The 72089-nt window shown below is 40.1% G+C and overlaps 2 protein-coding genes across 2 annotated transcripts; both read right to left on the reverse strand.

Moving 5' to 3' along the window:
• Window positions 1-6303: 6303 nt before the first annotated feature.
• LOC124023170 (Fc receptor-like protein 5) lies at window positions 6304-34938 on the reverse strand (the record flags this gene model as incomplete). Its single annotated transcript, XM_046337703.1, is given in 8 exon segments — window positions 6304-6546; window positions 7251-7526; window positions 8783-8983; window positions 8986-9024; window positions 9555-9660; window positions 9663-9829; window positions 10908-10952; window positions 34832-34938. Coding segments are annotated over 8 exon segments (1111 nt in total), but the record flags the coding sequence as incomplete, so codon positions are not given.
• Window positions 34939-48752: 13814 nt separating this feature from the next.
• LOC124023172 (early growth response protein 1-B-like) lies at window positions 48753-51792 on the reverse strand. Its single transcript, XM_046337704.1, has 2 exons — window positions 51419-51792; window positions 48753-51140 (listed from the first exon to the last, which is right to left on the reverse strand). The coding sequence occupies exons 1-2, from the start codon at window positions 51540-51542 to the stop codon at window positions 49939-49941; spliced, it is 1326 nt and encodes a 441-aa protein (XP_046193660.1). The 5' UTR covers window positions 51543-51792; the 3' UTR covers window positions 48753-49938.
• Window positions 51793-72089: the final 20297 nt, after the last annotated feature.

Below are 72089 nucleotides of genomic sequence, written 5' to 3' on the forward strand. Positions count from 1 at the left end.
TGTACCGGTACCCCGTGTATACAGCATCCACATTGACTAACCTGTATATAGCCTCCCATTGACTCTGTACCGTAATAACCTGTATATAGCCCTCCACATTGACTCTGTACCGTAATAACCTGTATATAGCCTCCACATTGACTCTGTACCGTAAACCTGTATATAGCCTCCCATTGACTCTGTACTGGTACCCCTGTATATAGCCTCCACATTGACTTTGTACCGTAATAACCTGTATATAGCCTCACTTATTGACTCTGTACGGTACCCCCTGTGTATAGCCCTCCACATTGACTTTGTACCGGTACCTCGTGTATATAGCTCCACATTGACTCTGTACCGGTACCCCTGTATATAGCTCCACATTGACTTGTACCGGTACCCCCTGTATATAGCTCCACATTGACTTTGTACCAGAATAACCTGTATATAGCCTCCTTATTGACTCTGTACCGGTACCCCCTGTATAGAGCCTCTACATTGACTCTGTACCGTAATACCTGTATAGCCTCCACATTGACTCTGTACCGTAATACCCTGTATATAGCCTCCACATTGACTCTGTACCATAATACCCTGTATATAGCCTCCACATTGACTCTGTACCAGTACCCCCTGTATATAGCATCCACGTTGACTCTGTACGGTACCCCCTGTATATAGCATCCACATTGACTCTGTACCGGTACCCCGTGTATATAGCATCCACATTGACTCTGTACCAGAACCCCATGTATATAGCCTCCACATTGACTCTGTACCGGTACCCCCTGTATATAGCCTCCACATTGGCTCTGTACCGTAAACCCTGTATATAGCCTCCACATTGACTCTGTACCGAAATACCCTGTATATAGCCTCCACATTGACTCTGTACCGCAATAACCTGTATATAGCCTCCACATTGACTCTGTACCAGTACCCCCTGTATATAGCATCCACGTTGACTCTGTACCGGTACCCCCTGTATATAGCATCCACATTGACTCTGTACCGGTAACCTGTATATAGCATCCAGATTGACTCTGTACCAGAACCCCATGTATATAGCCTCCACATTGACTCTGTACCGGTACCCCTGTATATAGCCTCCACATTGACTCTGTACCGTAATACCCCTGTATATAGCCTCCACATTGACTCTGTACCATAATAACCTGTATATACCCTCCACATTGACTCTGTACCAGTACCCCTGTATATAGCATCCACGTTGACTCTGTACCGGTACCCCTGTATATAGCATCCACATTGACTCTGTACCGGTACCCCGTGTATATAGCATCCACATTGACTCTGTACCAGAACCCCATGTATATAGCCTCCACATTGACTCTGTACCGGTACCCCCTGTATATAGCCTCCACATTGACTCTGTACCGTAATACCCTGTATATAGCCTCCACATTGACTCTGTACCGAAATACCCTGTATATATCCTCCACATTGACTCTGTACCGCAATAACCTGTATATAGCCTCCACATTGACTCTGTACCAGTATCCCCTGTATATAGCCTCCACATTGACTCTGTACTGTAATAACCTGTATATAGCCTCCACATTGACTCTGTACCGTAATAACCTGTATATAGCCTCCAGATTGACTCTGTACCGTAATAACCTGTATATAGCCTCCACATTGACTCTGTACCGTAATAACCTGTATATAGCCTCCACATTGACTCTGTACCGTAATAACCTGTATATAGCCTCCACATTGACTCTGTACCGTAATAACCTGTATATAGCCTAAAACATTGACTCTGTACCGTAATAACCTGTATATAGTCTCCACATTGACTCTGTACCGTAATAACCTGTATATAGCCTCCACATTGACTCTGTACCGGTACCCCCTGTATATAGCCTCCACATTGACTCCTCTGTACCGTAATACCCTGTATATAGCCTCCACATTGACTCTGTACCGTAATACCCTGTATATAGCCTCCACATTGACTCTGTACCATAATACCCTGTATATAGCCTCCACATTGACTCTGTACCGTAATACCCTGTATATAGCCTCCACATTGACTCTGTACCATAATACCCTGTATATAGCCTCCACATTGACTCTGTACCGTAACACCCTGTATATAGCCTCCACATTGACTCTGTACCGTAATAACCTGTATATAGCCTCCACATTGACTCTGTACCAGTACCCCCTGTATATAGCCTCCACATTGACTCTGTACCGTAAGTACCGTAACAACCTGTATATAGTCTCCACATTGACTCTGTACCGTAATAACCTGTATATAGCCTCCACATTGACTCTGTACCGGTACCCCCTGTATATAGCCTCCACATTGACTCTGTACCGTAATAACCTGTATATAGCCTCCACATTGACTCTGTACCGTAATACCCTGTATACAGCCTCCACATTAACTCTGTACCGGTACCCCTGTATATAGCCTCCACATTGACTCTGTACCGTAATACCTGTATATAGCCTCCACATTGACTCTGTACCGTAATACCCTGTATATATCCTCCACATTGACTCTGTACCGTAATACCCTGTATATAGCCTCCACATTGACTCTGTACCGTAATACCTGTATATAGCCTCCACATTGACTCTGTACCGTAATACCCTGTATATAGCCTCCACATTGACTCTGTACCGTAATACCCTGTATATAGCCTCCACATTGACTCTGTACCGTAACACCCTGTATATATCCTCCACATTGACTCTGTACCGTAATACCCTGTATATAGCCTCCACATTGACTCTGTACCGTAATACCCTGTATATAGCCTCCACATTGACTCTGTACCGTAACACCCTGTATATATCCTCCACATTGACTCTGTACCGTAATACCCTGTATATAGCCTCCACATTGACTCTGTACCGGTACTCCCTGTATATAGTCCTGTTATTGTTATTTTACTGCTGCTCTTTAATTGTTTCTTTTATTTCTTATTATTTTTAGTAATTTATTTAAATGCACTGCTGGTTAAGGGCTGGTCAGTCAGCATTTCACTGTGGGCTGGTCTACACCTGTGAGGTCTACACCTGGTTAAGGGCTGGTCAGTCAGCATTTCACTGTGAGGTCTACACCTGTTGGTTAAGGGCTGGTCAGTCAGCATTTCACTGTGAGGTCTACACCTGCTGGTTAAGGGCTGGTCAGTCAGCATTTCACTGTGAGGTCTACACCTGCTGGTTAAGGGCTGGTCAGTCAGCATTTCACTGTGAGGTCTACACCTGCTGGTTAAGGGCTGGTCAGTCAGCATTTCACTGTGAGGTCTACACCTGCTGGTTAAGGGCTGGTCAGTCAGCATTTCACTGTGAGGTCTACACCTGCTGGTTAAGGGCTGGTCAGTCAGCATTTCACTGTGAGGTCTACACCTGCTGGTTAAGGGCTGGTCAGTCAGCATTTCACTGTGAGGTCTACACCTGCTGGTTAAGAGCTGGTCAGTCAGCATTTCACTGTGGAGGTCTACACCTGCTGGTTAAGAGCTGGTCAGTCAGCATTTCACTGTGAGCTGGTCTTCATTTCACAGTCTGGTTAAGGGCTGGTCAGTCAGCATTTCACTGTGAGGTCTACACCTGTTGGTTAAGGGCTGGTCAGTCAGCATTTCACTGTGAGGTCTACACCTGTTGGTTAAGGGCTGGTCAGTCAGCATTTCACTGTGAGGTCTTCACCAGTTGGTTAAGGGCTGGTCAGTCTGCATTTCACTGTGAGGTCTTCACCAGTTGGTTAAGGGCTGGTCAGTCAGCATTTCACTGTGAGGTCTACACCTGTCATGCTTGTGATATACCACGGCTTCCAGCCAATCAGCTTTCAGGACTGGAACCACCCAGTTTATAATGCAGGTTTCAGCACCTCTTAACAGTGTAAAGAAGAACCACCCAGTTTATAATGCAGGTTTCAGCACCTCTTAACAGTGTAATGAAGAACCACCCAGTTTATAATGCAGGTTTCAGCACCTCTTAACAGTGTAAAGAAGAACCACCCAGTTTATAATGCAGGTTTCAGCACCTCTTAACAGTGTAAAGAAGAACCACCCAGTTTATAATGCAGGTTTCAGCACCTCTTAACAGTGTAAAGAAGAACCACCCAGTTTATAATGCAGGTTTCAGCACCTCTTAACAGTGTAATGAAGAACCACCCAGTTTATAATGCAGGTTTCAGCACCTCTTAACAGTGTAAAGAAGAACCACCCAGTTTATAATGCAGGTTTCAGCACCTCTTAACAGTGTAAAGAAGAACCACCCAGTTTATAATGCAGGTTTCAGCACCTCTTAACAGTGTAAAGAAGAACCACCCAGTTTATAATGCAGGTTTCAGCACCTCTTAACAGTGTAATGAAGAACCACCCAGTTTATAATGCAGGTTTCAGCACCTCTTAACAGTGTAAAGAAGAACCACCCAGTTTATAATGCAGGTTTCAGCACCTCTTAACAGTGTAAAGAAGAACCACCCAGTTTATAATGCAGGTTTCAGCACCTCTTAACAGTGTAAAGAAGAACCACCCAGTTTATAATGCAGGTTTCAGCACCTCTTAACAGTGTAAAGAAGAACCACCCAGTTTATAATGCAGGTTTCAGCACCTCTTAACAGTGTAAAGAAGAACCACCCAGTTTATAATGCAGGTTTCAGCACCTCTTAACAGTGTAAAGAAGAACCACCCAGTTTATAATGCAGGTTTCAGCACCTCTTAACAGTGTAAAGAAGAACCACCCAGTTTATAATGCAGGTTTCAGCACCTCTTAACAGTGTAAAGAAGAACCACCCAGTTTATAATGCAGGTTTCAGCACCTCTTAACAGTGTAAAGAAGAACCACCCAGTTTATAATGCAGGTTTCAGCACCTCTTAACAGTGTAAAGAAGAACCACCCAGTTTATAATGCAGGTTTCAGCACCTCTTAACAGTGTAAAGAAGAACCACCCAGTTTATAATGCAGGTTTCAGCACCTCTTAACAGTGTAAAGAAGAACCACCCAGTTTATAATGCAGGTTTCAGCACCTCTTAACAGTGTAAAGAAGAACCACCCAGTTTATAATGCAGGTTTCAGCACCTCTTAACAGTGTAAAGAAGAACCACCCAGTTTATAATGCAGGTTTCAGCACCTCTTAACAGTGTAAAGAAGAACCACCCAGTTTATAATGCAGGTTTCAGCACCTCTTAACAGTGTAAAGAAGAACCACCCAGTTTATAATGCAGGTTTCAGCACCTCTTAACAGTGTAAAGAAGAACCACCCAGTTTATAATGCAGGTTTCAGCACCTCTTAACAGTGTAAAGAAGAACCACCCAGTTTATAATGCAGGTTTCAGCACCTCTTAACAGTGTAAAGAAGAACCACCCAGTTTATAATGCAGGTTTCAGCACCTCTTAACAGTGTAAAGAAGAACCACCCAGTTTATAATGCAGGTTTCAGCACCTCTTAACAGTGTAAAGAAGAACCACCCAGTTTATAATGCAGGTTTCAGCACCTCTTAACAGTGTAAAGAAGAACCACCCAGTTTATAATGCAGGTTTCAGCACCTCTTAACAGTGTAAAGAAGAACCACCCAGTTTATAATGCAGGTTTCAGCACCTCTTAACAGTGTAAAGAAGAACCACCCAGTTTATAATGCAGGTTTCAGCACCTCTTAACAGTGTAAAGAAGAACCACCCAGTTTATAATGCAGGTTTCAGCACCTCTTAACAGTGTAAAGAAGAACCACCCAGTTTATAATGCAGGTTTCAGCACCTCTTAACAGTGTAAAGAAGAACCACCCAGTTTATAATGCAGGTTTCAGCACCTCTTAACAGTGTAAAGAAGAACCACCCAGTTTATAATGCAGGTTTCAGCACCTCTTAACAGTGTAAAGAAGAACCACCCAGTTTATAATGCAGGTTTCAGCACCTCTTAACAGTGTAAAGAAGAACCACCCAGTTTATAATGCAGGTTTCAGCACCTCTTAACAGTGTAAAGAAGAACCACCCAGTTTATAATGCAGGTTTCAGCACCTCTTAACAGTGTAAAGAAGAACCACCCAGTTTATAATGCAGGTTTCAGCACCTCTTAACAGTGTAAAGAGGAACCACCCAGTTTATAATGCAGGTTTCAGCACCTCTTAACAGTGTAAAGAAGAACCACCCAGTTTATAATGCAGGTTTCAGCACCTCTTAACAGTGTAAAGAAGAACCACCCAGTTTATAATGCAGGTTTCAGCACCTCTTAACAGTGTAATGAAGAACCACCCAGTTTATAATGCAGGTTTCAGCACCTCTTAACAGTGTAAAGAAGAACCACCCAGTTAATCTGAATGTCAAGGTTTGTCATATTCTCACCTGTCACAGTCATCCAGCTCTCTGGTGATTCTCCTTCAGAGTTGGTACACTTGTAGAGTCCTTCATCTGACTTGGATACTGCAGGGATGGTTATCTCTCCTGTAGTCTCAGCCCTGATGAGGGATCCATCTTTGTAGAAATCAGCTGTGAGGTCAGAGGGAGTTACCTGATATCTGCAGCTCAGAGTCACAGAATCTCCCTCAGTCACAGGAAGGGCAGGGCTCTCCAGGATCACAGCTCCAGCTGTATATAATATATAAACATCATATATAAACAGGTCTCTCCAGGATCACAGCACCAGCTGTATATAATATATAAACATCATCTATAAACAGGTCTCTCCAGGATCACAGCACCAGCTGTATATAATATATAAACATCATATATAAACAGGTCTCTCCAGGATCACAGCACCAGCTGTATATAATATATAAACATCATATATAAACAGGTCTCTCCAGGATCACAGCACCAGCTGTATATAATATATAAACATCATCTATAAACAGGTCTCTCCAGGATCACAGCACCAGCTGTATATAATATATAAACATCATATATAAACAGGTCTCTCCAGGATCACAGCTCCAGCTGTATATAATATATAAACATCATCTATAAACAGGTCTCTCCAGGATCACAGCTCCAGCTGTATATAATATATAAACAGGTCTCTCCAGGATCACAGCAACAGCTGTATATAATATATAAACATCATATATAAACAGGTCTCTCCAGGATCACAGCACCAGCTGTATATCATATATAAACAGGTCTCTCCAGGATCACAGCTCCAGCTGTATATAATATATAAACAGGTCTCTCCAGTATCACAGCTCCAGCTGTATATAATATATAAACATCATATATAAACATAACATCAGCTATCTGAAACCAGATGAACCACTAAACACTATAATGTTAGTAGATGGTGTTTGTGGACATACCATGTACTGTGATGTTGACAGCATTGCTGTGTTCTCCAGACCCAGACTCACACCAGTACACTCCACTGTCTGATGGTATTAGTGACACGATGCATGAAGACCCTTGTGGTTTCCCCCATTTTCTTCCACAATCTGAACGATCCCCAGAGACTGTGGATCTCTTCAGTCTCCATCCAGCAGAGTTCCCCTGAACCTCACAGCTCAGAGAGACAGACTCATATTTAAAAAACTGAGATCTGTCAGGACTGACGCTCAGAGAAGCAGGAAGAGAGTGATCTGAGAGAGAGAGAGAGAGAGAGAGAGAGAGAGAGAGAGAGAGAGAGAGAGAGAGAGAGAGAGAGAGAGAGAGAGAGAGAGAGAGAGAGAGAGAGAGAGAGAGAGAGAGGAAGGTAGAGAGGAGGAGAGAGTGAGAGAGAGGAAGGTGGAAGGAAGAGAGAGAGAGAGATCATGAGAAGAAGAGCTCCGTTTAGTATAAAAATAAATGCTTTGTCATACCCGTGGTATTCGTTTCTCATATACCATTGCTTCCAGACAATCAGCATTCAGGACTGGAACCACCCAGTTTATAATGCAGGTTTTAGCACCTCTTAACAGTGTAAAGAAGAACCACCCAGTTTATAATGCAGGTTTTAGCACCTCTTAACAGTGTAAAGAAGAACCACCCAGTTTATAATGCAGGTTTCAGCACCTCTTAACAGTGTAAAGAAGAACCACCCAGTCTATAATGCAGGTTTCAGCACCTCTTAACAGTGTAAAGAAGAACCCCCCAGTTTATAATGCAGGTTTCAGCACTTCTTAATAGTGTAAAGAAGAACCACCCAGTTTATAATGCAGGTTTCAGCACCTCTTAACAGTGTAAAGAAGAACCACCCAGTTTATAATGCAGGTTTCAGCACCTCTTAACAGTGTAATGAAGAACCACCCAGTTTATAATGCAGGTTTCAGCACCTCTTAACAGTGTAAAGAAGAACCACCCAGTTTATAATGCAGGTTTCAGCACCTCTTAACAGTGTAAAGAAGAACCACCCAGTTTATAATGCAGGTTTCAGCACCTCTTAACAGTGTAAAGAAGAACCACCCAGTTTATAATGCAGGTTTCAGCACCTCTTAACAGTGTAAAGAAGAACCACCCAGTTTATAATGCAGGTTTCAGCACCTCTTAACAGTGTAAAGAAGAACCACCCAGTTTATAATGCAGGTTTCAGCACCTCTTAACAGTGTAAAGAAGAACCACCCAGTTTATAATGCAGGTTTCAGCACCTCTTAACAGTGTAAAGAAGAACCACCCAGTTTATAATGCAGGTTTCAGCACCTCTTAACAGTGTAAAGAAGAACCCCCCAGTTTATAATGCAGGTTTCAGCACTTCTTAATAGTGTAAAGAAGAACCACCCAGTTTATAATGCAGGTTTCAGCACCTCTTAACAGTGTAAAGAAGAACCACCCAGTTTATAATGCAGGTTTCAGCACCTCTTAACAGTGTAAAGAAGAACCACCCAGTTAATCTGAATGTCAAGGTTTGTCATATTCTCACCTGTCACAGTCATCCAGCTCTCTGGTGATTCTCCTTCAGAGTTGGTACACTTGTAGAGTCCTTCATCTGACTTGGATACTGCAGGGATGGTTATCTCTCCTGTAGTCTCAGCCCTGATGAGGGATCCATCTTTGTAGAAATCAGCTGTGAGGTCAGAGGGAGTTACCTGATATCTGCAGCTCAGAGTCACAGAATCTCCTCAGTCACAGGAAGGGCAGGGCTCTCCAGGATCACAGCTCCAGCTGTATATAATATATAAACATCATATATAAACAGGTCTCTCCAGGATCACAGCACCAGCTGTATATAATATATAAACATCATCTATAAACAGGTCTCTCCAGGATCACAGCACCAGCTGTATATAATATATAAACATCATATATAAACAGGTCTCTCCAGGATCACAGCTCCAGCTGTATATAATATATAAACAGGTCTCTCCAGGATCACAGCTCCAGCTGTATATAATATATAAACATCATATATAAACAGGTCTCTCCAGGATCACAGCTCCAGCTGTATATAATATATAAACAGGTCTCTCTAGGATCACAGCTCCAGCTGTATATAATATATAAACATCATATATAAACAGGTCTCTCCAGGATCACAGCTCCAGCTGTATATAATATATAAACAGGTCTCTCTAGGATCACAGCTCCAGCTGTATATAATATATAAACATCATATATAAACATAACATCAGCTATCTGAAACCAGATGAACCACTAAACACTATAATGTTAGTAGATGGTGTTTGTGGACATACCATGTACTGTGATGTTGACAGCATTGCTGTGTTCTCCAGACCCAGACTCACACCAGTACACTCCACTGTCTGATGGTATTAGTGACACGATGCATGAAGACCCTTGTGGTTTCCCCATTTTCTTCCACAATCTGAACGCTCCCCAGAGACTGTAGATCTCTTCAGTCTCCATCCAGTAGAGTTCCCCTGAACCTCACAGCTCAGAGCGACAGACTCTAATTTAAAGAACTGAGATCTGTCAGGACTGACGCTCAGAGAGGCTGGATAAGAGAGAACTGAGAGAGAGAGAGAGAGAGAGAGAGAGAGAGAGAGAGAGAGAGAGAGAGAGAGAGAGATAGATAGATAGATAGATAGATAGATAGATAGATAGATAGATAGATAGATAGATAGATAGATAGATAGAGAGATAGAGAGAGAGAGAGAGAGAGAGAGAGAGAGAGAGAGAGAGAGAGAGAGAGAGATAGAGAGATAGAGAGAGAGAGAGAGAGAGAGAGAGAGAGAGAGATAGAGAGAGAGAGAGAGAGAGAGAGAGAGAGAGAGAGAGAGAGAGAGAGAGAGAGAGAGGAAGGTAGAGAGGAGGAGAGAGTGAGAGAGAGGAAGGTGGAAGGAAGAGAGAGAGAGATCATGAGAAGAAGAGCTCCGTTTAGCATAAAAATAAATGCTTTGTCATACCCGTGGTATTCGTTTCTCATATATCACGGCTTCCAGCCAATCAGCATTCAGGACTGGAACCACCCAGTTTATAATGCAGGTTTCAACACTCTTCAGTGTAAAGAAGAAACAGTTTATAAGTGTAAAGAAGAACCACCCAGTTTATAATGTTTCAGGTTTAACAGTGTAAAGAAGAACCACCTTTATAACAGTGTAAAGAAGAACCACCCAGTTTATAATGTAGGTTTCAGCACCTCTTAACAGTGTGTAAAGAAGAACCACCCAGTTTATAATGCAGGTTTCAGCACCTCTTGGAGTATGGAGATATATATATATAGATATTAACCCATACAAATGAATGGTAGTATGGAGATATATATAGATATTAACCCATACAAATGAATGGTAGTATGGAGATACATATAGATATTAACCCATACAAATGAATGGTAGTATGGAGATATATATAGATATTATCTCACATCACAGAGTAATGAATGAAGAGACATTTTACAATTATAGAACAGGTGATGAATATAGAGAAATATTACTATTATAGAACAGGTGATGAATTTGGAGAAATGTTACTATTATAGAACAGGTGATGAATATAGAGAAATGTTACTATTATAGAACAGGTGATGAATATAGAGAAATGTTACTATTATAGAACAGGTGATGAATATAGATAAATGTACTCACCTCCACCTTGTCCGAGGCTACAGTATACCAGTGTACTCAACAGCACTGAAACACACAGATAGAACTATCACTATGGTACATGATGTAAACACTGAAACACACAGAGAGAACTATCACTATGGTACATGATGTAAACACTGAAACACACAGAGAGAACTATCACTATGGTACATGATGGAAACACTGAAACACACAGAGAGAACTATCACTATGGTACATGATGTAAACACTGAAACACACAGAGAGAACTATCACTATGGTACATGATGTAAACACTGAGCTTTACCACAGATATTATTGTCTTTAATAGTATAGTGACACATTTTTGAGTCAATCTAATTAACAATTAATACAAACATCCCCAACAAAATCATTCAGTTTAAGAGGTATCTGTTTTTCTGCTTTTAATCCAACACATTCCCTTTGTTGGCCTCCCACATCTACTGTAGAAGGTGTGTTTTGCTCTACGACCCCCAAAGGTGTCACAAGACTCGACTGAAGATAACCCATACAAGTGAATGGAAGTATGGAGATATATATAGATATTAACCCATACAAATGAATGGTAGTATGGAGATATATATAGATATGAACTCATACAAATGAATGGTAGTATGGAGATATATATAGATATTAACCCATACAAATGAATGGTAGTATGGAGATATATATAGATATTAACCCATACAAATGAATGGTAGTATGGAGATATATATAGATATTAACCCATACAAATGAATGGTAGTATGGAGATATATATAGATATTAACCCATACAAATGAATGGTAGTATGGAGATATATATAGATATTAACCCATACAAATGAATGGTAGTATGGAGATATATATAGATATTAACCCATACAAATGAATGGTAGTATGGAGATATATATAGATATTAACCCATACAAATGAATGGTAGTATGATATTAAGATATATATGGAGATATTAACCCATACAAATGAATGGTAGTATGGAGATATATATAGATATTAACCCATACAAATGAATGGTAGTATGGAGATATATATAGATATTAACCCATACAAATGAATGGTAGTATGGAGATATATATAGATATTAACCCATACAAATGAATGGTAGTATGGAGATATATATTAACCCATACAAATGAATGGTAGTATGGAGATATATATAGATATTAACCCATACAAATGAATGGTAGTATGGAGATATATATAGATATTAACCCATACAAATGAATGGTAGTATGGAGATATATATAGATATTAACCCATACAAATGAATGGTAGTATGGAGATATATATAGATATTAACCCATACAAATGAATGGTAGTATGGAGATATATATAGATATTAACCCATACAAATGAATGGTAGTATGGAGATATATATAGATATTAACCCATACAAATGAATGGTAGTATGGAGATATATATAGATATTAACCCATACAAATGAATGGTAGTATGGAGATATATATAGATATTAACCCATACAAATGAATGGTAGTATGGAGATATATATAGATATTAACCCATACAAATGAATGGTAGTATGGAGATATATATAGATATTAACCCATACAAATGAATGGTAGTATGGAGATATATATAGATATTAACCCATACAAATGAATGGTAGTATGGAGATATATATAGATATTAACCCATACAAATGAATGGTAGTATGGAGATATATATAGATATTAACCCATACAAATGAATGGTAGTATGGAGATATATATAGATATTAACCCATACAAATGAATGGTAGTATGGAGATATATATAGATATTAACCCATACAAATGAATGGTAGTATGGAGATATATATAGATATTAACCCATACAAATGAATGGTAGTATGGAGATATATATAGATATTAACCCATACAAATGAATGGTAGTATGGAGATATATATAGATATTAACCCATACAAATGAATGGTAGTATGGAGATATATATAGATATTAACCCATACAAATGAATGGTAGTATGGAGATATATATAGATATTAACCCATACAAATGAATGGTAGTATGGAGATATATATAGATATTAACCCATACAAATGAATGGTAGTATGGAGATATATATAGATATTAACCCATACAAATGAATGGTAGTATGGAGATATATATAGATATTAACCCATACAAATGAATGGTAGTATGGAGATATATATAGATATTAACCCATACAAATGAATGGTAGTATGGAGATATATATAGATATTAACCCATACAAATGAATGGTAGTATGGAGATATATATAGATATTAACCCATACAAATGAATGGTAGTATGGAGATATATATAGATATTAACCCATACAAATGAATGGTAGTATGGAGATATATATAGATATTAACCCATACAAATGAATGGTAGTATGGAGATATATATAGATATTAACCCATACAAATGAATGGTAGTATGGAGATATATATAGATATTAACCCATACAAATGAATGGTAGTATGGAGATATATATAGATATTAACCCATACAAATGAATGGTAGTATGGAGATATATATAGATATTAACCCATACAAATGAATGGTAGTATGGAGATATATATAGATATTAACCCATACAAATGAATGGTAGTATGGAGATACCCATACAAATGAATGGAAGTATGGAGATATATATAGATATTAACCCATACAAATGAATGGTAGTATGGAGATATATATAGATATTAACCCATACAAATGAATGGTAGTATGGAGATATATATAGATATTAACCCATACAAATGAATGGTAGTATGGAGATATATATAGATATTAACCCATACAAATGAATGAATATATAGTATGGAGATATATATAGATATTAACCCATACAAATGAATGGTAGTATGGAGATATATATAGATATTAACCCATACAAATGAATGGTAGTATGGAGATATATATAGATATTAACCCATACAAATGAATGGTAGTATGGAGATATATATAGATATTAACCCATACAAATGAATGGTAGTATGGAGATATATATAGATATTAACCCATACAAATGAATGGTAGTATGGAGATATATATAGATATTAACCCATACAAATGAATGGTAGTATGGAGATATATATAGATATTAACCCATACAAATGAATGGTAGTATGGAGATATATATAGATATTAACCCATACAAATGAATGGTAGTATGGAGATATATATAGATATTAACCCATACAAATGAATGGTAGTATGGAGATATATATAGATATTAACCCATACAAATGAATGGTAGTATGGAGATATATATAGATATTAACCCATACAAATGAATGGTAGTATGGAGATATATATAGATATTAACCCATACAAATGAATGGTAGTATGGGAGATATATGAATAGATATTAACCCATACAAATGAATGGTAGTATGGAGATATATATAGATATTAACCCATACAAATGAATGGTAGTATGGAGATATATATAGATATTAACCCATACAAATGAATGGTAGTATGGAGATATATATAGATATTAACCCATACAAATGAATGGTAGTATGGAGATATATATAGATATTAACCCATACAAATGAATGGAAGTATGGAGATATATATAGATATTAACCCATACAAATGAATGGTAGTATGGAGATATATATAGATATTAACCCATACAAATGAATGGTAGTATGGAGATATATATAGATATTAACCCATACAAATGAATGGTAGTATGGAGATATATATAGATATTAACCCATACAAATGAATGGTAGTATGGAGATATATATAGATATTAACCCATACAAATGAATGGTAGTATGGAGATATATATAGATATTAACCCATACAAATGAATGGTAGTATGGAGATATATATAGATATTAACCCATACAAATGAATGGAAGTATGAGAGATATATATAGATATTAACCCATACAAATGAATGGTAGTATGGAGATATATATAGATATTAACCCATACAAATGAATGGTAGTATGGAGATATATATAGATATTAACCCATACAAATGAATGGTAGTATGGAGATATATATAGATATTAACCCATACAAATGAATGGTAGTATGGAGATATATATAGATATTAACCCATACAAATGAATGGTAGTATGGAGATATATATAGATATTAACCCATACAAATGAATGGTAGTATGGAGATATATATAGATATTAACCCATACAAATGAATGGTAGTATGGAGATATATATAGATATTAACCCATACAAATGAATGGTAGTATGGAGATATATATAGATATTAACCCATACAAATGAATGGTAGTATGGAGATATATATAGATATTAACCCATACAAATGAATGGTAGTATGGAGATATATATAGATATTAACCCATACAAATGAATGGTAGTATGGAGATATATATAGATATTAACCCATACAAATGAATGGAAGTATGGAGATATATATAGATATTAACCCATACAAATGAATGGTAGTATGGAGATATATATAGATATTAACCCATACAAATGAATGGTAGTATGGAGATATATATAGATATTAACCCATACAAATGAATGGAAGTATGGAGATATATATAGATATTAACCCATACAAATGAATGGTAGTATGGAGATATATATAGATATTAACCCATACAAATGAATGGTAGTATGGAGATATATATAGATATTAACCCATACAAATGAATGGTAGTATGGAGATATATATAGATATTAACCCATACAAATGAATGGTAGTATGGAGATATATATAGATATTAACCCATACAAATGAATGGTAGTATGGAGATATATATAGATATTAACCCATACAAATGAATGGTAGTATGGAGATATATATAGATATTAACCCATACAAATGAATGGAAGTATGGAGATATATATAGATATTAACCCATACAAATGAATGGTAGTATGGAGATATATATAGATATTAACCCATACAAATGAATGGTAGTATGGAGATATATATAGATATTAACCCATACAATGGTAGTATGAATGGAAAGTATGGAGATATATATAGATATTAACCCATACAAATGAATGGTAGTATGGAGATATATATAGATATTAACCCATACAAATGAATGGTAGTATGGAGATATATATAGATATTAACCCATACAAATGAATGGTAGTATGGAGATATATATAGATATTAACCCATACAAATGAATGGTAGTATGGAGATATATATAGATATTAACCCATACAAATGAATGGTAGTATGGAGATATATATAGATATTAACCCATACAAATGAATGGTAGTATGGAGATATATATAGATATTAACCCATACAAATGAATGGTAGTATGGAGATATATATAGATATTAACCCATACAAATGAATGGTAGTATGGAGATATATATAGATATTAACCCATACAAATGAATGGTAGTATGGAGATATATATAGATATTAACCCATACAAATGAATGGTAGTATGGAGATATATATAGAATGAATGGTAGTATGGAGATATATATAGATATTAACCCATACAAATGAATGGTAGTATGGAGATATATATAGATATTAACCCATACAAATGAATGTAGTATGGAGATATATATAGATATTAACCCATACAAATGAATGGTAGTATGGAGATATATATAGATATTAACCCATACAAATGAATGGTAGTATGGAGATATATATAGATATTAACCCATACAAATGAATGGTAGTATGGAGATATATATAGATATTAACCCATACAAATGAATGGTAGTATGGAGATATATATAGATATTAACCCATACAAATGAATGGTAGTATGGAGATATATATAGATATTAACCCATACAAATGAATGGTAGTATGGAGATATATATAGATATTAACCCATACAAATGAATGGTAGTATGGAGATATATATAGATATTAACCCATACAAATGAATGGTAGTATGGAGATATATATAGATATTAACCCATACAAATGAATGGTAGTATGGAGATATATATAGATATTAACCCATACAAATGAATGGTAGTATGGAGATATATATAGATATTAACCCATACAAATGAATGGTAGTATGGAGATATATATAGATATTAACCCATACAAATGAATGGTAGTATGGAGATATATATAGATATTAACCCATACAAATGAATGGTAGTATGGAGATATATATAGATATTAACCCATACAAATGAATGGAAGTATGGAGATATATATAGATATTAACCCATACAAATGAATGGTAGTATGGAGATATATATAGATATTAACCCATACAAATGAATGGTAGTATGGAGATATATATAGATATTAACCCATACAAATGAATGGTAGTATGGAGATATATATAGATATTAACCCATACAAATGAATGGTAGTATGGAGATATATATAGATATTAACCCATACAAATGAATGGTAGTATGGAGATATTATACAAATGAAGATATGGAGATATATATAGATATTAACCCATACAAATGAATGGTAGTATGGAGATATATATAGATATTAACCCATACAAATGAATGGTAGTATGGAGATATATATAGATATTAACCCATACAAAATGAATGGTAGTATGGAGATATATATAGATATTAACCCATACAAATGAATGGTAGTATGGAGATATATATAGATATTAACCCATACAAATGAATGGTAGTATGGAGATATATATAGATATTAACCCATACAAATGAATGGTAGTATGGAGATATATATAGATATTAACCCATACAAATGAATGGTAGTATGGAGATATATATAGATATTAACCATACAAAAATGAATGGTATGGAGATAATATAGATATTAACCCATACAAATGAATGGTAGTATGGAGATATATATAGATATTAACCCATACAAATGAATGGTAGTATGGAGATATATATAGATATTAACCCATACAAATGAATGGAAGTATGGAGATATATATAGATATTAACCCATACAAATGAATGGTAGTATGGAGATATATATAGATATTAACCCATACAAATGAATGGTAGTATGGAGATATATATAGATATTAACCCATACAAATGAATGGAAGTATGGAGATATATATAGATATTAACCCATACAAATGAATGGTAGTATGGAGATATATATAGATATTAACCCATACAAATGAATGGTAGTATGGAGATATATATAGATATTAACCCATACAAATGAATGGTAGTATGGAGATATATATAGATATTAACCCATACAAATGAATGGAAGTATGGAGATATATATATATAGATATTAACCCATACAAATGAATGGTAGTATGGAGATATATATAGATATTAACCCATACAAATGAATGGAAGTATGGAGATATATATATATAGATATTAACCCATACAAATGAATGGTAGTATGGAGATATATATAGATATTAACCCATACAAATGAATGGTAGTATGGAGATATATATAGATATTAACCCATACAAATGAATGGAAGTATGGAGATATATATATATATATATAGATATTAACCCATACAAATGAATGGTAGTATGGAGATATATATAGATATTAACTCATACAAATGAATGGTAGTATGGAGATATATATAGATATTAACCCATACAAATGAATGGTAGTATGGAGATATATATAGATATTAACCCATACAAATGAATGGTAGTATGGAGATATATATAGATATTAACCCATACAAATGAATGGTAGTATGGAGATATATATAGATATTAACCCATACAAATGAATGGTAGTATGGAGATATATATAGATATTAACCCATACAAATGAATGGTAGTATGGAGATATATATAGATATTAACCCATACAAATTAATGGTAGTATGGAGATATATATAGATATTAAACATTCATCTGAAGGTAACCCATACAAATGAATGGTAGTATGGAGATATATATAGATATTAACCCATACAAATGTATACTGCTCAAAAATATAAAGGGAACACTAAAATAACACATGCTAGATCTGTAACCTTGTATGTATGTGTATAACCTTGTATGCATGTATGCATGTATGCATGTATGCATGTATGCATGTATGCATGTATGTAACCTTGTATGTATGTGTGTAACCTTGTATGTATGTGTGTAACCTTGTATGTATGTGTGTAACCTTGTATGTATGTGTGTAACCTTGTATGTATGTGTGTAACCTTGTATGTATGTGTGTAACCTTGTATGCATGTATGCATGTATGTATGCATGTATGCATGTATGTATGTATGTATGTATGTATGTATGTATGTATGTATGTATGTATGTATGTATGTATGTATGTATGTATGTATGTATGTATGTATGTATGTATGTATGTATGTATGTATGTATGTATGTATGTATGTATGTATGTATGTATGTATGTATGTATGTATGTATGTATGTATGTATGTATGTATGTATGTATGTATGTATGTATGTATGTATGTATGTATGTATGTATGTATGTATGTATACTGCTCAAAAATATAAAGGGAACACTAAAATAACACATCCTAGATCTGAATGAATGAAATATTATTATTAAATACTTTTTTCTTTACATAGTTGAATGTGCTGACAACAAAATAACACAAAAATGAGCAATGGAAATCAAATTTATCAACCCATGGAGGTCTGGATTTGGAGTCATACTCAAAATTAAAGTGGAAAACCATACTACAGGCTGACCCAACTTTGATGTAATGTCCTTAAAACAAGTCAAAATGAGGCTCAGTAGTGTGTATGCGCCTGTATGACCTCCCTACAATGCCTGGGCATGCTCCTGATGAGGTGGCGGATGGTCTCCTGAGGGATCTCCTCCCAGACCTGGACTAAAGCATCCGCCAACTGCTGGACAGTCTGTGGTGCAACGTGGCGTTGGTAGATAGAGCGAGACCTGATGTCCCAGATGTGCTCAATTGGATTCAGGTCTGGGGAACGGGCGGGCCAGTCCATAGCATCAATGCCTTCCTCTTGCAGGAACTGCTGACACACTCCAGCCATATGGGGTCTAGCATTGTCTTGCATTAGGAGGAACCCAGGTCCAACTGCACCAGCATATGGTCTCACAAGGGGTCTGAGGATCTCATCTCGGTACCTAATGGCAGTCAGGCTACCTCTGGCGAGCACATGGAGGGCTATGCGGCCCCCCAAAGAAATGCCACCCCACACCATGACTGACCCACCGCCAAACCGGTCATGCTGGAGGATGTTGCAGGCAGCAGAACGTTCTCCATGGCATCTCCAGACTGTCACGTGTGCTCAGTGTGAACCTGCTTTCATCTGTGAAGAGCACAGGGCACCAGTGGCGAATTTGACAATCTTGGTGTTCTCTGGCAAATGCCAAATGTCCTGCACGGTGTTGGGCTGTAAACACAACCCCCACCTGTGGACGTCGGGCCCTCATACCACCCTCATGGAGTCTGTTTCTGACCGTTTGAGCAGACACATGCACATTTGTGGCCTGCTGGAGGTCATTTTGCAGGGCTCTGGCAGTGCTCCTCCTTGCACAAAGGCGGAGGTAGCGGTCCTGCTGCTGGGTTGATGCCCTCCTACGGCCTCCTCCATGTCTCCTGATGTACTGACCTGTCTCCTGGTAGCGCCTCCATGCTCTGGACACTACGCTGACAGACACAGCAAACCTTCTTGCCACAGCTCGCATTGATGTCCCATCCTGGATGAGCAGCACTACCTGAGCCACTTGTGTGGGTTGTAGACTCCGTCTCATGCTACCACTAGAGTGAAAGCACCGCCAGCATTCAAAAGTGACCAAAACATCAGCCAGGAAGCATAGGAACTGAGAAGTGGTCTGTGGTCACCACCTGCAGAACCACTCCTTTATTGGGGGTGTCTTGCTAATTGCCTATAATTTCCACCTGTTGTCTATTCCATTTGCACAACAGCATGTGAAATGTATTGTCAATCAGTGTTGCTTCCTAAGTGGACAGTTTGATTTCACAGAAGTGTGATTGACTTGGAGTTACATTGTGTTGTTTAAGTGTTCCCTTTATTTTTTGAGCAGTGTATCTAGATATTTAACCTTCATCTGAAGGTAACCCATACAAATGAATGGTAGTATGGATATATACAGGAAGTTTCCATACACCTTATAGCCAAATGAATGGTAGTATGGAGATATACAGGAAGTTTCCATACACCTTATAGCCAAATGAATGGTAGTATGGATATATACAGGAAGTTTCCATACACCTTATAGCCAAATGAATGGTAGTATGGATATATACAGGAAGTTTCCATACACCTTATAGCCAAATGAATGGTAGTATGGAGATATATATAGATATTAACTCATACAAATGAATGGTAGTATGGGGTCTGACACCATGGAAACAGCTAGTCTAACTGGGGTCTGATACCATGGAGACAGCTAGTCTAACGTCATGGAGACAGCTAGTCTAACTGGGGTCTGACACCATGGAGACAGCTAGTCTAACTGGGGAGTAATACCATGGAGACAGCTAGTCTAACGTCATGGAGACAGCTAGTCTAACTGGGGTCTGACACCATGGAGACAGCTAGTCTAACTGGGGAGTAATACCATGGAGACAGCTAGTCTAACGTCATGGAGACAGCTAGTCTAACTGGGGTCTGACACCATGGAGACAGCTAGTCTAACTGGGGTCTGATACCATGGAGACAGCTAGTCTAACGTCATGGAGACAGCTAGTCTAACTGGGGTCTGACACCATGGAGACAGCTAGTCTAACTGGGGAGTAATACCATGGAGACAGCTAGTCTAACGTCATGGAGACAGCTAGTCTAACTGGGGTCTGACACCATGGAGACACTAGTCTAACTGGGGAGTAATACCATGGAGACAGCTAGTCTAACGTCATGGAGACAGCTAGTCTAACTGGGGTCTGACACAATGGAGACAAGTCTAATCTGGGGAGTAATACCATGGAGACAGCTAGTCTAACGTCATGGAGACAGCTAGTCTAACTGGGGTCTGACACCATGGAGACAGCTAGTCTAACTGGGGAGTAATACCATGGAGACAGCTAGTCTAACTGGGGTCTGATACCATGGAGACAGCTAGTCTAACTGGGGTCTGACACCATGGAGACAGCTAGTCTAACTGGGGAGTAATACCATGGAGACAGCTAGTCTAACTGGGGTCTGACACCATGGAGACAGCTAGTCTAACTGGGGTCTGACACCATGGAGACAGCTAGTATAACTGGGGTCTGATACCATGGAGACAGCTGGTCTAACTGGGGTCTGACACCATGGAGACAGCTAGTCTAACTGGGGAGTAATACCATGGAGACAGCTAGTCTAACTGGGGTCTGACACCATGGAGACAGCTAGTCTAACTGGGGAGTAATACCATGGAGACAGCTAGTCTAACTGGGGAGTAATACCATGGAGACAGCTAGTCTAACTGGGGTCTGACACCATGGAGACAGCTAGTCTAACTGGGGAGTAATACCATGGAGACAGCTAGTCTAACTGGGGTCTGACACCATGGAGACAGCTAGTCTAACTGGGGAGTAATACCATGGAGACAGCTAGTCTAACTGGGGTCTGACACCATGGAGACAGCTAGTCTAACTGGGGAGTAATACCATGGAGACAGCTAGTCTAACTGGGGTCTGACACCATGGAGACAGCTAGTCTAACTGGGAGTAATACCATGGAGACAGCTAGTCTAACTGGGGAGTAATACCATGGAGACAGCTAGTCTAACTGGGGAGTAATACCATGGAGACAGCTAGTCTAACTGGGGTCTGACACCATGGAGACAGCTAGTCTAACTGGGGAGTAATACCATGGAGACAGCTAGTCTAACTGGGGTCTGACACCATGGAGACAGCTAGTCTAACTGGGGAGTAATACCATGGAGACAGCTAGTCTAACTGGGGTCTGACACCATGGAGACAGCTAGTCTAACTGGGGTCTGACACCATGGAGACAGCTAGTCTAACTGGGGAGTAATACCATGGAGACAGCTAGTATAACTGGGGTCTGACACCATGGAGACAGCTAGTCTAACTGGGGAGTAATACCATGGAGACAGCTAGTCTAACTGGGGTCTGACACCATGGAGACAGCTAGTCTAACTGGGGAGTAATACCATGGAGACAGCTAGTCTAACTGGGGTCTGACACCATGGAGACAGCTAGTCTAACTGGGGTCTGACACCATGGGGACAGCTAGTCTAACTGGGGAGTAATACCATGGAGACAGCTAGTCTAACTGGGGTCTGACACCATGGAGACAGCTAGTCTAACTGGGGAGTAATACCATGGAGACAGCTAGTATAACTGGGGTCTGATACCATGGAGACAGCTAGTCTAACTGGGGTCTGACACCATGGAGACAGCTAGTCTAACTGGGGAGTAATACCATGGAGACAGCTAGTATAACTGGGGTCTGATACCATGGAGACAGCTAGTATAACTGGGGTCTGATACCATGGAGACAGTTAGTCTAACTGGGGTCTGACACCATGGAGACAGCTAGTCTAACTGGGGAGTAATACCATGGAGACAGCTAGTATAACTGGGGTCTGATACCATGGAGACAGCTAGTCTAACTGGGGTCTGATACCATGGAGACAGCTAGTCTAACGTCATGGAGACAGCTAGTCTAACTGGGGTCTGATACCATGGAGACAGCTAGTCTGACTGGGGTCTGATACCATGGAGACAGCTAGTCTAACTGGGGTCTGATACCATGGACACAGCTAGTCTAACTGGGGTCTGACGCCATGGAGACAGCTAGTCTACCTGGGGTCTGATACCATGGAGACAGCAAGTCTAACTGGGGTCTGATACCATGGAGACAGTTAGTCTAACTGGGGTCTGATACCATGGAGACAGTTAGTCTAACTGGGGTCTGATACCATGGAGACAGCTAGTCTGATACCATGGAGACAGCTAGTCTAATTGGGGTCTGATACCATGGAGACAGCTAGTCTAACTGGGGTCTGATACCATGGAGGCAGCTATGGTTCTATATAATACTGTATATTAGATGGAAGGGAGTTCATGACTCTATATAATACTGTATATTAGATGGAAGGAGTTCATGACTGTATAATACTGTATATTAGATGGAAGGGAGTTCATGACTCTGTATAATACTGTATATTAGATGGAAGTGAGTTCCATGCCCTCATGACTCAGTATTACAGACCTACAGTATATCTATCCTGCCCTGTCTTTCTATGGTCTTCTAAAGCCACGTTAACAGATCACCGACCATAATATCGACAGAAACATGGCAGACATTGTTTAGAATCAATCATCAAGGTGTTTTTCACAATTATATTCGATGAAAAATAATTCCTGGCAGTCGGTTTCTCATCAAAGGCAAACGGAAAAATACTGCAGCTGGAGATTACGCAATAATTGTGACGGAGGACACCAAGCGACTACCTGGTAGATGTAGTCTCTTATGGTCAATCTTCCAATGATACGTCACAATGCTGCAGACAGCTTGGGGAAAACGTGGAAAACGTAAGCTGACTCCTAGCTCCTCCACAGCCATATAAGGAGTCATTGAAATGAGGCGGTTTCAAAAAATGCGGCACTTCATGATTGGATTTTTATCTGGGTTTCGCCTGAAACATCAGTTCTGTGGTACTCACAGACAATATCTTTGCAGTTTTGGAAACGTAAGAGTGTTTTCTTTCCAAAGCTGTCAATTATATGCATAGTCGAGCATCTTTTCGTGACAAAATATCTTGTTTAAAACGGGAACGTTTTTCATCCAAAAAATGAAAATAGCCCCTAAATCCAACTTGTTAAACTTTGCCAAAAGATTTCAAACTACTTTTGTAATACAACTGTAGGTATTTTTAAACGTTAATAATCGATCAAATTGAACACGGGATGATCTGTGTTCAATACAAAAGAAAACAAACTGATGCTACTTTTCTGTTCACGCGCCTCACTCTCATCCAAGATGGCCGTACTTCTTCATTACACAAAGGATAAACCTCAACCAATGTCTAAAGACTGGTGACATCCAGTGGAAGCGGTAGGAACTGCAAACAAGTCCCTTAGAAATCTGGTTTCCAATGAAATTCCATTGAAAAGACAGTGATCTCAAAAAAAAAGAATCTGAATGGTTTGTCCTCGGGGTTTTGCCTGCTACATAAGTTCTGTTATACTCACAGACATGAATCAAACATTGTTAGAAACTTCAGAGTGGTTCCTATCCAAATCTACTAATAATATGCATATCTTATATTCTGGGGATGAGTAGCAGGCAGTTGATATTGGGCATGCTATTTGGTGTCCTTTAGTGTCTAGTTAGGTGGAGACGCCTTAAGTGTCAAGTTAGGTGGAGACTCCTTTAGTGTCTAGAGAGTTAGGTGGAGACGCCTTTAGTGTCTAGTTAGGTGGAGACTCCTTTAGTGTCTAGTTAGGTGGAGACGTCTTTAGTGTCTAGAGAGTTAGGTGGAGACTCCTTTAGTGTCTAGTTAGGTGGAGACTCCTTTAGTGTCTAGAGAGTTAGGTGGAGACGCCTTTAGTGTCTAGTTAGGTGGAGACACCTTTAGTGTCTAGTTAGGTGGAGACTCCTTTAGTGTCTAGTTAGGTGGAGACACCTTTAGTGTCTAGTTAGGTGGAGACTCCTTTAGTGTCTAGTTAGGTGGAGACACCTTTAGTGTCTAGTTAGGTGGAGACTCCTTTAGTGTCTAGTTAGGTGGAGACTCCTTTAGTGTCTAGTTAGGTGGAGACTCCTTTAGTGTCTAGAGAGTTAGGTGGAGACTCCTTTAGTGTCTAGTTAGGTGGAGACTCCTTTAGTGTCTAGTTAGGTGGAGACACCTTTAGTGTTAGTTGTCTAGTGTTAGTTGGAGACTCCTTTAGTGTCTAGTTAGGTGGAGACTCCTTTAGTGTCTAGTTAGGTGGAGACACCTTTAGTGTCTAGTTAGGTGGAGACTCCTTTAGTGTCTAGTTAGGTGGAGACTGGAGACACCTTTAGACTCCTTTAGTGTCTAGAGAGTTAGGTGGAGACGCCTTTAGTGTCTAGTTCGGTGGAGACTCCTTTAGTGTCTAGTTAGGTGGAGACGCGTTTAGTGTCTAGTTAGGTGGAGACTCCTTTAGTGTCTAGTTAGGTGGAGACGTGTTTAGTGTCTAGTTAGGTGGAGACACCTTTAGTGTCTAGTTAGGTGGAGACTCCTTTAGTGTCTAGTTAGGTGGAGACGCGTTTAGTGTCTAGTTAGGTGGAGACTCCTTTAGTGTCTAGTTAGGTGGAGACACCTTTAGTGTCTAGAGAGTTAGTTGGAGACGCCTTTAGTGTCTAGAGAGTTAGGTGGAGACGCCTTTAGTGTCTAGTTAGGTGGAGACACCTTTAGTGTCTAGAGAGTTAGGTGGAGACGTCTAGTGTCTAGTTAGGTGGAGACGCCTTTAGTGTCTAGAGAGTTAGGTGGAGACTCCTTTAGTGTCTAGAGAGTTAGGTGGAGACTCCTTTAGTGTCTAGTTAGGTGGAGACTCCTTTAGTGTCTAGAGAGTTAGGTGGAGACTCCTTTAGTGTCTAGAGAGTTAGGTGGAGACTCCTTTAATGTCAAGAAAGTTAGGTGGAGACGCGATTGGCTTCCTTGTGCCTTGCTGTGAAATGATCTATAATACAGTTTACATTTGGAGAAATTCGTGCCTATAGGTTATTTCAGACAGTTGTTAGGAAACCTTTTTACTGAAGATTGTGACTATTTTTTATTATTGTGTGTGTCTGAATGTGTTCCTAATACTTTGGATATTTAATTAAACCACACAGATAGTAAACCACACAGATAATAAACCACACAGATAGTAAACCACACAGATAGTAAACCAGATAATCACAGAGTATAAGACACAAGTGCTCCGTCTCACCTGCCGCGACACACAGAGAGAGAGGAGAGAGAGAGAGATAGGGAGAGAGAGAGATAGGGATAGAGAGAGAGGAGAGAGAGAGAGACAGAGACAGAGACAGAGACAGAGACAGAGACAGAGACAGAGACAGAGACAGAGAGAGAGAGAGGAGAGACAGAGACAGAGACAGAGATAGGGAGAGGGAGAGGGAGAGGGAGAGGGAGAGGGAGAGGGAGAGGGAGAGGGAGAGGGAGAGGGAGAGGGAGAGGGAGAGGGAGAGACAGAGACAGAGAGAGACAGAGAGAGACAGAGAGAGACAGAGACAGAGACAGAGAGAGAGAGAGAGAGAGAGAGAGAGAGAGAGAGAGAGAGAGAGAGAGAGAGAGAGAGAGAGAGAGAGCAGAGCAGAGCAGAGCAGAGGTCAGGATCCTGCATTTTTTCAGCATTTTCTTTAAAAAAAGATAGATTAGGTGTTAGATAAACTTGGATTTTTTGTCAGGAACACATACTGGATTCTACCCTCTACAACATAACCCCTACTTCAAAACTTAAAACCTACAACCTTATTTTGGACGGAATTACGGAACTACCAAGGATTATTTTTCTATATAGCAAATTCTCTGGAAAACAACAGAAACCTGAAAACACCATACAACCTGGAACTGAGTGAGTAATGTTTAGTCTGAAACTATATTCTATTTCCAAAAGCCAAGAAGAAAAATACACAACATTACTTTATAAGGACTGAATTCTAACATAATTCTGCCAAGCTTGATACAGCTTCAACTAGCACTGACATGTCAAGTGAGAGGTGTCAAAGCCCATTAGCCCAACAATGGCAGGAGAGTCACGCAGTCTACCCCAACCAAATGGAGAGGCCTTAGAAGCTGCCTCCCACTGTTCAGAGGTAATTAAAATACAGTACCCTGTGTATGTAAAGAATGATAAGGCAAGAAAAGATTACAAAATGAAGCTCCTTATGGAAAATCAAGAGACACTTTTTGCTGACTATTACAAAAATGGGAACATCAGCAACCTTATCTTCCACACAAACCATCCCCTGGCATGGCACAGTGCTATATTAGCACACTACCCCTTTGTTAAGAGAGGGGAGGAAACTCAGAATACTTGATAACGAGGACTCTCGAGTCAGGTAATATAAATATCTATAAGTCCGGAACAGAAATGGTACAGGGTAACCCCAAACAGTTTCAGCTGGACTTTCACCTAATCAAAGAATTAGCCCAGCAGGAGAAGCTCTCCCTTGATAAAGATACCCCCACCCCGAGTGGGTGAGACCAGACCTCATCATTATGTAACCCCACAGACGAGCAACCCCCAGCGGAGAGTCAACCTCCCAGCACAGATTACCACCCCCTCATTGAAATGAAGGACAAATTCACCCAGCTGGAGGTAAGGCAGGTGGAGCTGGAACAGCAGGTGATTACACTTCAGTCAGCACAGACCCAGACAACAGTCCAGCACAACAACACCCCATCAACCAGACCTGGAGAGCTGGAGGTGGACAGAGACATATCTGCACTCTGGACTGTGGTGAGACAACTTCAACAGGAGAAAGAGCAGGATCAGGAGAAGAACAGAGCACAAGAGGAGAGGATCAGACTGCTGGTGGAGGAGAGGTTGAGGGGGATGGAGGAGAGCGTGAGAGGGACGGAGGAGAGGTTGAGGGGACGGCGTGTGACAGAGAACAACCCACTAGAGAGGTGGCCACCCCCACAGAGAAGCCAGCAGAACAGCCCACCTCAGCACCCGACAAAAGTCTCGACACCACAGCAGAACAGTCCACACCAGACCCTGACCATAGAGTCGACATCGCAGCAGAACAGACAAATGAAGAACCCCAAGCCCAGCGGCTCTCACCCCCTCTGAGCACCCCCCCCCTGTCAGCCAACCTGATAGCCCTTCTGACAACCCCCCTACACCCACTGAGGACAAACACAAGACACAGATTGTACTACTTATGGACTCAAATGGGAAATAATAGAAGAAAAAAAAACTTTTTCCCAAACACAGTGTGTCTAAACTCTGGTGTCCAAACACCCAGCGCGCCCTAGACCTTCTGTCTGAGGCCAAACAAGGGTCACCCAGCCACTTAATAATACACACAGGCACAAACGACCTGAGAACACTGCAGGAAAGCGTGGCCACAGCACTGAAGGGAGTGATTGAAAAGGCTTCTTCTACTTTCCCCAACGCACAAGTGGTTATCTCCACCGTACTACCATGAAAAGACTTCCACCCTGCCACAATACAGCGGGTAAACGCAAGTATTTCTCGTGACTGTGCCTCAAAACCAAATGTTTTCCTGGCCCACCACTCCACCCTGGACTTGAACAGCCTCTATGACCAGGTCCACCTCTACAAGGCAGCAGTGCCCACCTTTGCCCGAACTCTAAAGGACATCGCTCTCAAACGTATCCCCAACACTTCACACAGGAGCAACAGATCAATAGACACCCCACCCAGACCAGCGAGACACCCTCCCAGACCTGCAGGACCCCCCCCTGGACCTACACATAGAGGACCCACGCCAAGAGGAATTACATCCAGACCACAGCACCCCCAGACACATCCACACCCCCACCCCAACCAATCAACACCCCCCCACGTCACCCATGCCCACACCCCATTTAGGCCCCCTCAGAGCAGACCTATGCCACTTCTGCACACCCCATGCACCCCACCCCCGCAAAGAGGGCCTCAACATGGAAGCCACACATACGCCCAGGTAGTGAGCGGACAAACAGTCCCAACCCCCACTCTCACACTTTCCCAAGCCAATGGCATGTACCAGATGCTCAGCAGGCTCTGCTCACACTTACTGGCCTGAGGACAAACCACGACCAACAACATTGGACACTATGGAACAAAAAGCCTTCACTATATCATCCTGGAATATCCAAGGCCTGAGGTCATCTGCCTTTGGCCTAAAGAGCAGAAACCCAGACTTCACCAAAGAAATCGGTAATACAGACATTGTCATCCTGCAAGAAACCTGGTATAGAGGAGACGGACCCACTGGTTGCCCTCTAGGTTACAGAGAGCTGGTAGTCCCATCCACCAAACTACCAGGTGTGAAACAGGGAAGGGACTCAGGGGGTATGCTAATTTGATATAGAGCAGACCTAACTCACTCCATTAAATTAATCAAAACAGGAACATTCTACATTTGGCTAGAAATTCAAAAGGAAATTATCCTAACAGAGAAAAATGTCCTCCTGGGTGCTACAGTGCCTTGCGAAAGTATTCGGCCCCCTTGAACTTTGCGACCTTCCGCCACATTTCAGGCTTCAAACATAAAGATATAAAACTGTATTTTTTTGTGAAGAATCAACAACTAGTGGGACACAATCATGAAGTGGAACGACATTTATTGCATATTTCAAACTTTTTGAACAAATCAAAAACGGAAAAATTGGGCGTGCAAAATTATTCAGCCCCTTTACTTTCAGTGCAGCAAACTCTCTCCAGAAGTTCAGTGAGGATCTCTGAATGATCCAATGTTGACCTAAATGACTAATGATGATAAATACAATCCACCTGTGTGTAATCAAAGTCTCCGTATAAATGCACCTGCACTGTGATAGTCTCAGAGGTCCGTTAAAGGTGCAGAGAGCATCATGAAGAACAAGGAACACACCAGGCAGGTCCGAGATACTGTTGTGAAGAAGTTTAAAGCCGGATTTGGATACAAAAGATTTCCCAAGCTTTAAACATCCCAAGGAGCACTGTGCAAGCGATAATATTGAAATGGAAGGAGTATCAGACCACTGCAAATCTACCAAGACCTGGCCGTCCCTCTAAACTTTCAGCTCATACAAGGAGAAGACTGATCAGAGATGCAGCCAAGAGGCCCATGATCACTCTGGATGAACTGCAGAGATCTACAGCTGAGGTGGGAGACTCTGTCCATAGGACAACAATCTGTCGTATATTGCACAAATCTGGCCTTTATGGAAGAGTGGCAAGAAGAAAGCCATTTCTTAAAGATATCCATAAAAAGTGTCATTTAAAGTTTGCCACAAGTCACCTGGGAGACACACCAAACATGTGGAAGAAGGTGCTCTGGTCAGATGAAACCAAAATTGAACTTTTTGTCAACAATGCAAAACGTTATGTTTGGCGTAAAAGCAATACAGCTCATCACCCTGAACACCCTATCCCCACTGTCAAACATGGTGGTGGCATCATCATGGTTTGGGCCTGCTTTTCTTCAGCAGGGACAGGGAAGATGGTTAAAATTGATGGGAAGATGGATGGAGCCAAATACAGGACCATTCTGGAGACGGAGATTTGTCTTCCAACTAGACAATGATCCAAAACATAAAGCAAAATCTACAATGGAATGGTTCAAAAATAAACATATCCAGGTGTTAGAATGGCCAAGTCAAAGTCCAGACCTGAATCCAATCGAGAATCTGTGGAAAGAACTGAAAACTGCTGTTCACAAATGCTCTCCATCCAACCTCACTGAGCTCGAGCTGTTTTGCAAGGAGGAATGGGAAAAAATTCAGTCTCTCGATGTGCAAAACTGATAGAGACATACCCCAAGCGACTTACAGCTGTAATCGCAGCAAAAGGTGGCGCTACAAAGTATTAACTTAAGGGGGCTGAATAATTTTGCACGCCCAATTTTTCAGTTTTTGATTAGTTAAAAAAGTTTGAAATATCCAATAAATGTCGTTCCACTTCATGATTGTGTCCCACTTGTTGTTGATTCTTCACAAAAAAATACAGTTTTATATCTTTATGTTTGAAGCCTTAAATGTGGCAAAAGGTCGCAAAGTTCAAGGGGGCCGAATACTTTCGCAAGGCACTGTACCTATATCCCCCCACTAGAATCCCCATACTTTAATGAAGACAGCATCTCCATCCTATAGGAGGAAATCAATCATTTCCAGGCCCAGGGACATGTACTAGTCTGTGGCGACCTAAATGCCAGAACCGGACAAGAACCTGACACCCTCAGCACACAGGGGGACAAACACCTGCCTGGAGGTGACTGCATTCCCTCCCACATATGCCCCCCTAGGCACAACTATGACAACACAACCAACAAAAACGGGTCACAACTCCTGCAGCTCTGTCACACTCTGGGTATGTACATAGTCAATGGTGCTGCTTCGAGGGGACTCCTATGGTAGGTACACCTATAGCTCATCTCTTGGCAGTAGTACTGTAGACTACTTTATCACTTACCTCAACCCAGAGTCTCTCAGAGCGTTCACAGTCAGCCCACTGACACCCCTATCAGACCACAGCAAAATCACAGTCTACTTAAACAGAGCAATACTCAATCATGAGGCATCAAAGCCAAAGGAACTGAGTAACATTAAAAAATAGATGGAATGAATGCAGTTTGGAAACCTACCAAAAAACAATTAGGCAACAACAAATTCAATCCCTTTTAGACAATTTCCTGGGTAAAACGTTCCACTGTAATAGTGAAGGTGTAAACTTGGCAATCTCTCAGCTTCCCTATCAAATCTAAAAATCTCAAATAGAAAACCGAAGAAAATGAACAATAATGACTAATGGTTTGATGAAGAATGCAAAAATCTAAGAAAGAAATTGAGAAACCTGTCCAACCAAAAACATAGAGACCCGGAGAACCTGAGTCTACGCCTTCACTATGGTGAATCACTAAAACAATACAGAAATACACTACGGAAAAAGAAGGAACAGCATGTCAGAAATCAGCTCAATGTAATTGAAGAATCCATAGACTCTAACCACTTCTGGGAAAATTGGAAAACACTAAACAAACAACAACACGAAGAATTATCTATCCAAAATGGAGATGTATGGGTAAACCACTTCTCCAATCTTTTTGGCTCTATAACAAAGAACAAAGAGCAAAAACATATACATGATCAAATACAGATCTTAGAATCAACTATTAAAGACTACCAGAACCCAATGGATTCTCCAATTACATTGAATGAGTTACAGGACAAAATAAAAACCCTCCAACCCAAAAAGGCCTGTGGTGTTGATGGTATCCTCAATGAAATGATCAAATATACAGACAACAAATTCCAATTGGCTATACTAAAACTCTTTAACATCATACTTAGCTCTGGCATCTTCCCCAATATTTGGAACCAAGGACTGATCAGCCTAATCCACAAAAGTGGAGACAAACTTGACCCCAATAACTACCGTGGAATATGTGTCAACAGTAACCTTGGGAAAATCCTCTGCATTATCATTAACAGCAGACTCGTACATTTTCTCAATGAAAACAATGTACTGATCAAATGTCAAATTGGCTTTTTACCAAATTACCGTACAACAGACCATGTATTCACCCTGCACACCCTAATTGACAACCAAACAAACCAAAACAAAGGCAAAGTCTTCTCATGCTTTGTCGATTTCAAAAAAGCCTTCTGGCATGAGGGTCTGCTATACAAACTGATGGAAAGTGGTGTTGGGGGTAAAACATACGACATTATAAAATCCATGTACACAAACAACAAGTGTGCGGTTAAAATTGGCAAAAAAAACACATTTCTTCACACAGGGTCGTGGGGTGAGACAGGGATGCATCTTAAGCCCCACCCTCTTCAACATATATATCAACGAATTGGCGTGGGCACTAGATAAGTCTGCAGCACCCGGCCTCACCCTACTAGAATCCGAAGTCAAATGTCTGCTGTTTGCTGATGATCTGGTGCTTCTGTCACCAACCAAGGAGGGCCTACAGCAGCACCTAGATCTAATGCACAGATTCTGTCAGACCTGGGCCCTAACAGTAAATATCAGTAAGACCAAAATAATGGTGTTCCAAAAAAGGTCCAGTCACCAGGACCACAAATACAAATTCCATCTAGACACTGTTGCCCTAGAGCACACAAAAAAACTATACATACCTTGGCCTAAACATCAGCGCCACAGGTAACTTCCACAAAGCTGTGAACGATCTGAGAGACAAGGCAAGAAGGGCATTCTATGCCATCAAAAGAAACATAAATTTCAACATACCAATTAGGATTTGGCTAAAAATACTTGAATCAGTCATAGAGCCCATTGCCCTTTATGGTTGTGAGGTCTGGGGTCCGCTCACCAACCAAGACTTCACAAAATGGGACAAACACCAAATTGAGACTCTGCACGCAGAATTCTGCAAAAATATCCTCCGTGTACAACGTAAAACACCAAATAATGCATGCAGAGCAGAATTAGGCCGATACCCACTAATTATCAAAATCCAGAAAAGAGCCGTTAAATTCTATAACCACTTAAAAGGAAGCGATTCCCAAACCTTCCACGACAAAGCCATCACCTACAGAGAGATGAACCTGGAGAAGAGTCCCCTAAGCAAGCTGGTTCACAAACACAAACACACCCTACAGAGCCCCAGGACAGCAGCACAATTAGACCCAACCAAATCATGAGAAAACAAAAAGATAATTACTTGACACATTGGAAAGAATTAACAAAAAAACAGAGCAAACTACAATGCTATTTGGACCTACACAGAGAGTACACAGCGGCAGAATACCTGACCACTGTGACTGACCCAAAATTAAGGAAAGCTTTGACTATGTACAGACTCAGTGAGCATAGCCTTGCTATTGAGAAAGGCTGCTGTAGGCAGACATGGCTCTCAAGAGAAGACAGGCTATGTGCTCACTGCCCACAAAATGAGGTGAGAACTGAGCTGCACTTCCTAACCTCCTGCCCAATGTATGACCATATTAGAGAGACATATTTCCCTCAGATTACACAGATCCACAAAGAATTCGAAAACAAATCCAATTTTGATAAACTCCCATATCTACTGGGTGAAATTCCACAGTGTGCCATCACAGCAGCAAGATTTGTGACCTGTTGCCACGAGAAAAGGGCAACCAGTGACGAACACACACCATTGTAAATACAACCCATATTTATACTTGTTTATTTTATCTTGTGTCCTTTACCATTTGTACATTGTTAAAACACTGTATATATATAATATGACATTTGTAATGTCTTTATTGTTTTGAAACTTCTGTATGTGTAATGTTTACTGTTAATCTTTATTGTTTATTTCACTTTATATACTCACTTAATATATTATCTACCTCACTTGCTTTGGCAATGTTAACACATGTTTCCCATGCCAATAAAGCACTTGAATTGAATTGAATTGAGTACTTACAGAGCTGCCAGCAGAGTGGTGTCAGTTCTCTCATGTTTTGATGCTGAGTGAGACTGAACTCCAGTTTTAGACTTATAGACAGTATGCCTCTTTCCTGTTCTGACCACACACACACGGCCCTGCTGACGTTGTGAAACAGAGGAAGAGAGAGTAGATTATTTAGTCTACACTTCCTCTACCACTGTATATTTCTATAGATCTGAGAGTATTGACTAGCTGATGAAACAGAGAGAGTAGATTATCTTGTCTATACTTCCTCTACCACTGTATATTTCTATAGATCTGAGAGTATTGACTAGCTGATGAAACAGAGAGAGTAGATTATCTTGTCTATACTTCCTCTACCACTGTATATTTCTTCATTGCCACTTCTCCCACCCCTGGACTAGGATCATATCCGTTAATGCCAACCATTCCCATCTGCTCAACTGTGTTATTCTGAGAGGACTGACCTCTAACCCCTACTGTCAGACACTACTGTAGATCTGAGAGGATTGACCTCTAACCCCTACTGTCAGACACTACTGTAGATCTGAGAGGATTGACCTCTAACCCCTACTGTCAGTCACTACTATAGGGAGGAGGAGCTAAAGGATCGAGAGTAGGGTCTCGGGAGTAGGGTCCAGGGAGTAGGGTCTAGGGAGTAGGGTCTAGGGAGTAGGGTCTAGGGAGTAGGGTCCAGGGAGTAGGGTCCAGGGAGTAGGGTCCCGGGAGTAGGGTCCAGGGAGTAGGGTCCAGGGAGTAGGGTCCAGGGAATAGGGTCTAGGGAGTAGGGTCTAAGGAGTAGGGTCTAGGGATTAGGGTCCAGGGAGTAGGGTACAGGGAGTAGGGTCTAGGGACTAGGGTCTAGGGAGTAGGGTCCAGGGAGTAGGGTCCAGGGAGTAGGGTCTAGGGAGTAGGGTCCAGGGTCCAGGGAGTAGGGTCTAGGGAATAGGGTCTAGGGAGTAGGGTCCAGGGAGTAGGGTCCAGGGAGTACGGTCTAGGGAGTAGGGTCTAGGGAGTAGGGTCCAGGGAGTAGGGTCTAGGGAGTAGGGTCTAGAGAGTAGGGTCCAGGGAGTAGGGTCTAGGGAGTAGGGTCCAGGGAGTAGGGTCCAGGGAGTAGGGTCTAGGGAGTAGGGTCCAGAGAGTAGGGTCTAGGGAGTAGGGGCTAGGGAGTAGGGGCTAGGGAGTAGGGTCTAGGGAGTAGAGGCTAAGGGTTGGACCATGGTGCTTTTCTTCATTAGACACAACTCTGCTAAACGGCTCCCTCTTCTGTTCAGTTTATGCAGCTTTGCCTAGTTGACATCTTACTAGTAGCTGTAATACCATGGAGAACCAGAGGAACCAACACAATGTTGTTCACTACACTACCTTGTTCCTGTCCTCTGTAGCTGTAATACCACAGTAAATCACAGGGGGTGTTGATATCTCACCTGACATTATTATGTATTTTTCAAATGTATTTTTATTATCAAATGTTAAAATATACAATCTACCTGCCGCTCAACATTTACATTACATTAGTCATCTAGCAGACTCCCATCTAGAGAGACCTACAGAACCATTTATATTAGTCATCTAGCAGACTCCCATCTAGAGAGACCTACAGAACCATTTATATTAGTCATCTAGCAGACTCCCATCTAGAGAGACCTACAGAACCATTTATATTAGTCATCTAGCAGACTCCCATCTAGAGAGACCTACAGAACCATTTATATTAGTCATCTAGCAGACTCCCATCTAGAGAGACACAAAAGCAACCTGCCCAAGGACGTCAACAGATCTCCCAACAAGTCAAAACGGAGACCCAAACCAACGACCTATCAGCCACCAGCCCAAGCTGAACCAACGACCTATCAGCCACCAGCCCAAGCTGAACCAAGGACCTATCAGCCACCAGCCCAAGCTGAACCAATGACCTATCAGCCACCAGCCCAAGCTGGACCAACGACCTATCAGCCACCGGCCCAAGCTCCCAACCGCCAGACCACCAGCCATCCAAGATCCCCCCCACAGTTCCCCAACAGCTGCCCCTCAACCCTCAAAGATCACCCCACAGTTCCTCAACAGCTGCACCTCAACCATCCAAGACCCCCCCCAAAAAAATACCATGAGTTAATCAGTGTACTTTTTCATAAATAGACAGGTATTACATCTCCATGGTTGCAGGATCTTGTCAACATAAGTCAGAAGTAGCATTAAAATATTCACTTACCTTTGATGATCTTTATCAGAATGCACTCCCAGGAATCCCAGGTCCACAATAAATGTTTGATTTGTTCGATAAAGTCCATCATTTATGTCCAAATACCTCCTTTTTGTTTGCACGTTTAGCCCAGAAATAGAAATTCATGAGGCGCGATCACTAGGTGCAGACGAAAAGTCATAAAGTTCCATTACAGTCCGTAGAAACATGTCAAACGATGTACAGAATCAATCTTTAGGATGTTTTTAACATAAATCTTCAATAATGTTCCAACCGGAGAATTCCTTTGTCTTTAGAATTGCAATGGAACTCAAGCTACCTCTCACGTGAACACGCGTGGTCAGCTCATGGCACTCTGGGAGAGACCTTACTCAATCCACTCTCATTCGCCCCCACTTCACAGTAGAAGCCTCAAACAAGGTTCTAAAGACTGTTGACAGGAAGTGCAATATGACCCCATAGACACTGTAAATTCGATAGGCAATGAGTTGAAAAACTACAAATCTCAGATTTCCCACTTCCTGGTTAGATTTTTTTCTCAGGTTTTTGCCTGCCACATGAGTTCTGTTATACTCACCAACATCATTCAAACAGTTTTAGAAACTTCAGAGTGTTTTCTATCCAAATCTACTAATTATATGCATATTCTAGCTTTTATTTATTTTACCTTTATTTAACTAGGCAAGTCAGTTAAGAACAAATTCTTATTTTCAATGTGGGTTAACTGCCTGTTCAGGGGCAGAATGACAGATTTGTACCTTGTCAGCTTGGGGATTTGAACTTGCAGCCTTTCGGTTACTAGTCCAACGCTCTAACCACTAGGCTACCCTGCCGCCCCTGAGTAGCAGTTTAATTTGGGCATGCTTTTCATCAAAAAATTCCCAATGCTGCCCCTACCTTCGTGAAGTTAGGGTACTGGCTCAGCCTGGTCTCCAGCAGTTCGGTGTCCTGGCTCAGCCTGGTCTCCAGCAGTTCGGTGTCCTGGCTCAGCCTGGTCTCCAGCAGTTCGGTGTCCTGGCTCAGCCTGGTCTCCAGCAGCTCGGTGTCCTGCTCGGTGTTTTATAGTCTCCCACCATAATGATTTGATCATTTGTTGCCTCTAAGTTCAATCAATTGGTATAAATATCTGACTGATTGGCTGAGCCAGGACACGGAGCTGATGGAGACCAGGCTGAGCCAGGACACTGAGCTAATGGTGACCAGGCTGAGCCAATACACCGAGCTGCTGGAGACCAGGCTGAGCCAGGACACGGCGCTGATGGAGACCAGGCTGAGCCAGGACACCGAGCTAATGGAGACCAGGCTGAGCCAGGACACCGAGCTGATGGAAAGACTTGTAATTGTGCTCAGCATTTTATATAGCCATTGCTCATTCAGGAAAGGAGCAAGACATTGAACTTTGAAAGACGCAGTATCAGGTTAGAGCCCTCACACACTAACCCCTTCAGAGAGGACAGAGGGTACGACAGAGTATCAGGTTAGAGCCCTCACTAACTAAACCCCTTCAGAGAGGACAGAGGGTACGACACAGTATCAGGTTAGAGCCCTCACTAACTAAACCCCTTCAGAGAGGACAGAGCGTACGACACAGTAGCAGGTTAGAGCCCTCACGAACTAAACCCCTTCAGAGAGGACAGAGGGTACGACACAGTATCAGGTTAGAGCCCTCACTAACTAAACCCCATCAGAGACGACAGAGGGTACAACACAGTCTCTCTCTCTCTCTCTCTCTCTCTCTCTCTCTCTCTCTCTCTCTCTCTCTCTCTCTCTCTCTCTCTCTCTCTCTCTCTCTCTCTCTCTCTCTCTCTCTCTCTCTCTCTCTCTCTCTCTCTCTCACACACACACACACATTCCTGTCTGTTACCTATAGGAAGAGGTCTATCTGCTGTAATGAGTTGCAGCTGATAGGAATCTGCTCTGACTCTAGCACACCTGTCTCCAATCACACACAGAGAGAGAGAGAGAAAAAAAAGAGAGAGAGAGAGCGAGAGAGAGAGAAAGAGAGAGAGAAAAAAAAGAGAAAAAGAGAGAGAGAAAGAAAGAGAGAGAGAGAAAAAGAAAGAGAGAGAGAAAAAGAAAGAGAGAGAGAGAGAGAGAGAGAGAGAGAGAGAGAGAGAGAGAGAGAGAGAGAGAGAGAGAGAGAGAGAGAGAGAGAGAGAGAGAAAGGGAGAGAGAGACAGAGAGAGAGAGAGAGAGAGAGAAAGGGAGAGAGAGAGAGAGAGAGAGAGAGAGAGAGAGAGAGAGAGAGAGAGAGAGAGACAGAGAGAGAGAGAGAGAGAGAGAGAGAGAGAGAGAGAAGGAGGAGAGAGAGACAGAGAGAGAGAGAGAGAGAGAGAGAGAGAGAGAGAGAGAGAGAGAGAGAGAGAGAGAGAGAGAGAGAGAGAGAGAGAGAGAGAGAAAGGAGAGAGAGAGAGAGAGAGAAAGGAGAGAGAGAGAGAGAGAGAGAGAGAGAGAGAGAGAGAGAGAGAGAGAGAGAGAGAGAGAGAGAGAGAGAATACTGGGGGAGAATTGCAGGTTAAGACGACACCGGATGAACACCAGAGGGCGTAGCAGGAGCAGATGTGACAGACGCTCCCCATCCAACCTGACACAGCTTGAGAGGATCTGCAGAGAAGAATGAGAGAAACTCCCCAAATACAGGTGTGCCAAGCTTGTAGCATCATCCCCAAGAAGACTCCAGGCTGTAATCTCTGACAAAGGTGCTTCAACTAAGTACTGAGTAAAGAGTCAGAATACTTATGTAAATGTGATATTTCAACAACAAAAAATGTAATTAATTTGCAATTCTTTTTTTGCTTTGTCATTATGGGGTATTGTGTGTAGATTTATGAGGGGAAAAACTATTTACATTTTACAATAAGGCTGTAACATAACAAAATGCGGAAAATTTCAAGGGGTCTGAATACTTTCCGAATTATTATACTTTTCAGATTGAACTGTGTAAAGGACCCATGGTGATAGTTGGAGAGATTGAACTGTGTAAAGGACTCATGGTGATAGTTGGAGAGATTGAACTGTGTAAAGGACTCATGGTGATAGTTGGAGAGATTGAACTGTGTAAAGGACTCATGGTGATAGTTGGAGAGATTGAACTGTGTAAAGGACCCATGGTGATAGTTGGAGAGATTGAACTGTGTAAAGGACTCATGGTGATAGTTGGAGAGATTGAACTGTGTAAAGGACTCATGGTGATAGTTGGAGAGATTGAACTGTGTAAAGGACTCATGGTGATTAGATAGTTGGAGAGATTGAACTGTGTAAAGGACTCATGGTGATAGTTGGAGAGATTGAACTGTGTAAAGGACTCATGGTGATAGTTGGAGAGATTGAACTGTGTAAAGGACCCATGGTGATAGTTGGAGAGATTGAACTGTGTAAAGGACTCATGGTGATAGTTGGAGAGATTGAACTGTGTAAAGGACTCATGGTGATAGTTGGAGAGATTGAACTGTGTAAAGGACTCATGGTGATTAGATAGTTGGAGAGATTGAACTGTGTAAAGGACTCATGGTGATAGTTGGAGAGATTGAACTGTGTAAAGGACCCATGGTGATAGTTGGAGAGATTGAACTGTGTAAAGGACCCATGGTGATAGTTGGAGAGATTGAACTGTGTAAAGGACTCATGGTGATAGTTGGAGAGATTGAACTGTGTAAAGGACCCATGGTGATAGTTGGAGAGATTGAACTGTGTAAAGGACTCATGGTGATTAGATAGTTGGAGAGATTGAACTGTGTAAAGGACTCATGGTGATAGTTGGAGAGATTGAACTGTGTAAAGGACTCATGGTGATAGTTGGAGAGATTGAACTGTGTAAAGGACTCATGGTGATTAGATAGTTGGAGGGATTGAACTGTGTAAAGGACTCATGGTGATTAGATAGTTGGAGAGATTGAACTGTGTAAAGGACCCATGGTGATTAGATAGTTGGAGAGATTGAACTGTGTAAAGGACTCATGGTGATAGTTGGAGAGATTGAACTGTGTAAAGGACTCATGGTGATAGTTGGAGAGATTGAACTGTGTAAAGGACCCATGGTGATAGTTGGAGAGATTGAACTGTGTAAAGGACTCATGGTGATAGTTGGAGAGATTGAACTGTGTAAAGGACTCATGGTGATTAGATAGTTGGAGAGATTGAACTGTGTAAAGGACCCATGGTGATTAGATAGTTGGAGAGATTGAACTGTGTAAAGGACCCATGGTGATAGTTGGAGAGATTGAACTGTGTAAAGGACTCATGGTGATAGTTGGAGAGATTGAACTGTGTAAAGGACCCATGGTGATAGTTGGAGGGATTGAACTGTGTAAAGGACTCATGGTGATAGTTGGAGAGATTGAACTGTGTAAAGGACTCATGGTGATAGTTGGAGAGATTGAACTGTGTAAAGGACCCATGGTGATAGTTGGAGAGATTGAACTGTGTAAAGGACTCATGGTGATAGTTGGAGAGATTGAACTGTGTAAAGGACTCATGGTGATAGTTGGAGAGATTGAACTGTGTAAAGGACCCATGGTGATTAGATAGTTGGAGGGATTGAACTGTGTAAAGGACTCATGGTGATAGTTGGAGGGATTGAACTGTGTAAAGGACTCATGGTGATTAGATAGTTGGAGAGATTGAACTGTGTAAAGGACTCATGGTGATTAGATAGTTGGAGAGATTGAACTGTGTAAAGGACTCATGGTGATTAGATAGTTGGAGAGATTGAACTGTGTAAAGGACTCATGGTGATTAGATAGTTGGAGAGATTGAACTGTGTAAAGGACTCATGGTGATTAGATAGTTGGAGAGATTGAACTGTGTAAAGGACCCATGGTGATTAGATAGTTGGAGAGATTGAACTGTGTAAAGGACTCATGGTGATTAGATAGTTGGAGAGATTGAACTGTGTAAAGGACCCATGGTGATAGTTGGAGAGATTGAACTGTGTAAAGGACCCATGGTGATAGTTGGAGAGATTGAACTGTGTAAAGGACTCATGGTGATAGTTGGAGAGATTGAACTGTGTAAAGGACCCATGGTGATAGTTGGAGGGATTGAACTGTGTAAAGGACTCATGGTGATAGTTGGAGAGATTGAACTGTGTAAAGGACTCATGGTGATAGTTGGAGAGATTGAACTGTGTAAAGGACCCATGGTGATAGTTGGAGAGATTGAACTGTGTAAAGGACTCATGGTGATAGTTGGAGAGATTGAACTGTGTAAAGGACTCATGGTGATAGTTGGAGAGATTGAACTGTGTAAAGGACCCATGGTGATTAGATAGTTGGAGGGATTGAACTGTGTAAACGACTCATGGTGATAGTTGGAGGGATTGAACTGTGTAAAGGACTCATGGTGATAGTTGGAGGGATTGAACTGTGTAAAGGACTCATGGTGATAGTTGGAGGGATTGAACTGTGTAAAGGACTCATGGTGATAGTTGGAGGGATTGAACTGTGTAAAGGACTCATGGTGATTAGATAGTTGGAGAGATTGAACTGTGTAAAGGACTCATGGTGATTAGATAGTTGGAGAGATTGAACTGTGTAAAGGACTCATGGTGATTAGATAGTTGGAGAGATTGAACTGTGTAAAGGACTCATGGTGATTAGATAGTTGGAGAGATTGAACTGTGTAAAGGACCCATGGTGATTAGATAGTTGGAGAGATTGAACTGTGTAAAGGACTCATGGTGATTAGATAGTTGGAGAGATTGAACTGTGTAAAGGACTCATGGTGATTAGATAGTTGGAGAGATTGAACTGTGTAAAGGACTCATGGTGATTAGATAGTTGGAGAGATTGAACTGTGTAAAGGACTCATGGTGATTAGATAGTTGGAGAGATTGAACTGTGTAAAGGACCCATGGTGATTAGATAGTTGGAGAGATTGAACTGTGTAAAGGACTCATGGTGATAGTTGGAGGGATTGAACTGTGTAAAGGACTCATGGTGATTAGATAGTTGGAGAGATTGAACTGTGTAAAGGACTAATGGTGATTAGATAGTTGGAGAGATTGAACTGTGTAAAGGACTCATGGTGATAGTTGGAGAGATTGAACTGTGTAAAGGACTCATGGTGATAGTTGGAGAGATTGAACTGTGTAAAGGACTCATGGTGATTAGATAGTTGGAGAGATTGAACTGTGTAAAGGACTCATGGTGATAGTTGGAGAGATTGAACTGTGTAAAGGACTCATGGTGATAGTTGGAGAGATTGAACTGTGTAAAGGACTCATGGTGATAGTTGGAGAGATTGAAATGTGTAAAGGACTCATGGTGATAGTTGGAGAGATTGAACTGTGTAAAGGACTCATGGTGATAGTTGGAGGGATTGAACTGTGTAAAGGACTCATGGTGATTAGATAGTTGGAGAGATTGAACTGTGTAAAGGACTCATGGTGATTAGATAGTTGGAGGGATTGAACTGTGTAAAGGACTCATGGTGATTAGATAGTTGGAGAGATTGAACCGTGTAAAGGACTCATGGTGATTAGATAGTTGGAGAGATTGAACCGTGTAAAGGACTCATGGTGATTAGATAGTTGGAGGGATTGAACTGTGTAAAGGACTCATGGTGATTAGATAGTTGGAGAGATTGAACTGTGTAAAGGACCCATGGTGATTAGATAGTTGGAGAGATTGAACTGTGTAAAGGACCCATGGTGATAGTTGGAGAGATTGAACTGTGTAAAGGACTCATGGTGATAGTTGGAGAGATTGAACTGTGTAAAGGACCCATGGTGATAGTTGGAGAGATTGAACTGTGTAAAGGACTCATGGTGATAGTTGGAGAGATTGAACTGTGTAAAGGACCCATGGTGATAGTTGGAGAGATTGAACTGTGTAAAGGACTCATGGTGATAGTTGGAGAGATTGAACTGTGTAAAGGACTCATGGTGATAGTTGGAGAGATTGAACCGTGTAAAGGACTCATGGTGATTAGATAGTTGGAGGGATTGAACTGTGTAAAGGACTCATGGTGATTAGATAGTTGGAGAGATTGAACTGTGTAAAGGACCCATGGTGATTAGATAGTTGGAGAGATTGAACTGTGTAAAGGACCCATGGTGATAGTTGGAGAGATTGAACTGTGTAAAGGACTCATGGTGATAGTTGGAGAGATTGAACTGTGTAAAGGACCCATGGTGATAGTTGGAGAGATTGAACTGTGTAAAGGACTCATGGTGATAGTTGGAGAGATTGAACTGTGTAAAGGACCCATGGTGATAGTTGGAGAGATTGAACTGTGTAAAGGACTCATGGTGATTAGATAGTTGGAGAGATTGAACTGTGTAAAGGACTCATGGTGATTAGATAGTTGGAGGGATTGAACTGTGTAAAGGACTCATGGTGATTAGATAGTTGGAGAGATTGAACTGTGTAAAGGACTCATGGTGATAGTTGGAGAGATTGAACTGTGTAAAGGACTCATGGTGATAGTTGGAGAGATTGAACTGTGTAAAGGACTCATGGTGATAGTTGGAGAGATTGAACTGTGTAAAGGACCCATGGTGATAGTTGGAGAGATTGAACCGTGTAAAGGACTCATGGTGATAGTTGTCTGTCTGTCTGTCTGTCTGTCTGTCTGTCTGTCTGTCTGTCTGTCTGTCTGTCTGTCTGTCTGTCTGTCTGTCTGTCTGTCTGTCTGTCTGTCTGTCTGTCTGTCTGTCTGTCTGTCTGTCTGTCTGTCTGTCTGTCTGTCTGTCTGTCTGTCTGTCTGCTGTGTAAGATAGTCCTATAGTCCTATAGTCTATCTGCTGTGTAGGTTAGTCCTATAGTCTATCTGCTGTGTAGGTTAGTCCTATAGTCTATCTGCTGTGTAGGTTAGTCCTATAGTCCTATAGTTTATCTGCTGTGTAGGTTAGTCCTATAGTCTATCTGCTGTGTAGGTTAGTCCTATAGTCTATCTGCTGTGTAGGTTAATCCTATAGTCCTATAGTCTATCTGCTGTGTAAGGTAGTCCTATAGTCTATCTGCTGTGTAGGCTAGTCCTATAGTCCTATAGTCTATCTGCTGTGTAGGTTAGTCCTATAGTCTATCTGCTGTGTAGGTTAGTCCTATAGTCTATCTGCTGTGTAGGATAGTCCTATAGTCTATCTGCTGTGTAGGATAGTCCTATAGTCTATCTGCTGTGTAGGTTAGTCCTATAGTCCTATAGTCTATCTGCTGTGTAGGGTAGTCCTATAGTCCTATAGTCTATCTGCTGTGTAGGTTAGTCCTATAGTCCTATAGTCTATCTGCTGTGTAGGTTAGTCCTATAGTCTATCTGCTGTGTAGGTTAGTCCTATAGTCTATCTGCTGTGTAGGATAGTCCTATAGTTTATCTGCTGTGTAGGATAGTCCTATAGTCTATCTGCTGTGTAGGTTAGTCCTATAGTCCTATAGTCTATCTGCTGTGTAGGATAGTCCTATATTCTATCTGCTGTGTAGGTTAGTCCTATAGTCCTATAGTCTATCTGCTGTGTAGGGTAGTCCTATAGTCCTATAGTCTATCTGCTGTGTAGGTTAGTCCTATAGTCCTATAGTCTATCTGCTGTGTAGGTTAGTCCTATAGTCTATCTGCTGTGTAGGTCAGTCTCATAGTCTATCTGCTGTGTAGGTTAGTCCTATAGTCCTATAGTCTATCTGCTGTGTAGGTTAGTCCTATAGTCTATCTGCTGTGTAGGTTAGTCCTATAGTCTATCTGCTGTGTAGGTTAGTCCTATAGTCTATCTGCTGTGTAGGTAAGTCCTATAGTCTATCTGCTGTGTAGGTCAGTCCTATAGTCCTATAGTCTATCTGCTGTGTAGGTCAGTCCTATAGTTTATATGCTGTGTAGGTTAGTCCTATAGTCCTATAGTCTATCTGCTGTGTAGGTCAGTCCTATAGTCCATCTGCTGTGTAGGTTAGTCCTATAGTCTATCTGCTGTGTAGGTTAGTCCTATAGTCTATCTGCTGTGTAGGTCAGTCCTATATTCCTATAGTTTATCTGCTGTGTAGGTCAGTCCTATAGTCCTATAGTCCTATAGTCTATCTGCTGTGTAGGTCAGTCCTATAGTCTATCTGCTGTGTAGGTTAGTCCTATAGTCTATCTGCTGTGTAGGTCAGTCCTATAGTCCTATAGTCTATCTGCTGTGTAGGTCAGTCCTATAGTCCTATAGTCTATCTGCTGTGTAGGTCAGTCCTATAGTCCTATAGTCTATCTGCTGTGTAGGTCAGTCCTATAGTCCTATAGTCTATCTGCTGTGTAGGTCAGTCCTATAGTCCTATAGTCTATCTGCTGTGTAGGTCAGTCCTATAGTCTATCTGCTGTGTAGGTCAGTCCTATAGTCGTATAGTCTATCTGCTGTGTAGGTTAGTCCTATAGTCTATCTGCAGTGTAGGTTAGTCCTATAGTCTATCTGCTGTGTAGGTTAGTCCTATAGTCTATCTGCTGTGTAGGTCAGTCCTATAGTCCTATAGTCTATCTGCTGTGTAGGTCAGTCCTATAGTCCTATAGTCTATCTGCTGTGTAGGTCAGTCCTATAGTCCTATAGTCTATCTGCTGTGTAGGTCAGTCCTATAGTCCTATAGTCTATCTGCTGTGTAGGTCAGTCCTATAGTCTATCTGCTGTGTAGGTCAGTCCTATAGTCGTATAGTCTATCTGCTGTGTAGGTTAGTCCTATAGTCTATCTGCAGTGTAGGTTAGTCCTATAGTCTATCTGCTGTGTAGGTTAGTCCTATAGTCTATCTGCTGTGTAGGTCAGTCCTATAGTCCTATAGTCTATCTGCTGTGTAGGTTAGTCCTATAGTCTATCTGCTGTGTAGGTCAGTCTCATAGTCTATCTGCTGTGTAGGTTAGTCCTATAGTCCTATAGTCTATCTGCTGTGTAGGTTAGTCCTATAGTCTATCTGCTGTGTAGGTTAGTCCTATAGTCTATCTGCTGTGTAGGTAAGTCCTATAGTCTATCTGCTGTGTAGGTCAGTCCTATAGTCCTATAGTCTATCTGCTGTGTAGGTCAGTCCTATAGTTTATATGCTGTGTAGGTTAGTCCTATAGTCCTATAGTCTATCTGCTGTGTAGGTCAGTCCTATAGTCCTATAGTCTATCTGCTGTGTAGGTTAGTCCTATAGTCTATCTGCTGTGTAGGTTAGTCCTATAGTCTATCTGCTGTGTAGGTCAGTCCTATATTCCTATAGTTTATCTGCTGTGTAGGTCAGTCCTATAGTCCTATAGTCCTATAGTCTATCTGCTGTGTAGGTCAGTCCTATAGTCTATCTGCTGTGTAGGTTAGTCCTATAGTCTATCTGCTGTGTAGGTCAGTCCTATAGTCCTATAGTCTATCTGCTGTGTAGGTCAGTCCTATAGTCCTATAGTCTATCTGCTGTGTAGGTCAGTCCTATAGTCCTATAGTCTATCTGCTGTGTAGGTCAGTCCTATAGTCCTATAGTCTATCTGCTGTGTAGGTCAGTCCTATAGTCCTATAGTCTATCTGCTGTGTAGGTCAGTCCTATAGTCCTATAGTCTATCTGCTGTGTAGGTCAGTCCTATAGTCTATCTACTGTGTAGGTCAGTCCTATAGTCGTATAGTCTATCTGCTGTGTAGGTTAGTCCTATAGTCTATCTGCAGTGTAGGTTAGTCCTTTAGTCTATCTGCTGTGTAGGTTAGTCCTATAGTCTATCTGCTGTGTAGGTCAGTCCTATAGTCCTATAGTCTATCTGCTGTGTAGGTCAGTCCTATAGTCCTATAGTCTATCTGCTGTGTAGGTCAGTCCTATAGTCCTATAGTCTATCTGCTGTGTAGGTCAGTCCTATAGTCCTATAGTCTATCTGCTGTGTAGGTCAGTCCTATATTCCTATAGTTTATCTGCTGTGTAGGTCAGTCCTATATTCCTATAGTTTATCTGCTGTGTAGGTCAGTCCTATAGTCCTATAGTCTATCTGCTGTGTAGGTTAGTCCTATTGTCCTATAGTCTATCTGCTGTGTAGGTTAGTCCTATTGTCCTATAGTCTATCTGCTGTGTAGGTCAGTCCTATAGTCTATCTGCTGTGTAGGTTAGTCCTATTGTCCTATAGTCTATCTGCTGTGTAGGTCAGTCCTATAGTCCTATAGTCTATCTGCTGTGTAGGTCAGTCCTATAGTCTATCTGCTGTGTAGGTCAGTCCTATAGTCCTATAGTCTATCTGCTGTGTAGGTCAGTCCTATAGTCCTATAGTCTATCTGCTGTGTAGGTTAGTCATATAGTCCTATAGTCTATCTGCTGTGTAGGTCAGTCCTATAGTCTATCTGCTGTGTAGGTCAGTCCTATAGTCCTATAGTCTATCTGCTGTGTAGGTTAGTCCTATAGTCTATCTGCTGTGTAGGTTAGTCCTATTGTCCTATAGTCTATCTGCTGTGTAGGTTAGTCCTATAGTCCTATAGTCTATCTGCTGTGTAGGTCAGTCTTATAGTCCTATAGTCTATCTGCTGTGTAGGTTAGTCCTATAGTCCTATAGTCCATCTGCTGTGTAGGTTAGTCCTATATGCCTATAGTCTATCTGCTGTGTAGGTTAGTCCTATAGTCCTATAGTCTATCTGCTGTTTCTTTTTGATGGACCTTATTTGTGGCTGTTATTTGCCTTTTTATTGACTCAAAATAGTTTCATATAATAAGTTGCAACAATGGATCTGTAGTACTTGTCAGACAGTAGGGGGCGCTATAGGCGTGCGAGACACGCAGGGTGTGTGTGTACTGAATAAAGTAGATAATCGATAGAAACTTCTCACGTGTCATTTCACTGTTTTTTAATTCATAACCATCATGCCACAAAATAACACAAGGTCTTCCATGTATAACCGAAACAGATCTGCGTTTCATGCCTCAGACAAGACAAGAGTTTAGCAGTCGAACTAATTGTACGTAAACGCACAGCAATGTGTGCTACTTGGTTCATCAACTACAATGTTGAATATTGTTTTGTTTTTTTCCCCCGGTGAGTCTTGTATGAATGTAGAAAGTACAATCAAACTCCAAGACCCCTGATATTAATTACCATTAACCACCGGTGTGAGAGAAGCAACGAGAGCCACCTACCCCGGGAACAATCTATCGGTTAGAGAAATGATGTCATAATACATCCGTGACTGTTCAACGTTCTTATGGAAGTTCCGGAAGAATATAGAGAATGTTTATCACAGGAAAGAGGACGTTTCAAATATAAAATATATATATATATATATATAGACATACAGGTAGAAAAATACAATTGAGAGAATAGAATATAAATAATGTTTTGGTTATGAAGATTTCAAATATATATTTCGAATGATAAAATATAGGCTTATATGGTCAACATCAAGGCTAGAAATGTGATTCGAAGTAGAGAAAAGTTACATTTCAACTCCTAACATTAGAGATTTATATAATAAAATATACATCAACACATCAATGTAAAACTATATCATGCAATGTTGCACAAAAAAACTCAAACTCTGACAACTGTACCAGTTTACAATCAGAACTGTCGAGTGACAAAACGTGTGCTGTATGTTTCAGTCTGTTCGGATTGACAGACAAGGAGCTGTCCACTCACAGAGGTGCTGAAACCAACGAATCCTCTCGTAGTTCAACGGTTTCTGTTCTCCGCTGTTTAGCACAACATATAGTCAAACAGACAGATATAATGTCAACGACAACGTACCAGAGAAGTTCTAAAATAGTTCCACGTCCAACCGACAAGACGAGATTATTTTCTTTCTCCCGTTGAAACTTTTCCACCATTTTTCAACCGATGGCCCGTTTTGAAGTCAACACCTCCAACTGAACCGGGCCAATAGCCAACGTTAGCAGGCAGATGGAACCAACCGAAGCCAGTAGAACCAACCGAAGCCAGTAGAACCAACCGAAGCCAGTAGAACCAAACAGAAGCCTTCTAAAGAGCAGGTTTAAACTCAGGGCCACGAAGCCCAGCTTTAGAGAGTTAGAGTTCAGTTCAAACTCCACCGGGGAAAGCCAGATGATAGGCTGCCATCATCTGAGCTTTCAGCTGCTGCTTCACGTGCACACGTCCGTGCCTCTTCCTCTCGTCGCTGCGCGCGAACCGCTTCCCGCACACCTCGCAAGAGAAAGGTTTCTCTCCAGTGTGCGTGCGCGTGTGCGTGGTCAGGTGGTCGCTCCTGCTGAAACTGCGCAGGCAGATTGCGCACTGGAACGGCTTGTGGCCCGTGTGGATGCGCACGTGGCGGTTGAGCTCGTCGGAGCGTGAGAAACGCCTCTCACAGCCGATTATTGGACACGGGAACGGCTTCACCTTCACGGCCCCGGTGCTGGAGCGGGCCGCCGCTTTACTTGCTCCAGCGGTGGCGTGCACGCCCCTGCTCCTCGGGAACACGCTGGGCAGCAGGGAGGAGAGGATGGCATCCAGGGAGGAGGAGGAGAGAGAGGCGGTGAAGGCCGCCAGGTCGCTACATGCGTCCAGCTGCTGCGGCCCTGAGGCCCCAGTCTGGAACTCTAGAGGCTCCGTTTTGACCAGAAAGCTATCGTTGGCGTAGCTCCCGTTAACAGGTACATTCTGAGCCCAGTCTCCCACGTAGCACGGCTCCTGTTTGATGATACACTCTGTCTTAATGTCAGTTAGCAGCAGAGAGTCCAGAAGCTCCTTTACATCTACCTGGTCCAGAGACTGACCAGACAGCGGGAACAGCTGCTCCAAGCTACCCGGGGAGAAGGCATCCTGACCAGGGTGGGAGAAGTGGTCGTTGTCGCAGCTGCTGTTGAACTCGTTCTTGACCACCACAGGGGCAGCGGTGGGAGTCTGAATATCCACCCCGGAAGAAGGAGAAGGAATCTCGGTCAGATCCTGACTCCAGTATCCGCTGGAGACAGACTCCATGGAGGGAGAGTAAATAGGGGGAGAGGCAACGCTGATGGCCGAGCAGGGTGTGGCAGAGACGGGGAGGGAGGCAGACGGAGTCTCGCTGTTCGCCGGGTCCTCCACCGTGCAGATCCCAACTATCTCCGTGATCATGTTGAGCAGGGCTTCTGTGCTGCAGGGTGGCACCGTGCCCGGTAATGGCTCAGTGTAGAAGCTCCCGGTGTAGGCAAGAGGAGGCGACAGGCTGTCTGAGGAACAGTCATTCAGGTCGGAGAAGAAATCTGAATCAGACCCATCGGTCCCCGGGGATAACACACAACCTGAGAGAGAGAGAGAGACAACACAACTGCGGTTATTATCGTTATATAAACTGATAGGCTACATTAGCAAAGGCAGCAAGCATTGGGTGAAGAGGGACTGCATGGCATTACATAAGTAACATATTATTGAACAAGATGTAATTATAGCCTATGTATTTTTGACTACAAAACAATTGCACAATAGCTACTAGAGAATACATTAGCATTCTTTATGAGTTATGTATTCAAATGTTATTGATCCTTGTAACCAGGGGATTAGAATCTAGAGAGAAACCCACCTTGCTGTGCTGGAGATCCGACATCAGAGTCTGTACCGTCACTGCCTGAGCTGACACTGTCCACCCATGCGCTGCACGCGTCCTCGAACTCTGACATGAAGATGTCTTCCTCTGTGAACAGCATGTTAACGGATCCGGTAAAGGTCTCGATAAAACGAGAGGGAAAACGTTAGCTAAATTTCTGTTTATTAAAAGCTAGGTCCAAGGGTAATTAATCAATTAATCAATTAAAATGATTGATCAATCTCCAAACAGATAATGAAATTAGTCTTCGATTAAATGTGGGGAATCCCTTGGAAAGGTGAGGAGTGTGGAAGGTAAGACCTTTGCTGAATGGTTGCTGTATTCCGTTATTCCGATAGATGTGTCTGAATGATAAGGTTTACTCTGCACCTCTCCATTTTATACTTTTCTGGCTGCTAGGTAACCCCTCCTCCCGCCATTGGTTCTACGTCCATGAGGATTCCCCCGCTGCGTAGCATCATGCCCAAACATGGACAGAGGATATGACGCAGGGTATCCCCCTGCCTTATAAGGACACACGGGTGTGTGACATAAAATAGGGATTCTCTTGAAGCTCTGTGTTCTATGCTGAAACCCGCCCACCCGCCGAGCCCAGAGCAGAGCCCGGCGTGCGCAAGAGTGATTACACAACACATAGCGGGTTAAACCTACATGTCGGTTTGAAGGGCGTGCTACTGCGCATGCAGGTGAAGAGTAATGATGACCATTTAGAGGAATAAAACACATTCCGTTTCCCCTTCATGCAACACAGATAGGAACACAGGTTACACACTACTGGATATTACGCACTACTGGATATTTGTTTATGAAAACAAAAGCATCATAGACATCTGTCCCACGTTATAATTAGCATCTGGTCAACAGGAATGAATCACCTGCATGTTATTATGAGCATCACTGGGCTTGTGTGTGTTTGTGTTGTGTGTTTGTGTTTTGTGTTTGTGTGCGCACCGTGGCGCAGTGGAAACAGGACCCGGTGCCTCTGATGGGATTGGTGGGGGATCTGCTGCGGGAATGTGAGAAATCCAGAAGATATTCCTCCGTGTAAACTGCTGTAATGACAATATGCATTTAGTTGAATGAGCCCTGATCTCGGGTTGGAATGGACGTCTGTTGGCATTAATGTCTGTCTTCACCGCGTTTGGTTGTAGCTCAGTCTCACAGCTCAGTCTCACAGCGTTTGATTGTAGCTCAGTCTCACAGCTCAGTCTCACAGCGTTTGGTTGTAGCTCAGTCTCACAGCTCAGTCTCACAGCGTTTGATTGTAGCTCAGTCTCACAGCTCAGTCTCACAGCGTTTGGTTGTAGCTCAGTCTCACAGCTCAGTCTCACAGCGTTTGATTGTAGCTCAGTCTCACAGCTCAGTCTCACAGCGTTTGGTTGTAGCTCAGTCTCACAGCTCAGTCTCACAGCGTTTGGTTGTAGCTCAGTCTCACAGCTCAGTCTCACAGCGTTTGGTTGTAGCTCAGTCTCACAGCTCAGTCTCACAGCTCAGTCTCACAGCGTTTGGTTGTAGCTCAGTCTCACAGCTCAGTCTCACAGCTCAGTCTCACAGCGTTTGGTTGTAGCTCAGTCTCACAGCGTTTGGTTGTAGCTCAGTCTCACAGCGTTTGGTTGTAGCTCAGTCTCACAGCTCAGTCTCACAGCTCAGTCTCACAGCTCAGTCTCACAGCGTTTGGTTGTAGCTCAGTCTCACAGCTCAGTCTCACAGCTCAGTCTCACAGCGTTTGGCTGCAGCTCAGTCTCACAGCGTTTGGTTGCAGCTCAGTCTCACAGCATTTGGTTGTAGCTCAGTCTCACAGCTCAGTCTCACAGCTCAGTTTCACAGCGTTTGGTTGTAGCTCAGTCTCACAGCTCAGTCTCACAGCTCAGTCTCACAGCTCAGTCTCACAGCGTTTGGTTGTAGCTCAGTCTCACAGCTCAGTCTCACAGCTCAGTCTCACAGTGTTTGGTTGTAGGTAGCTCAGTCTCACAGCTCAGTCTCACAGCTCAGTCTCACACCTCAGTCTCACAGCGTTTGGCTGCAGCTCAGTCTCACAGCGTTTGGTTGCAGCTCAGTCTCACAGCGTTTGGTTGTAGCTCAGTCTCACAGCCCAGTCTCACAGCTCAGTCTCACAGCATTTGGTTGCAGCTCAGTCTCACAGCTCAGTCTCACAGCTCAGTCTCACAGCGTTTGGTTGCAGCTCAGTCTCACAGCTCAGTCTCACAGCTCAGTCTCACAGCGTTTGGTTGTAGCTCAGTCTCACAGCTCAGTCTCACAGCGTTTGGTTGCAGCTCAGTCTCACAGCCTCAGTCTCACAGCTCAGTCTCACAGCTCAGTCTCACAGCTCAGTCTCACAGCGTTTGGTTGCAGCTCAGTCTCACAGCGTTTGGTTGTAGCTCAGTCTCACAGCTCAGTCTCACAGCGTTTGGTTGTAGCTCAGTCTCACAGCTCAGTCTCACAGCGTTTGGTTGCAGCTCAGTCTCACAGCTCAGTCTCACAGCTCGGTCTCACAGCTCAGTCTCACAGCGTTTGGTTGCAGCTCAGTCTCACAGCGTTTGGTTGTAGCTCAGTCTCACAGCTCAGTCTCACAGCTCAGTCTCACAGCTCAGTCTCACAGCTCAGTCTCAGCGTTTGGTTGCAGCTCAGTCTCACAGCTCAGTCTCACAGCTCAGTCTCAGCTCAGCGTTTGGTTGCAGCTCAGTCTCACAGCTCAGTCTCACAGCTCAGTCTCACAGCTCGTTTGGTTGTCTCACTGCTCAGTCTCACAGCGTTTGGTTGCAGCTCAGTCTCACAGCTCAGTCTCACAGCTCAGTCTCACAGCGTTTGGTTGCAGCTCAGTCTCACAGCGTTTGGTTGTAGCTCAGTCTCACAGCTCAGTCTCACAGCTCAGTCTCACAGCGTTTGGTTGTAGCTTCAGTCTCACAGCTCAGTCTCACAGCTCAGTCTCACAGCGTTTGGTTGCAGCTCAGTCTCACAGCTCAGCTCAGTCTCACAGCTCAGTCTCACAGCTCAGTCTCACAGCGTTTGGTTGCAGCTCAGTCTCACAGCGTTTGGTTGTAGCTCAGTCTCACAGCGTTTGGTTGTAGCTCAGTCTCACAGCTCAGTCTCACAGCTCAGTCTCACAGCGTTTGGTTGTAGCTCAGTCTCACAGCTCAGTCTCACAGCGTTTGGTTGTAGCTCAGTCTCACAGCTCAGTCTCACAGCGTTTGGTTGTAGCTCAGTCTCACAGCGTTTGGTTGTAGCTCAGTCTCACAGCTCAGTCTCACAGCGTTTGGTTGTAGCTCAGTCTCACAGCTCAGTCTCACAGCGTTTGGTTGTAGCTCAGTCTCACAGCGTTTGGTTGTAGCTCAGTCTCACAGCTCAGTCTCACAGCTCAGTCTCACAGCGTTTGGTTGTAGCTCAGTCTCACAGTGTTTGGCTGCAGCTCAGTCTTCACGTTCAGAACCATAGGCAGCGCACTGGACATGCAACATGCTACAAGGAAGCGCAGACGTGTGTTTGTGTGTGCTGTCTGCTGTGTGTGTGTGTGTGTGTGTGTGTGTGTGTGTGTGTGTGTGTGTGTGTGTGTGTGTGTGTGTGTGTGTGTGTGTGTCTGTGTGTGCTGTGTCTGTGTGTGTGTGTCTGCTGTGTGTGTGTGTGTGTGTGTGTTAGAGAGACAGAGAGAGAGAGAGAACCTCAGAGGTTTGGTGATGCGCTCAGTTTTATCTGCAGAATGCTTCATTCCATTAGAAGGAGATGCATGGAACAGACATGTAACTCTGAATGATGTGTCAAACTGGAAGCAATGCGTTATACAGTCAGCCAGCCGAACTAAACATACACATCATATTTATTTTAAATTTTAAACACCGTTCTGACTCGTGCACCATTGAGGACTGCTGCACACAGCGTGTCGTGAGAAAAGAGCTTTCCGTATCGTTTTGTCTCCTCTTGAAATATGTAGAAGTATGTACAGGGAGTAGAAGTATGTACAGGGAGTAGAAGTATGTACAGGGAGTAGAATCCTGGATCTATTGTTGCATCATAATGCGACACTACTCCCCATCGGTGGGTCTCCCCCTCTCTCTCCTCACCGGATGTCAGCCGCATGGTGCGTGACGATATCACGGGCTCAGTGATTTTGCAATCAATTTATTGACTGCACGGACTCGGTTAATTAAAACCCAATTGAATAGTTACCCTGCAACTGTTAACTTAATAACAATCACGCGGCTTAATATAGAACATACTTTGTGTAAACGGTTATTGCTTCATACGACACCGATTTGGTCCACCCGGGACAGACATCGCATAAAGGCAACCTAATGGTGCTTTGGAAAATGCGCGCGACACACCGTGTTTGAAGTCTCGATTACTGAATCTGCAGACACGCTCTTTGAAAGTGATGCAAGCTCAGTTTTGAGATCGTGGTGGATTTCCGGATTCGCTCTCCATGGAGCTGCTTACACAACTCAGATAGTTTAGAGTAAATCGATTCACAGTTTCACTGACTATATATGAACGTCCTCTATTCATTAGACACCGCTATTTGGCTAAATCTGCATATAAGACAAGTCTTTTAAACGTTACATTAAAAGCCCAACTCAGCAGCAAACTAATAACTAGCCTCCACATAGCAACGCTGCATGTTGCCTAGGCTGCAGCCCTTCCTTTACACGAACACAAAAGAGCTGACAACCTGTGTCTTCCCACCACCCCGACAGAGTGCTGAGAGAGTGACAGATTGACTAATAACAGCCCTGTCCAGTCAGTGTTTTAATAATACTAGCCAATCATATTGTCAGGAGGAGACCATACAAGAGGAGGTTAGATAAACTATTGACGCTCAATTACGCAACTTCTACGTGACACCCTAATTGACAGGTGTAACGTCAAAAAAAAAAACACCCCAAACTGTCAAGGAGATAAAAGGACTGAAAACCCACTTGGATCGATTTAAGAATAGCTGAGGAGCACATTAAACGTTTTTTTTTGTTGTTGCTTAAAATAGAAAGATTTCCCTCATTATTATTATTACATCATTCAGTTGTGACGTGTTTTTGGATTCTCTCTGAAGGGGAATGTTCCAATTCTAGAAGCAGAACCATTTGGGAGTTCTAATATAGGAGAGAGAGAGAGGAGCTGTGACATTCTAGAAGCAGAACCATCTGGGAGTTCTAATATTGGAGAGAGAGAGAGGAGCTGTGACATTCTAGAAGCAGAATCATCTGGGAGTTCTAATATAGGAGAGAGAGAGAGGAGCTGTGACATTCTAGAAGCAGAACCATCTGGGAGTTCTAATATAGGAGAGAGAGAGAGGAGCTGTGACATTCTAGAAGCAGAACCATCTGGGAGTTCTAATATAGGAGAGAGAGAGAGGAGCTGTGACATTCTAGAAGCAGAACCATCTGGGAGTTCTAATATAGGAGAGAGAGAGGAGCTGTGACATTCTAGAAGCAGAACCATCTGGGAGTTCTAATATAGGAGAGAGAGAGAGGAGCTGTGACATTCTAGAAGCAGAACCATCTGGGAGTTCTAATATAGGAGAGAGAGAGAGGAGCTGTGACATTCTAGAAGCAGAACCATCTGGGAGTTCTAATATAGGAGAGAGAGAGAGGAGCTGTGACATTCTAGAAGCAGAACCATCTGGGAGTTCTAATATAGGAGAGAGAGGAGATGTGGCATGTGTGGAGGAGGGGTGGGAACAACTCAAAGGCTGTAACCATGGTGCTACTGGCAGGCGAAGAGTTCTTTCTCTTCCTTCTCCTAAAAACATGGAGACTATCAATACACACACACACACACACACACACACACACACACACACACACACACACACACACACACACACACACACACACACACACACACACACACACACACACACACACACACACACACACACACACACACCGTGTCATTGCGTCAATAGCAGAGCGTATGTAAGAGCCATGTCCTTGTGTCACTCTGGTCTCCAGCATGTATATCTATTCACTAACTGACAGAGCAGTCTGTCTCTATTCACTAACTGACAGACAGAGCAGTCTGTCTCTATTCACTAACTGACAGACAGAGCAGTCTGTCTCTATTCACTAACTGACAGACAGAGCAGTCTGTCTCTATTCACTAACTGACAGACAGAGCAGTCTGTCTCTATTCACTAACTGACAGACAGAGCAGTCTGTCTCTATTCACTAACTGGCAGACAGAGCAGTCTGTCTCTATTCACTAACTGACAGACAGAGCAGTCTGTCTCTATTCACTAACTGACAGACAGAGCAGTCAGAGCAGTCTCTATTCACTAACTGACAGACAGAGCAGTCTGTCTCTATTCACTAACTGACAGACAGAGCAGTCTGTCTCTATTCACTAACTGACAGACAGAGAGCAGTCTGTCTCTATTCACTAACTGACAGACAGAGCAGTCTGTCTCTATTCACTAACTGACAGACAGAGCAGTCTGTCTCTATTCACAAACTGACAGACAGAGCAGTCTGTCTCTATTCACTAACTGACAGACAGAGCAGTCTGTCTCTATTCACTAACTGACAGACAGAGCAGTCTGTCTCTATTCACTAACTGACAGACAGAGCAGTCTGTCTCTATTCACTAACTGACAGACAGAGCAGTCTGTCTCTATTCACTAACTGACAGACAGAGCAGTCTGTCTCTATTCACTAACTGACAGACAGAGCAGTCTGTCTCTATTCACTAACTGACAGACAGAGCAGTCTGTCTCTATTCACTAACTGACAGACAGAGCAGTCTGTCTCTATTCACTAACTGACAGACAGAGCAGTCTGTCTCTATTCACTAACTGACAGACAGAGCAGTCTGTCTCTATTCACTAACTGACAGACAGAGCAGTCTGTCTCTATTCACTAACTGACAGACAGAGCAGTCTGTCTCTATTCACTAACTGACAGACAGAGCAGTCTGTCTCTATTCACTAACTGACAGACAGAGCAGTCTGTCTCTATTCACTAACTGACAGACAGAGTCATATTTTTGGTGTTTGATCTGCAAAAAAAAGGATTTCTGCTGTAACTTCACCCAAGCCTATGTCCTTCTCTACTCAGGGTCCTGATTCATTGAAACACTTCTAGTATCAAAAGGGTTGTGAAATGTTTTGTTTTTTTGTGAAACGTTTTTACATTAGAGCCTTCTGACAATTTGGTGTGCATTTACTAAGGGACTTGTAGATATCTGGTAAAACAACAGCTTGGACTGTTTTATAGCAGAGTAGACGTGTAGATGAGTTCACTTCAGCCCAACATACATTTCTTGCTTTTGGTATGAAATGAATGTTGAAATACACCATAATAGAGAGAGGTTTGTGTGTTGCTTTAAAAGAAAGGAAATACTTATTTGTCTGCTGTCGCAGTGGCAGTGTCAGTTTCGTTATACCATCACCCAGATCCCTATTGTTCTTTGTAGATTTGTGTATAAAAAGCATGAACGAAGCCCTGTGTCTGTTGTTGTCTGAACCTGAGTGCCTCTGTCCGTCTCCTCAGCGTGTAGCGGTAGCGTTGTACTGCCCAGCAAGTGCGTTAGCTGCACATGCCCAGCCCATTTTGCATTGTTGCCAAAAAGTTCAATTTTGGTTTCATCTGACTAGATAGAGCACCTTCTTCCACATGTTTGGTGTGTCTCCCAGGTGGCTTGTGGCAAAACTTTAAACGACACTTTTTATGGATATCTTTAAGAAATGGCTTTCTTCTTGCCACTCTTCCATAAAGGCCAGATTTGTGCAATATACGACTGATTGTTGTCCTATGGACAGAGTCTCCCACCTCAGCTGTAGATCTCTGCAGTTCATCCAGAGTGATCATGGGCCTCTTGGCTGCATCTCTGATCAGTCTTCTCCTTGTATGAACTGAAAGTTTAGAGGGACGGCCAGGTCTTGGAAGTTTTGCAGTGGTCTGATACTCCTTCCATTTCAATATTATCGGTTGCACAGTGCTCCTTGGGATGTTTAAAGCTTGGGAAATCGTTTTGTATCCAAATCCGGCTTTAAACTTCTTCACAACAGTATCTCGGACCTGCCTGGTGTGTTCCTTGTTCTTCATGATGCTCTCTGCGCTTTTAACGGACCTCTGAGACTATCACAGTGCAGGTGCATTTATACGGAGACTTTGATTACACACAGATGGATTGTATTTATCATCATTAGTCATTTAGGCCAACATTGGATCATTCAGAGATCCTCACTGAACTTCTGGAGAGAGTTTGCTGCACTGAAAGTAAAGGGGCTGAATAATTTTGCACGCCCAATTTTTCAGTTTTTGATTTGTTAAAAAAGTTTGAAATATCCAATAAATGTCGTTCCACTTCATGATTGTGTCCCACTTGTTGATTCTTCACAAAAAATACAGTTTTATATCTTTATGTTTGAAGCCTGAAATGTGGCAAAAGGTCGCAAAGTTCAAGGGGACCGAATACTTTCGCAAGGCACTGTATATGGAGGTAGATATAGATATATATGGAGGTAGATATAGATATATATGGAGGTAGATATAGATATAGATATATATGGAGGTAGATATAGATATATATGGAGGTAGATATAGATATATATGGAGGTAGATATAGATATATATGGAGGTAGATATAGATATAGATATATATGGAGGTAGATATAGATATATATGGAGGTAGATATAGATATATATGGAGGTAGATATAGATATATATGGAGGTAGATATAGATATAGATATATATGGAGGATAGATATAGATATAGATATATATGGAGGTAGATATAGATATATATGGAGGTAGATATAGATATATATGGAGATATAGTAGATATAGATATATATGGAGATAGATATAGATATATATGGAGGTAGATATAGATATATATGGAGGTAGATATAGATATATATGGAGGTAGATATAGATATATATGGAGATATAGATATATAGATATGGATAGATATAGATATATATGGAGGTAGATATAGATATATATGGAGGTAGATATAGATATATATGGAGGTAGATATAGATATATATGGAGGTAGATATAGATATATATGGAGTAGATATAGATATATATATGGAGATAGATATAGATATATATGGAGGTAGATATAGATATATATGGAGGTAGATATAGATATATATATGGAGGTAGATATAGATATATATGGAGGTAGATATAGATATATATGGAGGTAGATATAGATATATATGGAGAGTAGATATAGATATATATGGAGATATAGATATAGATATAGATATATATGGAGGTAGATATAGATATATATGGAGGTAGATATAGATAGATATATGGAGGTAGATATAGATATATATGGAGGTAGATATAGATATATATGGAGGTAGATATAGATATATATGGAGGTAGATATAGATATATATGGAGGTAGATATAGATATATATGGAGGTAGATATAGATATATATGGAGGATATAGATATATATGGAGGTAGATATAGATATATATGGAGGTAGATATAGATATATATGGAGGTAGATATAGATATATATGGAGGTAGATATAGATATATATGGAGGTAGATATAGATATATATGGAGGTAGATATAGATATATATATATATGGAGGTAGATATAGATATATATGGAGGTAGATATAGATATATATGGAGATAGATATAGATATATATGGAGGTAGATATAGATATATATGGAGGTAGATATAGATATATATGGAGGTAGATATAGATATATATGGAGGTAGATATAGATATATATGGATAGATATAGATATATATGGAGGTAGATATAGATATATATGGAGGTAGATATAGATATATATGGAGGTAGATATAGATATATATGGAGGTAGATATAGATATATATGGAGGTAGATATAGATATATATGGAGGTAGATATAGATATATATGGAGGTAGATATAGATATATATGGAGGTAGATATAGATATATATGGAGATAGATATAGATATATATGGAGGTAGATATAGATATATGGAGAGGTAGATATAGATATATATGGAGGTAGATATAGATATATATGGAGGTAGATATAGATATATATGGAGGTAGATATAGATATATATGGAGATAGATATAGATATATGGAGGTAGATATAGATATATATGGAGGATAGATATAGATATATATGGAGGTAGATATAGATATATATGGAGGTAGATATAGATATATATGGAGGGAGGTAGATATAGATATATATGGAGGTAGATATAGATATATATGATATAGATGGAGATAGATATAGATATATATGGAGATAGATATAGATATATATGGAGATAGATATAGATATATATGGAGGTAGATATAGATATATATGGAGGTAGATATAGATATATATGGAGGTAGGAGATAGATATAGATATATATGGAGGTAGATATAGATATATATGGAGGTAGATATAGATATATATATGGAGATAGATATAGATATATATGGAGGTAGATATAGATATATATGGAGGTAGATATAGATATATATGGAGTAGATATAGATATATATGGAGGTAGATATAGATATATATGGAGATAGATATAGATATATATGGAGATAGATATAGATATATATGGAGGTAGATATAGATATATATGGAGATAGATATAGATATATATGGAGATATATAGATAGATATAGATATATATGGAGATAGATATAGATATATATGGAGGTAGATATAGATATATATGGAGGTAGATATAGATATATATGGAGGTAGATATAGATATATATGGAGGTAGATATAGATATATATGGAGGTAGATATAGATATATATGGAGATAGATATAGATATATATGGAGGTAGATATAGATATATATGGAGGTAGATATAGATATATATGGAGGTAGATATAGATATATATGGAGGTAGATATAGATATATATGGAGGATATAGATATAGATATATATGGAGTAGATATAGATATAGATATAGATATATGGAGGTAGATATAGATATATATGGAGATAGATATAGATATATATGGAGGTAGATATAGATATATATGGAGTAGATATAGATATATATGGAGGTAGATATAGATATATATGGAGGTAGATATAGATATATATGGAGGTAGATATAGATATATATCGAGGTAGATATAGATATATATGGAGGTAGATATAGATATATATGGAGGTAGATATAGATATAGATATATATGGAGGTAGATATAGATATAGATATATATGGAGGTAGATATAGATATATATGGAGGTAGATATAGATATATATGGAGGTAGATATAGATATATATGGAGATAGATATAGATATATGGAGGTAGATATAGATATATATGGAGGTAGATATAGATATATATGGAGGTAGATATAGATATATATGGAGGTAGATATAGATATATATGGAGATATAGATATAGATATATATGGAGGTAGATATAGATATATATGGAGGTAGATATAGATATATATGGAGGTAGATATAGATATATATGGAGGTAGATATAGATATATATGGAGGTAGATATAGATATATATGGAGGTAGATATAGATATATATGGAGGTAGATATAGATATATATGGAGGTAGATATAGATATATATGGAGGTAGATATAGATATATATGGAGGTAGATATAGATATATATGGAGGTAGATATAGATATATATGGAGGTAGATATAGATATATATGGAGGTAGATATAGATATATATGGAGGTAGATATAGATATATATGGAGGTAGATATAGATATATATGGAGGTAGATATAGATATATATGGAGGTAGATATAGATATATATGGAGGTAGATATAGATATATATGGAGGTAGATATAGATATATATGGAGGTAGATATAGATATATATGGATAGATATAGATATATATGGAGATATAGATATATATGGAGATAGATATAGATATATATGGAGGTAGATATAGATATATATGGAGTAGATATAGATATATATGGAGGTAGATATAGATATATATGGGTAGATAGATATATATGGAGATATAGATATATATGGAGATAGATATAGATATAGATATAGATATATGGAGGTAGATATAGATATATATGGAGGTAGATATAGATATATATGGAGGTAGATATAGATATATAGATAGATATAGATATATATGGAGATAGATATAGATATATATGGAGGTAGATATAGATATATATGGAGTAGATATAGATATATATGGAGGTAGATATAGATATATATGGAGATAGATATAGATATATATGGAGATAGATATAGATATATATGGAGGTAGATATAGATATATATGGAGGTAGATATAGATATATATGGAGGTAGATATAGATATATATGGAGGTAGATATAGATATATATGGAGGTAGATATAGATATATATGGAGGTAGATATAGATATATATGGAGGTAGATATAGATATATATGGAGATAGTAGATATAGATATAGATATATATGGAGGTAGATATAGATATATATGGAGGTAGATATAGAGATATATATGGAGGTAGATATAGATATATATGGAGATATAGATATAGATATAGATATATATGGAGGTAGATATAGATATATATGGAGGTAGATATAGATATATATGGAGGTAGATATAGATATATATGGAGGTAGATATAGATATATATGGAGGTAGATATAGATATATATGGAGGTAGATATAGATATATATGGAGTAGTAGATATAGATATATATAGGTAGATATAGAGGTAGATATAGATATATATGGAGGTAGATATAGATATATAGATATAGATATATATGGAGTAGATATAGATATATATGGAGGTAGATATAGATATATATGGAGATAGATATAGATATATATGGAGATAGATATAGATATATATGGAGGTAGATATAGATATATATGGAGGTAGATATAGATATATATGGAGGTAGATATAGATATATATGGAGGTAGATATAGATATATATGGAGGTAGATATAGATATATATGGAGGTAGATATAGATATATATGGAGGATAGATATAGATATATATGGAGTAGATATAGATATAGATATATGGAGATAGATATAGATATATATGGAGGTAGATATAGATATATATGGAGATATAGATATATAGATATAGATATAGATATATGGAGGTAGATATAGATATATATGGAGGTAGATATAGATATATATGGAGATAGATATAGATATATATGGAGATAGATATAGATATATATGGAGATAGATATAGATATATATGGAGGTAGATATAGATATATATGGAGATAGATATAGATATATATGGAGGTAGATATAGATATATATGGAGATAGATATAGATATATATGGAGGTAGATATAGATATATATGGAGAGATAGATATAGATATATATGGAGGTAGATATAGATATATATATGATATAGATATATATGGGTAGATATAGATATATATGGAGGTAGATATAGATATATATGGAGGTAGATATAGATATATATGGATAGATATATATATGGAGGTAGATATAGATATAGATATATATGGAGGTAGATATAGATATATATGGAGGTAGATATAGATATATATGGAGGTAGATATAGATATATATGGATAGATATAGATATAGATATATATGGAGGTAGATATAGATATATATGGAGGTAGATATAGATATATATGGAGGTAGATATAGATATATATGGATAGATATAGATATATATGGAGGTAGATATAGATATATATGGAGGTAGATATAGATATATATGGAGATAGATATAGATATATATGGAGGTAGATATAGATATATATGGATAGATATAGATATATATGGAGGTAGATATAGATATATATGGAGATAGATATAGATATATGGAGGTAGATATAGATATATATGGAGGTAGATATAGATATATATGGAGGTAGATATAGATATATATGGAGGTAGATATAGATATATATGGAGGTAGATATAGATATATATATGGATGGGTAGATATAGATATATATGGAGGTAGATATAGATATATATGGAGGTAGATATAGATATATATGGATAGATATAGATATATATGGAGGTAGATATAGATATATATGGAGGTAGATATAGATATATATGGAGGTAGATATAGATATATATGGAGGTAGATATAGATATATATATATGGAGATAGATATAGATATATATGGAGATAGATATAGATATATATGGAGGTAGATATAGATATATATAGATATAGATATATGGAGGTAGATATAGATATATATGGAGGTAGATATAGATATATATGGAGGTAGATATAGATATATATGGAGATAGATATAGATATATATGGAGGTAGATATAGATATATATGGAGGTAGATATAGATATATATATGGAGAGGTAGATATAGATATATATGGAGGTAGATATAGATATATATATAGATATAGGAGTAGATATAGATATATATGGAGGTAGATATAGATATATGGAGTAGATATAGATATATATGGGATGGAGATATAGATATAGATATATATGGAGTAGATATAGATATAGATATATATGGAGATAGATATAGATATATATGGAGATAGATATAGATATATATGGATAGATATAGATAGATATAGATATATATGGAGATAGATATAGATATATATGGAGATAGATATAGATATATATGGAGATAGATATAGATATATATGGAGGTAGATATAGATATATATGGAGATAGATATAGATATATATGGAGGTAGATATAGATATATATGGAGTAGATATAGATATAGATATATATGGAGGTAGATATAGATATATATGGAGGTAGATATAGATATATATGGAGGTAGATATAGATATATATGGAGGTAGATATAGATATATATGGAGGTAGATATAGATATATATGGAGGTAGATATAGATATATATGGAGGTAGATATAGATATATATGGAGGTAGATATAGATATATATGGAGGTAGATATAGATATATAGATATAGATATATATGGAGGTAGATATAGATATATATGGAGGTAGATATAGATATATATGGAGGTAGATATAGATATATATGGAGGTAGATATAGATATATATGGAGGTAGATATAGATATATATGGAGGTAGATATAGATATATATGGAGGTAGATATAGATATATATGGAGGTAGATATAGATATATATGGAGATAGATATAGATATATATGGAGGTAGATATAGATATATATGGAGATAGATATAGATATATATGGAGATAGATATAGATATATATGGAGGTAGATATAGATATATATGGAGGTAGATATAGATATATATGGAGGTAGATATAGATATATATGGAGGTAGATATAGATATATATGGAGGTAGATATAGATATATATGGAGATAGATATAGATATATATGGAGATATAGATAGATATATAGATATATATGGAGGTAGATATAGATATATATGGAGATATAGATATAGATATATATGGAGGTAGATATAGATATATATGGAGATAGATATAGATATATATGGAGATAGATATAGATATATATGGAGGTAGATATAGATATATATGGAGATAGATATAGATATATATGGTAGATATAGATATATAGATATAGATATATATGGAGATATAGATATAGATATATATGGAGATAGATATAGATATATATAGGTAGATATAGATAGATATATAGATATGGAGGTAGATATAGATATATATGGAGGTAGATATAGATATATATGGAGGTAGATATAGATATATATGGAGGTAGATATAGATATATATGGAGGTAGATATAGATATATATGGAGATAGATATAGATATATATGGAGGTAGATATAGATATATATGGAGGTAGATATAGATATATATGGAGGTAGATATAGATATATATGGAGGTAGATATAGATGTATATGGAGGTAGATATAGATATATATGGAGGTAGATATAGATATATATGGAGGTAGATATAGATATATATATAGATATAGAGGTAGATATAGATATATATGGAGGTAGATATAGATATATATGGAGATAGATATAGATATATATGGAGAGGTAGATATAGATATATATGGAGGTAGATATAGATATATATGGAGGTAGATATAGATATATATGGAGATAGATATAGATATATATGGAGGTAGATATAGATATATATGGAGATAGATATAGATATATATGGAGGTAGATATAGATATATATGGAGGTAGATATAGATATATATGGAGATAGATATAGATATAGATATAGATATATATGGAGGTAGATATAGATATATATGGAGGTAGATATAGATATATATGGAGGTAGATATAGATAGATATAGATATAGATATATATGGAGTAGATATAGATATAGATAGATATATATGGAGGTAGATATAGATATATATGGAGGTAGATATAGATATATATGGAGGTAGATATAGATATATATATGGAGGTAGATATAGATATATATGGAGGTAGATATAGATATATATGGAGGTAGATATAGATATATAGATATAGATATATATATATGGAGGTAGATATAGATATATATGGAGGTAGATATAGATATATATGGAGGTAGATATAGATATATATGGAGATAGATATAGATATATATGGAGGTAGATATAGATATATATGGAGGTAGATATAGATATATATGGAGGTAGATATAGATATAGATATATATGGAGGTAGATATAGATATATATGGATAGATATAGATATATATGGAGGTAGATATAGATATATATGGGTAGATATAGATATAGATATATATGGAGGTAGATATAGATATATATGGATATGGATGGTAGATATAGATATATATGGAGGTAGATATAGATATATATATATATGGAGGTAGATATAGATATATATGGAGGTAGATATAGATATATGGATAGATATAGATATATATGGAGGTAGATATAGATATATATGGAGGTAGATATAGATATATATGGAGGTAGATATAGATATATATGGAGGTAGATATAGATATATATGGAGGTAGATATAGATATATATGGAGGTAGATATAGATATATATAGATATAGATATATATGGAGATAGATATAGATATATATGGAGGTAGATATAGATATATATGGAGGTAGATATAGATATATATGGAGGTAGATATAGATATATATGGAGGTAGATATAGATATATATGGAGGTAGATATAGATATATATGGAGATAGATATAGATATATATGGAGGTAGATATAGATATATATGGAGGTAGATATAGATATATATGGAGGTAGATATAGATATAGATATATATGGAGGTAGATATAGATATATATATATATGGAGGTAGATATAGATATATATGGATATAGGTAGATATAGATATATATGGAGGTAGATATAGATATATATGGAGGTAGATATAGATATATATGGAGGTAGATATAGATATATATGGAGGTAGATATAGATATATATGGAGGTAGATATAGATATATATGGAGGTAGATATAGATATATATGGAGGTAGATATAGATATATATGGAGGTAGATATAGATATATATGGAGGTAGATATAGATATATATGGAGATAGATATAGATATATATGGAGGTAGTTTTGTGGCAATACAAATAATTAGTTAAATATGCGTCCAAAAAACGAACATATTTCATTTTATTTCCTCAATGAGTCGGATGGGAGGGACATACTACTACAGACACCAGGCCCAGATCTGACCAGGCCCAGATCCTCAATGAGTCGGATGGGAGGGACATACTACTACAGACACCAGGCCCAGATCTGACCAGGCCCAGATCCTCAATGAGTCAGATGGTAGGGATATACTACTACAGACACCCGACCAGATCTGACCAGGCCCAGACCCGACCAGGCCCAGATCCGACCAGGCCCAGATCCTCAATGAGTCGGATGGGAGGGACATACTACTACAGACACCCGACCAGATCTGACCAGGCCCAGACCCGACCAGGCCCAGATCCGACCAGGCCCAGATCCTCAATGAGTCGGATGGGAGGGATATACTACTACAGACACCAGGCCCAGATCCGACCAAGCCCAGATCCTCAATGAGTCGGATGGGAGGGACATACTACTACAGACACCAGGCCCAGATCCGACCAAGCCCAGATCCTCAATGAGTCGGATGGTAGGGATATACTACTACAGACACCAGGCCCAGATCCGACCAGGCCCAGATCCTCAATGAGTCGGATGGTAGGGATATACTACTACAGACACCAGGCCCAGATCCGACCAGGCCCAAATCCTCAATGAGTCGGATGGGAGGGACATACTACTACAGACACCAGGCCCAGATCCGACCAAGCCCAGATCCTCAATGAGTCGGATGGTAGGGATATACTACTACAGACACCAGGCCCAGATCCGACCAGGCCCAGATCCTCAATGAGTCGGATGGGAGGGACATACTACTACAGACACCAGGCCCAGATCCGACCAGGCCCAGATCCGACCAGGCCCAGACCCGACCAGGCCCAGACCCGACCAGGCCCAGATCCGACCAGGCCCAGATCCTCAATGAGTCGGATGGGAGGGATATACTACTACAGACACCAGGCCCAGATCCGACCAAGCCCAGATCCTCAATGAGTCGGATGGGAGGGACATACTACTACAGACACCAGGCCCAGATCCGACCAAGCCCAGATCCTCAATGAGTCGGATGGTAGGGATATACTACTACAGACACCAGGCCCAGATCCGACCAGGCCCAGATCCTCAATGAGTCGGATGGTAGGGATATACTACTACAGACACCAGGCCCAGATCCGACCAGGCCCAAATCCTCAATGAGTCGGATGGGAGGGACATACTACTACAGACACCAGGCCCAGATCCGACCAAGCCCAGATCCTCAATGAGTCGGATGGTAGGGATATACTACTACAGACACCAGGCCCAGATCCGACCAGGCCCAGATCCTCAATGAGTCGGATGGGAGGGACATACTACTACAGACACCAGGCCCAGATCCGACCAGGCCCAGATCCGACCAGGCCCAGACCCGACCAGGCCCAGACCCGACCAGGCCCAGACCCGACCAGGCCCAGATCCCTGTGCTTCACTGGTGAAAGAAACTGTGACTGAGGCAAAAGATCAGGGTGCCTTGTGAGGATCAGGCGACGATCTACCCGAGTGGCGAATCAGGCCGTGCCCTCCGTCCTGCTAGCTAATGTTCAATCGGAGGAAAATAAATGGGACGAACATCACCATCAGGACCTCCATACCAGGCGGTGTCACAGGAAGGACCTAAAAAAATGTCAAAGACTCCAGCCACCCCAGTCATAGACTGTTCTCTCTGCTACCGCACGGCAAGCGGTACCGGAGCACCCAGTCATAGACTGTTCTCTCTGCTACCGCACGGCAAGCGGTACCGGAGCTCAAAGTCCAGATCCAAGAGACTCCTAACCCCATAATACTCCTGAACAGCTAATCAAATGGCTGCTTCATAACATGGTTATAACTATAATGTTGATATCATGGATGGTCAGTCCTGTATAGCCTCATAACATGGTTATAACTATAATGTTGATGGATGGTCAGTCCTGTATAGCCTCATAACATGGTTATAACTATAATGTTGATGGATGGTCAGTCCTGTATAGCCTCATAACATGGTTATAACTATAATGTTGATATCATGGATGGTCAGTCCTGTATAGCCTCATAACATGGTTATAACTATAATGTTGATATCATGGATGGTCAGTCCTGTATAGCCCCATAACATGGTTATAACTATAATGTTGATATGATGGATGGTCAGTCCTGTATAGCCTCATAACATGGTTATAACTATAATGTTGATATCATGGATGGTCAGTCCTGTATAGCCTCATAACATGGTTATAACTATAATGGATGGTCAGTCCTGTATAGCCTCATAACATGGTTATAACTATAATGTTGATGGATGGTCAGTCCTGTATAGTCTCATAACATGGTTATAACTATAATGTTGATATCATGGATGGTCAGTCCTGTATAGCCTCATAACATGGTTATAACTATAATGTTGATATCATGGATGGTCAGTCCTGTATAGCCTCATAACATGGTTATAACTATAATGTTGATATCATGGATGGTCAGTCCTGTATAGCCTCATAACATGGTTATAACTATAATGTTGATGGATGGTCAGTCCTGTATAGCCCCATAACATGGTTATAACTATAATGTTGATGGATGGTCAGTCCTGTATAGCCTCATAACATGGTTATAACTATAATGGATGGTCAGTCCTGTATAGCCTCATAACATGGTTATAACTATAATGTTGATATCATGGATGGTCAGTCCTGTATAGCCTCATAACATGGTTATAACTATAATGTTGATATCATGGATGGTCAGTCCTGTATAGCCTCATAACATGGTTATAACTATAATGTTGATGGATGGTCAGTCCTGTATAGCCTCATAACATGGTTATAACTATAATGTTGATGGATGGTCAGTCCTGTATAGCCTCATAACATGGTTATAACTATAATGTTGATATCATGGATGGTCAGTCCTGTATAGCCTCATAACATGGTTATAACTATAATGTTGATGGATGGTCAGTCCTGTATAGCCTCATAACATGGTTATAACTATAATGTTGATATCATGGATGGTCAGTCCTGTATAGCCTCATAACATGGTTATAACTATAATGTTGATATGATGGATGGTCAGTCCTGTATAGCCTCATAACATGGTTATAACTATAATGTTGAT

Source organism: Oncorhynchus gorbuscha, unplaced genomic scaffold (genome assembly GCF_021184085.1).
Source record: "Oncorhynchus gorbuscha isolate QuinsamMale2020 ecotype Even-year unplaced genomic scaffold, OgorEven_v1.0 Un_scaffold_1523, whole genome shotgun sequence".
NCBI lineage: Eukaryota > Metazoa > Chordata > Actinopteri > Salmoniformes > Salmonidae > Oncorhynchus > Oncorhynchus gorbuscha.

Bases quoted from the DNA above. Each gene is read 5' to 3' on its own strand.
- LOC124023172 (XM_046337704.1), bottom strand. From the start codon at position 51,542: ATGCTGTTCACAGAGGAAGACATCTTCATGTCAGAGTTCGAGGACGCG. The intron at 51,141-51,418 runs GTGGGTTTCTCT...TCTCTCTCTCAG, and splicing joins CGGATCTCCAGCACAGCAAG to GTTGTGTGTTATCCCCGGGG.